General features: G+C 30.6%; 6 protein-coding genes, 3 long non-coding RNA genes and 1 pseudogene across 34 annotated transcripts in view; 4 read left to right on the top strand and 6 right to left on the bottom strand.

Annotated features, from left to right (window-relative positions):
• LOC148935747 (uncharacterized) overlaps nt 1-900 on the top strand; it is a 292,726-nt gene extending 291,826 nt beyond the window's left edge. Inside the window, exon 6 of the long non-coding RNA XR_016140226.1 lies at nt 678-900. This is a non-coding gene — a long non-coding RNA (uncharacterized LOC148935747). The remainder of the gene's footprint in view (nt 1-677) is intronic.
• A 14,980-nt stretch (nt 901-15,880) lies between these two features.
• Nucleotides 15,881-17,094, bottom strand: LOC112552469 (uncharacterized). Its single transcript, XR_016140272.1, has 2 exons — nt 16,440-17,094; nt 15,881-16,331 (listed from the first exon to the last, which is right to left on the bottom strand). It is a non-coding gene; the product is annotated as an uncharacterized LOC112552469 (long non-coding RNA).
• A 7,797-nt stretch (nt 17,095-24,891) lies between these two features.
• LOC105425010 (uncharacterized) lies at nt 24,892-28,054 on the bottom strand. Of its 4 annotated transcripts, none has more exons than XR_016140270.1 (5): nt 27,841-28,054; nt 27,559-27,750; nt 26,701-27,455; nt 25,356-26,310; nt 24,892-25,289 (listed from the first exon to the last, which is right to left on the bottom strand). It is a non-coding gene; the product is annotated as an uncharacterized LOC105425010 (long non-coding RNA). The 4 variants fall into 4 exon arrangements; XR_016140271.1 differs by having other exon boundaries at nt 25,356-26,019; XR_016140269.1 differs by having other exon boundaries at nt 25,356-27,455.
• Nucleotides 28,055-28,126: 72 nt separating this feature from the next.
• LOC105425031 (uncharacterized) lies at nt 28,127-38,411 on the top strand. 4 transcript variants are annotated; one of them, XM_089081356.1, is made up of 7 exons: nt 28,127-28,258; nt 28,602-28,932; nt 29,316-32,848; nt 33,019-34,112; nt 34,198-34,476; nt 34,616-35,401; nt 35,516-36,202. In XM_089081356.1, the coding sequence occupies exons 2-7, from the start codon at nt 28,695-28,697 to the stop codon at nt 35,613-35,615; spliced, it is 6,030 nt and encodes a 2,009-aa protein (XP_088937482.1). In that variant the 5' UTR covers nt 28,127-28,258; nt 28,602-28,694; the 3' UTR covers nt 35,616-36,202. The 4 variants fall into 4 exon arrangements, with proteins under 4 accessions (XP_088937482.1, XP_088937481.1, XP_088937479.1 ...); XM_089081355.1 differs by adding an exon at nt 37,926-38,411 and having other exon boundaries at nt 28,172-28,932; nt 35,516-35,658; XM_089081353.1 differs by adding an exon at nt 37,926-38,411 and having other exon boundaries at nt 28,172-28,932; nt 35,516-35,663.
• Nucleotides 36,235-39,076, bottom strand: LOC105425037 (uncharacterized). The gene is made up of 2 exons (XM_011635579.3): nt 38,898-39,076; nt 36,235-38,841 (listed from the first exon to the last, which is right to left on the bottom strand). The coding sequence occupies exons 1-2, from the start codon at nt 39,074-39,076 to the stop codon at nt 38,607-38,609; spliced, it is 414 nt and encodes a 137-aa protein (XP_011633881.3). The 3' UTR covers nt 36,235-38,606.
• Nucleotides 39,077-39,213: 137 nt separating this feature from the next.
• On the bottom strand, nt 39,214-45,963 carry sstn (stepping stone). 10 transcript variants are annotated; one of them, XM_089081357.1, is made up of 5 exons: nt 45,335-45,963; nt 43,164-43,403; nt 42,794-43,074; nt 42,413-42,704; nt 39,214-42,301 (listed from the first exon to the last, which is right to left on the bottom strand). In XM_089081357.1, exons 2-5 carry the CDS (start codon nt 43,165-43,167, stop codon nt 40,539-40,541), a joined length of 2,340 nt encoding a protein of 779 aa, XP_088937483.1. In that variant the 5' UTR covers nt 43,168-43,403; nt 45,335-45,963; the 3' UTR covers nt 39,214-40,538. The 10 variants fall into 10 exon arrangements, with proteins under 10 accessions (XP_088937483.1, XP_088937484.1, XP_088937485.1 ...); XM_089081358.1 differs by having other exon boundaries at nt 45,448-45,963; XM_089081359.1 differs by having other exon boundaries at nt 45,455-45,963.
• Nucleotides 45,964-50,478: 4,515 nt separating this feature from the next.
• MED21 (mediator complex subunit 21) lies at nt 50,479-53,693 on the top strand. Of its 7 annotated transcripts, none has more exons than XM_089080808.1 (4): nt 50,479-50,501; nt 52,392-52,479; nt 52,571-52,682; nt 52,775-53,693. In XM_089080808.1, exons 2-4 carry the CDS (start codon nt 52,438-52,440, stop codon nt 53,155-53,157), a joined length of 537 nt encoding a protein of 178 aa, XP_088936934.1. In that variant the 5' UTR covers nt 50,479-50,501; nt 52,392-52,437; the 3' UTR covers nt 53,158-53,693. The 7 variants fall into 7 exon arrangements, with proteins under 7 accessions (XP_088936934.1, XP_011633913.2, XP_088936932.1 ...); XM_011635611.3 differs by lacking the exon at nt 50,479-50,501 and adding an exon at nt 51,385-51,530; XM_089080806.1 differs by lacking the exon at nt 50,479-50,501 and adding an exon at nt 51,490-51,629.
• A 5,528-nt stretch (nt 53,694-59,221) lies between these two features.
• Nucleotides 59,222-71,431, bottom strand: LOC105425076 (uncharacterized). 5 transcript variants are annotated; one of them, XM_089080760.1, is made up of 7 exons: nt 69,502-71,430; nt 67,829-68,029; nt 67,404-67,661; nt 67,035-67,155; nt 66,758-66,880; nt 66,488-66,607; nt 61,153-61,270 (listed from the first exon to the last, which is right to left on the bottom strand). In XM_089080760.1, the coding sequence occupies exons 2-5, from the start codon at nt 67,887-67,889 to the stop codon at nt 66,865-66,867; spliced, it is 456 nt and encodes a 151-aa protein (XP_088936886.1). In that variant the 5' UTR covers nt 67,890-68,029; nt 69,502-71,430; the 3' UTR covers nt 61,153-61,270; nt 66,488-66,607; nt 66,758-66,864. The 5 variants fall into 5 exon arrangements, with proteins under 5 accessions (XP_088936884.1, XP_088936886.1, XP_088936887.1 ...); XM_089080761.1 differs by having other exon boundaries at nt 69,708-71,430; XM_089080762.1 differs by having other exon boundaries at nt 67,030-67,155; nt 67,829-71,431.
• LOC148935746 (uncharacterized) lies at nt 62,646-66,172 on the top strand. Its single transcript, XM_089080757.1, is given in 1 exon segment — nt 62,646-66,172. A coding segment is annotated over 1 exon segment (3,252 nt). The 3' UTR covers nt 65,898-66,172.
• Nucleotides 68,081-72,089, bottom strand: part of LOC148935745 (uncharacterized) — a 10,070-nt pseudogene continuing 6,061 nt past the window's right edge.

The raw sequence follows: 72,089 nt of genomic DNA, 5'->3' as shown, positions 1-72,089 counted from the left end.
GTCAAATAAGTTGAGAAATTTATCTAAATTCACTGACTATGAGGCGCCGAAAAACCTTTTGCCCTAAGAAAAACGTGATTTTTCATATCCCATATATAGCCACCCATAAAATCCCACAAAAAATTGGTTTTCTTCTCTTCGTTCCATCCCGCGTGTCACACAATCACATTCCATTCTCAACAAGTATATTCCTTTTACAGACCCGCTATATTTCTTTCGTCTCGCAGACGCCATTTTATTTTCGGACTCTAAACGGTCCCAGACACTTTCTCCCCCTTCCCCCACTTTTTCGTCTAGCATTTCGACAACCAATGGCACACATGAGGCACTATGGGTAGAACCAATCACGCGCCGGCCAGCTATGGAGCCAGCCAATCAGAACGCTCCCACTAATTACCTAATTATCACCTCCCCCCATCGACCAATCAGAACGCTCCATTTCCACGTGGCTGCCAGTTTTTTACTGTCGGGGGCCACGCCCCTGGCGCCAGTGGAAAGGTGGTGGGGATTTGTTTTGACACGCCATAGTGCCCCACTTACTAATGTTTCTTTCGCCATGGTTGTCGACTGGCTCAGTTTTTCGCGAAGTAATATAATTAAGTGTTGTGCATTATTGATACATATGTATATAATATTTACAATTATATTTTATTTATATTATATTTTGTACATTATAGATCTGTACTGGACTGACAAACAAAGCTAAAAACTTGGCGGTCCAGAACATACTGTGGGAATAGACCAAGCAAAAATTGATCATAGGAAATCGTGGTCGCCTTTTAAAAGGCAAGTGGATTCGGAGGATATAAGCAGGAGTCGGGGAGCATTTTCATAGTGCCAGTAGAAGATCGAACAGAGGAAACACTCCTGGCATGTATCAAACAATGGATCATACCAGGAACAATAATTGTTTCAAATTGCTGGAAGTCCTACAACTATTTAAACAGTGAGGGCTTCCAGCATTTAACAGTTAACCATACTTACAACTGACATCCGTTTGACCACGTCCCAATTGACCACTAGCTACTCACAGCGCTTGAACAGTGGAAAAATTTTAGGCGCCAGCCCGTGTGAATCGAGTATCACCCCCTACAACTTCGTCGATCCATACTGGTAAGAGATAATAAAACGAAATATCAAAAAAATCATTGAAAAGTTTACCAAATTCAATTCAATGTATTGTAAAAATTAGACGACCGTCAGCGGTCATGAAAGAGATTCGGAATATAAACAGCTAACAGAGAGAAGCCGTCGTGGTCATGCAGACTAAGTATCGGATTGGTAGACGAGGGATCCCGAGTTCAAATCCAATCAGTCTCCGTTAATTTTTTCCGAATCTAATAGATATCTTTCAATCTCAGAAGTGGGATTCAGCCCATGTTACCTCAGAGAGGATACAGCCTATGTTACCTGACAGGGAGAATTCAGTCGATTTTGTGTGTGTCGTTTGTGTGTTATTCGAAATGAACCAAGTCGGGGAGTTAAAATACTCCAATGTCGTGTCAATCGTTCAAAAGTGAACGGAAAAAGTCGTGGAGTTAAAATACTCCAATGTCGTGTCGATCGTTCAAAAAGTGAACGAATTCGGGAGCAGAAGCTCCAAGTTTCGGATAAAATTCCGATAGATGAAGACTCGGTACATTCGGGACGAATGTAAAGCCAGAATGGCCGAGCTGTAAGAATTAGACGACCGTCAGCGGTCATGAAAGAGATTCGGAATATAAACAGCTAACAGAGAGGAGCCGTCGTGGTCGTGCAGACTAAGTGTCGGATTGGTAGACGAGGGATCCCGAGTTCAAATCCAGTCGGTCTCCGTTAATTTTTTCCGAATCTAATAGATATCTTTCAGTATGTACAATAAATGTATTAAAATATTCGCGCGCAAATCTCCTTCGCAAATTATACCTTTTCCAACTGTGATCCTTTGATGTTCACATCACGCTCTACTTCGAATTTTGAGATCACGATCCATATGAACATCAAGTATGTCTCGCAATAAATCGTTTGTCCTCTTTGTTCGATCCCAAATAATAAACATGAAGGAGTCTCATCAGTCGTTCGGCAGACAGTGTTATTCAGAAAATATTCGATTTCTTCCAAAACTCGATCCCATTTAGAAGGAGTTAACTTAGTTTGGCTAACATCGGTATGATAGTTCTATTGAGCCATTCTACCTGCTCATTAGCCCTTGGCGTGCTTACGGCCACAAGGACATGTTTAATATTTTCGCCTTCCAAAAATTTCTTGAATACATCGAATGTAAAACAGGCCTCTATCGGAAATCAAACACCTCGACTTGCTGTACGTACGGAAATAATCACGCAAATGCCTTATTAATTCTTCCGCAGTTACCGATTTACAAGGGAAAATCCTAATGAACTTAGTGAACGCGTTGACAATAATGAATCCTTTTCCGGTTTTTTCTAATGGTCCAAGATGATCAATGTGTATTATTACAAAAGATAATTTATCTTTCGGAATATTGTACAAAAATTCCTCGGCCTTACCACTTGGTGATGAAAACTCGATATATTGTAAATAATTGATAATATACTCTTTTACCTTTCTTCGCATATTTGGGAACCAGTAGACCTTCTTGATATTTCCAACAACTTTATCAACACCTACATGCCTCAGATCATCGTGACATGTTTTAATTCGATTCCATCGACTGGGATACATAAAATAATAATTTTTTATTCTTATTCTTTCTATAAGCGAGACCATAATGCGCAGCTCATAATGTTTTATTTCACTTTTTTCAAGCTTATCGCGAATTTTTAAAATTTCTTTGTCTCGATCTTGACAAATAAATAAAGTCCGCTCGAACGTGCTTCCCTCGAGCACCAATACCAATACGCTATGGCAGGGGTCGGCAAGTGAGTACTACTCGCGGGCGCTCAATGCCCGTGGGCAACAGTCAAGCGCGCTGGAGTTAGCGTTAGGCGGCTAGGCGCAAGTGAAGAGATGGGATAGCAGGAACGTCTGTTCGTTGAACGTGCTATTCAAGGAGTAAAAAATATTGTGTTGCACAAATTCAGACTCAAAATTAGCATAAATTAGTAACTATCTATATTTTAAATAAACTATTCTTACAATAATATTAAATAAGCAACTCTTATAACATTTAATTAATATTTGATTCATATTCAGTTTTCCGATATTATATACGATATATCAGGTGTTATCGTTTTGGCATAACTTAAACAAATTTGCATTTAAATGTGAATCTGTTAACTGTTCGCGTAATCGCGATTTATTTAATTTCATAATAAAAAATAATTGTTCACATGAATATGTAGAACCGAACATACTCATTATTTTTGCAGCACGAGCATGTAGAGGAAAACGTTCTTGAGATATATATGAATAAAATTGTACGATGTCAGTAATTATATCAAAACGATTTTTAAGAGCAGTGTCACATTTTAAATCTATTAATTCTATTTGTATATCTGCGGGAACAATATTAATATCAACAGTAAAAGGTGTCATAAAAATAAGTAAGTCTTCTTTTAAAACATGCATTTCTCTAAATCGAATTTCTCTAAATCGACAATCGAATTCATTATGTAATAATTGAAATGAATTTATATATTCTTCATATTGTTTATCTTGAATGTGCATGGCAACAGATAATAAATTTGAAAAATGCAGCAACTGTCGAGATTGAAATTGATCCATAAATTAAGTTTCAGTTTAAAAGATCTAATTTGATCAAACATATGAATTAATTTATCTTTGCCTTGTAGAGAGTAATTTAATGTATTTAAGTGATTAGTGATATCCGAAAGACGAGATTGGCAATTCAGGAAGGCTGTAATAGTTCAGGCACAGACTTATCTTTCATTTCTAAAAATATAATTATTTCTTTGCATAAATGAAAACAATGCTGAAGAGTTTTACCTCGACTAAGTCATCGTGTTTCGCAAAAATAGGAGATATCGGTATAATCTGACTCTAAAGAAGATAAAAATTCGCGAAATTGACGATGATTCAATCCAATAGTTCTAATAAAATTTACAACTTTGATTACAATTTTCATTACTTCGTCATACTTTAAAGATTTTGCACATAATGCCTCTTGGATGATGCAATGGATCAAATGTATTTCTTGTTTTGATTGTGCTAGTTTAAACGTCCTACGAAGCCCATATTGTATCCAATCATTGCTGCAGCACCATCAGTAGCAATTAATGAAGTTAATTTATCCCAAGATAGATTTATGTTTTCTATTGCTTCTTCAACGTTAAACAATATATCTTCTCCAGTCGTAATACCTTTCAGAGATATTATATTTAAAAGTTCTTCAGTAATAGAAAGATTGCTATCTACACCACGAATAAAAATTGCCAATTGTGCAGTGTCAACGATATCAGTACTCTCGTCGAGAGCTAATGAAAAAGCAATAAAATTGTTTGCTTTTAGTACCAATTGTCGCTCGAGATCTTCAGCTAATTTTTCAATACAACGTACTACAGTTCGAGAAGAGAGACTAATTGATTTAAATTTATTAATATCATTAAGATATATTGTTTCTGCGGCAATTTCTAAACATTGTTTGATAAATGGACCAATGCTAAATGGACGTGATTCACGTGCAATAAGATGAGCAATTTTGTAACTGGCATACAATGTAGGTTTAATTAATTTTGATTCTTCTTCTTGTATTAGAATAATATCTTTATTAAATATAATGTACTTGATAAAAAATTTGTTGTGTAAAAACATGTATATATATATATATATATATATATATGTATATATATATATATATATATATATGTATATATATATATATATATATTTATATATATTTATATATATATTTATACATGTTTATATGCGTATATGTTTTTATACGAAAAATTTTTTATCGGGTATAATTAAATATAATGAATTAAATTAAAACTGACTACAGTAACAAATGCATATTTTTATATTATATTAGGTGTACAAAAAAATTCTGAGCTTTAAATTTCATACAACCGAAATAACAATTTAAATTTTATATATCTTCCCGCCCTTTTGCGGTTTTGCGTTGACATTTGGCCTTCTAAAATGCCATACGGTTTGGCGTTTGATGCATAACCTCAAAAATCAGTAGTATTCACGATGGCAATAACAAAAGAGCATATTCGATTTTCCATCCACGCGTTTCATCTGAAGAAAAATGCTGCTGAAGCCACTGCAATGATTTGTGCTGCCTATGGAGAGAACGCTGAAGTCATACTACATGTAAAAGATGATATTAAAAATTTCACCAAGGAGATTTCAGTCTTGAAGATGAACCGCGTGCTGGACGCTCTAAAAGATTGAAACGGACGAATTGCAAGCACTGCTGGATATAAACTCTGCGCAAACTGAAAAGGAGCTTGCAGAACAGCTTGGCGTTACGCAGCTAATCATTTCCGTACGTTTACTTACGATGGGAAAGGTTCAGAAGGAAGGCAGATGGGTTCCGCATGAATTGTTCGAAGACAACAAAAATCGTCGGCGACACTGCGCTCACTTTGCTTTCAAAGTTCCGGAAAAAAGATTTTCTGCACAAAATCATTACAGGCGATGAAAAGTGAATTCTTTATGATAATCCTAAACGTAAAAAATCATGGATTAACCCTGGTCAACCTTCGACATCGACGCCAAAGCCTAATCCACATCAAGAAAGTTTTGCTCTGTATCTAGTGAGATTGGAAAGGTGTGTTGTATTAGGAGTTACAACCGGGTGAAACAATCACGGCAGACTGCTACAATTGATCAATTTGAGCGATGCATTAGAAAAAAAGAGACCATTTACTGGCCAAGGACGTCGTAAAGTGATCTTGCTTCATGACAATGCTCGATCACATGTTGCGAAAGCGACTCAGGACCATATCTTTGCATTAGGCTGGGAACTTCTCCTGCAGGCAGCAGGACTTCACGCGGCGTATAGCCATGGCGCCTTCCGATTACTACCTATTCGGGTCGCTGCAGCATCATTTGGCTGATACACATTTCGTGAGATTTGAAGAGATACGAAAATGCATTGATGACTTTATCGCTTCGAAGCCGGTGAGCTTCTATCGTCAAGGGATTCGCAAGCTATCCGAAAGATGACAAAAGGTCGTTGATGCAAACGGGGAATATTTCGCTGGTTAATATTTTTTTGTTTGTTTTTGAATAAAGATTGAATTTTACAAAAAAAAGCTCAGAACTTTTTTGTACACCTAATAGATACAAAAGCATATTTGCTATTCTTAAAATAAACATTACATTTTTTAAATGTATTTAATGTATTTTTCCAAGTTGAGGAAACGAGGATACATCTATTACAGTCAAAATCAATTGATTTTTTAAAAGAAATTTGTATAAATTTTATAAAACCAGAAATTTTGAAACATTTGTCAAATATAACATTTTGTAAGACAGAAAATCATAAATCTTTAAATGATATTTTTTTAGGATCGGAATGCGAAGAATATCTTCATCAAGATAGAGGATGGATACGCAAACATGGTTGCAACAATTCAAGAGAACTGTTTGCGATTTTACATAACTGCAGTCGAAGAAATTTTCAAAAGATTACCAGTAAGTGATACATTTTTATCAAAATTACAAATTCTTTTACATATAGCTTTATTGAGTACTAGGGAAACATCATTTCATGATCTTTTTTTTATTGCTGCAAGAATAGGTGGTTTTGAAAACGATTTAAAGAAAAAATGGTTTGCCTTAAATTCAGATTTTTCAGTAACAGAGAAACAAGATTTGTTAAAATTAAATTTTGATAATATGTGGAAGGAGATTTTACAAAGACAATATTTAAATAATGAAACCAAATATCCCAATTTAAGAGCCTTCTTGAATTCTATTAGAGCACTCCCAAATTCAAATGCAGCTCCGGAAAGAATATTTTCCCTCTTAACAGATGTTAAAACAAAAAAACGAAACAGATTATCGTAGACTGTAAATACCATTTGTATATTGAAATCAATATTAAAAGCAAGAAACTGCTTTAAACATGAAGCTCAATGAAAAGCATTTATCTTTTATGTCGGCAGATAAATTATGTTACTTCTTCGGTAAAGCAAAAGAAAAGTTTTCACCTACATGCTGCAGACAATATTGCTAGTCCATCTTCGTCTAATATGCAACAATAAAAAAGATAATTGCTTGTGTTTCATCAAATGCATTAAAGCATTAAGTTAAATAAATACTAATAATAATAGTAAATAATAATAATAGCAATAAGTTTAAATAAATAATATACAATATCTATAAAGAACATCTGCACAAGACTTTATCTTGTTTTAATGTGCACATATTACACTTGTTACAAAGATAAATGTGTAAAAAATATAATAAAAAATAAATTTAAAAAATATAAAAAATACAAAAAAATACAAAAATACAAAAAAATATAATAAAATTTTTTATTTTTCTAATTTTTCTATCTTCTATCTTCTTATATCTATTCTTTATTATTTTCTAATTACAGATATAACTCTTTCTAATAACAGATATAATTTCCATTTTTTTTAAATATAACGAACATTGTACGTCAATGTTATTAATATAATGCTTACAACTGTAAGCGCGAAAGCGTAGCCTATATCGTAAAGCGCGATCGTTTCGATAGTCAGAAATCAGAATCGTTGAACGAACAGTTGTGAGAATAAAGAATGAAAGAGTCAGGACTAGATTTGCTAGCCTCGTCTATTACCCGACGGCGACCGAACTTCCGAACTCTCACGGACATACTTTCTTCTTGTGTGCGGCATCCCCACTTCCTGACTCTCTCGTGACTCTCGTCTTGAATCTAGCATCACTGTTAGAGAGATGCGTTCGGAAACGAACGGATTGGAGTGGCGGCGTTCACAATCGCCAGAGAGATGTGACCGGACACGGACGGATTGCCGCGGCGTTAACTGTCACGAGGAGTACGGTCAAAAATTGGTCAGTCTTCCCAGCAGAAAAACTGCCGTGTAGTAGAGCCTGAGACCAGAGCTGGCCTCCAAGGCTCGGAGGGCGTCGCAATCTTAGTCTTTAACAACTCTTAGTCTTTAACAGGCTGGAGGCGACTGAGGCGAAGAACAGTGCTGAGTGCCGCTCTTATATAGCTCCGATGGGGCGTCCCGCCCGCCATTAGATGGTGAGTCGGAGAATCACTTTCTCGAACATGAGTTGATACATACGCTGTTGATACATAGATCTTTTTTGTTAGGCTTCAGATTGTAATTTTACAAGCAGTATTGTTCTTTAAAATAATTCAAAGTGCGGAACTATATCATTTTATCCATACGAGACTGTAAAACTTATATATATATATATATATATATATATATATATATATAATAGGAATTTATATATATATATATATCTAAAAACACAAATTATATGTTGACTGTTTTTATTGAAAATACTAACGGGATTATCGATACATTACAGCCGGCATCTTTGAATTGACTTTACAGATTACAAAATCCTTTTGTGCAATTGAAACATAGCACAAAAAAGAAGTGCGAGGTAGTCGATTTCGATAAAAAATTAAATTCACTTTATTCTAGCAAGCAAGCTTATTGAACGTTTTATCGATCCCATAGATCGTTTGTCTTTATCTTTCCTCTCCAACGCCATCTATTGCAAGATGAGTCAACTATAATTACTGCTCTACTTATCATTTTATATCTCTGCGCCAAGCATATATATACGCGTAAAATCATATACAATCTGTTGAAGTCTCAAATTTTTTTTCTAAGTTCTCAATCATAAATCCAAAAATATAGTATTGTTTATTCATCTAGTCCGAAGTACGAAACGTACTCATTTTGTATATATGAGCTATAAAATTTTTGTATTAAGGAAACGAAAATCTAATGTAACAGCTGTACGAGCTAAAATTACGTGAATTTTTTAATTTTTTTCTTAGTTACTTGTTAAATCGATTATCCCGCATATTCTTTTTGTGCGTATTTTAATTGCCTGAAAGGATTTTGCAATCTATCAAGCCAATAAGAAGTTCTTTAGTGCAATGTGTCGGTAATTCCCGTCACTTTAGGATCCCCTTAACTCGCGATATACATAGTCATCAGGTTCTTTTCACAACAGCGGTACAGATTCTGAACATCCTTCCAGTGTCGATGTATCGTTCTCCGCAGCAATTGACTCATCCGTCGCTTCGCGTATGACAGCCAGAGTTAATACGCCTTCCGTCAGCGTTTTATCCAATTTTTCGTCCAAGATCATCCAAATATTAGGATCTTGTTCATTCAGTCATTTAATTAACTCCGCCTTTGCTCCCTTGGTAGATAAACGTCTCTCGCGAAGAGCATCTTTCAATTCAACGTAAAATCATTACCCTCCAATCTCATGATGATTCAGAACGATAAACAGCAATGTTCAAACGGAACAACAATGGCAAAACAATTACTTGGATATTTTCGCACACAGCAAGATAATATCTCACCTGTAACTCACATAGAATATACTCGTCGCGCCTCGCCCCGAATATCGCGTTCGTCTTCACTTTCGCGCACATAGCGGCGAAACTGCTCTCCCAATACAAATACCGCGAGACTCGAATTCCACTTCTGATAACTGTAGGGAAAAGAAAAAAAATATATATATTTTAGTTGGTTGTTTAAGTGTCTATCTTTCCTATTTTATATTATCCGAGGAGATAAATTCACAAGGTATAGACGTGATTGATATTTTATCATTTATTGCCACAAGTTTACTTTTAAGTAATGTTACGTCCCGAGATGGCTTAGAACTTAATGAATTTGAGGAAAGGAACTCTGGCGAGTTCTACTTTTATGGTGGATACTAAATATGGTTATATCTGGATCAGAATTCGCGAAATTATTTCAATTCAAGATTATTTGGTTCGCAATAAAGATAATTTTCTAAATCAATGTAAACGTAAACAGAAATATCAATAAAGAGTTATGTAAAAATAATATTAACAAAGTGGCAATAATAATAATAATAATAATAATAATAACAATAATAATAATAATAATAATAATAATAATAATGCAGATAGAATAATAACAATAATAATAATATCAATGGAAAATATATCATGAATCATAATGGTGAATGAAACAACATTGTGGTATAGATCTAATTATATGTGGAATAGAAAAACAAATTAGACAATATCAAATAAGAATGAGGCTAGAAAACATAGTATAAGAGCTTCAAAGGTATATCAAAATTATTATTATTATTATATATAAGTGGATAAAAGTATCAATACTGTATATAATTTGACGTAGGTTTAATACTAATAATATATTAATCAATCAATATAAAAAGGAGATGTCAAATAATAACAATAATAATAATAATAATAATAATAATAATATAATGTAAATTAAAAATATAGTATAGTATTTAAATGTTACTATAAAGAGCTACACAAAAAGGTGATATAAATTTAACGTGATATGAATTTAATTTATAAAGAAACCAACCAATTGAATAATAATAATAATAGTAATAATAATAATAATAGAAATGATTATCTTAAGTGGTTCAAAGTAAATGGTTAAAAGTTTAAAATTCTAGCAAATTTTCTTTCCTTTCCTTTTCCTTCCTTAATAGTTAATATAATTTTCGGTCTTAATAGTAATAGTAAAAGATTCGGTGATTTGATTCAGTGGAATGATTCGACGACTACACTCTCTCGAGGTTCGTTAACGACTGCCGCGTCTGCATCCAAGCATCTCTTGGTACCCCCAGGGTAAGGCCCGATGCAAAGGGGAGGAGCAAACAAAGCACTCCTCGACTGAGCATTTTATTTCGTGCTATGATTATTTATGCGAAAATAGAAAAAGATAAAAAGAAAAGAAAGAAAGAAAAATAAATCTAAGACCTAATATTTTTCGGAGATATCATTAATACTTAATAATAAATCTTATTATTGCAAAACGAGAATTCATTTAATTCGTTTTCGTCAGTTAAATTTTCGTTGCGCAACGAAAGACTTTCCGAGCTAGCTCTTCGTTGGAAAGTTTATGTTAGGAATAATTGAGTGCGATAAGCCTCACCTTTAGTATAAACTAAGATCGTCGAACGCTCCTTTGTCTCTTCTACAGTTGCAGCATCGAGAACCGAAGAAGAGGTAATTCAAGAAAAAGAAAATTACGTTATAAAATTATATTTCCAAATTATATATCCAAATATATATCTAAAAAAAATAATAATAAAATAAAATTATATCTTATCGCAAGACGAAAGAAAATGAGTTCTCGCTTTATTATTAATTATCTTAATAATAAAAGTTATATAAAAAAAAGGATATATATATATAAAATGGTAGAACTGTAAAATGATAAAAATTATGTCTTAATATTTAAAATCACGCATGCGTTAACTTAAGGTACCACTCGACTGCATCTATGTCATTTCGGATGAACGTCCGCAAGTTTTAATTTTCTGCGGAATAGTTACGGTACAGTAGATAATTACAGTAACTATCACTATTATTGGTCACTTTATTTGGTTTTTCGATTCTTTGATTATTCGATACGGATAGCTAGGCGAAGACTGACTGTGTCCGCTTGCGAATTTCGCATGCTTATATCCCACTCGCAGAAGTATGCGGATAATTATTGTGTACATCTCCGAGCCAATCACGACGTGACAAATCGATCATTACTTCCTTGAAATCTCACGATCATAACATGATATTTCTCAAAGAATCGACGTCAATACCGAAAATATGCCATATTTAAGTTTCCTTTTATCTATTCCAAAAAGCCTGCTTTACCTTTTTCGCAATCCTTCTTTCTCTATATTTCTTTTCTTCTTGCCTAATTCTATTCTCTTTCTCCTGTATTTCCTTTTGTTGTTGAAGTCTCTCTTGCTGACTGATAGGTTTGCCTTGCCTATGTCCTTCCTTCTTTTCCGACTCTTCTAATGCTTGTTCTAGAAACCTTATTATGAGCTTGGATGGGATGTGTTGTCACACCCACCGTACTCGCCTGACCTTGCGCCGTCAGACTTCATTTGTTTCGCTCTCTTCAAAACTCCTTGCATGATATAACGTTTAATTCAGATAAGACTGTAAATCTTGTCAGCATGATTGTCAGCACCTTGTTCAATTTTTCGCCGATAAAGACAGGTCCTTCTAATAAAACGGGAAATATATTATTGATTGATCTTTGTTCTTTATATAAATAAATGACCTTTGAAAAACATAGAAAAAATGACTTTTCTGACAATCCAATAAAAACTTTTTGTCTCTAGGCTGATTGTCTTTGAAAGTTACAATCAATTGGTTCCTCGATCAATTTGTTAGCCTCTTTATCTCACTTCCTTTTTACCATTCTTTCTAATCTTAGCACCTTCCAGACTAGTTCGATCGAAAAGTAGTAGATCGAAAAAATCATCTATTGTGTCCATGTATATAGGCACTGCACCCTTAAAATAGTTGTCTCTATCATCGATCCCCGCCGAATAGCCTGTTGCTTCGCTATCCTCAATCTTTCTAATCCCGTTATTTGCATCTATAAGATTTAAAAAAGTAAGATAGCCGACTTGAAACTCATTGTGATTTTTCTAGGATTTATCCTTTTCTCCTTTAACACTAAGTAATTTAAAATAATTACTACCTTTCTTTGACGTGCCACTTCGATCTGCTATTTTCAATGTGACTTTGTATCTAGTTCTGAACTGCTCGTCAAATGTGAATTTATTCTTAACTTGATATAAGTCGATCTCACTTATGTGCTTAAGCAATCCGTTATCGTTGATATAAATCTCTTTATCTGTTTTTCGACCTTTATCCGCCATTTTCTTCTGATTATTGTTTAATTCTTTGTTCTTACCTCGTATATCTTGCAACTTGTCTTGTATCATCGTCTTGAATCATCTCCCCTTCCTCTTCTACTTCCATAGTTTGATCTGATAGGTCATTCTCCTTCTCCATGCCTTCTTGACCAATAACGTTCTTATTTTCTGCCCCTCTTTTTTGTTCGTTCAAATCCTTATTCTTTATCTTCTTCTTCTTTTTAATCTATTTTACTCTATTTTTTCCCATTCTGATTTTTCCGCTTGTTTCTCTTATTGTCCATTGTCCATTAATTGATCCAGGACGTCTTTCGTCGCCGGCCTTTTAATGTAGCTGTTCTTCTTATCACTATCTTGGCTCATATTGGTGTACAACCTCTCCTTCAACTTTCTAATCGTGCTTTTAAGCGACGTATTCTTTCTGTAACTCTTGTTAACCTTATCTGTGCGGACCAATAGCTCCCGTCACCGGGGGGACTTACCTGTATCCTGACCTTTTCCTATTTATAATTTTATGTTATTCTCACTTCCTTAAACCTATCTCTACCTCTAGTTCTGAAAAGAACTGTTTAAAAGCACTGATAAAGCACTGGATAAAGCTAAAACGTCTTAATTAAAACCACTCTATTGAAGAACAACCTATCACTCCAACGCCCTCCACTAAAACTCTACTTTAAACATAATAAAGTTAAGGGTGAATTGCCACTGAGCGTGTCACGTCGCATCATCCGTCAATTACAAATTGACCAATCAAAACACTCCATTTTATTGCATCATTTGCCGCGCGACTCCTTGCACGACGCATCGGTTAGATTGCTCGACATTCTACAGACAAAAGGATTCCCAATAAAAAGGAGAAAATGGACTCCAAATCGCGCACGTTTATAATTCTACAAACACAAATCAAAGAAATAACACTTGAATTAAAATAATATATTTGTATATATAAATATATATATATATATATATATATATATATATATATATATATATGCATATATATATGTATTTAGTGTGAAGAACGACGCTATCTTTAAATTTACCTCGCGTCGCGTCATAATGCAATGGATAACGACGCGTGACACACTCACTGGGAATTCACCCTAAGAGTGCTACCATAAGGTCGTTTATGCTAGACCTTATAGATATGGACTAGCAATAGTTTCTGCATAAGAAACAGTGTCCGCGGGAGATTAGACAGGGAGACGTACTTTTTAATACTTCTTTCTCTTAAGATGTCCGGAAATATGTATTGCACAGTTCGAAGCATATGGCGGATTAATATAATAATATGATCGAAAACAATAAATGTTGATGAAGAGTAAAGAATGAAAGACTTTATAGTCAAACATATAAAATGCAATAAAATAAAAAAAATATATATATAAGAAAAGTGAAAAAAACATCAGATAAAATTTTTAGATTAATTTGTGGAAAGAGTTTTAAAATAAACGATATATAATTCTATATCGAAGTTTTTATTTTTTATGATAATTTTGTAAATAATAAAAAAAGAATAAAATAAAAATTACAATATTTAATGAATCATATATGGCATGCTTGCTGCATATTTAAATTTTAGTTTTATATATAGTTTTTAATGTTGTTTTATTTTATATATATGACACACAATACACTCGTTTTTTAAATAATGAAATTATAGAAGAATAATTTTCTTTTTAAAAATGCGAATTTTTGGAAAAATGTGATAATTATAATTATTTTGAACAATAAATGTTTTGAGACTAATAATAAATGGTTTTCTATAAATAGGCGGTTCGTGTTGTTTATACTTATTGCACTTAAGTTTCTTGTTCTTTTTTTTTATTACTTATAAATATATCTATTCTGCTTTAAATATTGAAAATTCTAAGCAACGCGAACCTAATGTTCTAATGTAAAATCTGTTAAAAAAGTGGATAATAGAATGTAAATTTTTTTTAATTTTAAATGAAACAATTAAATAACTTTTTTTCTAAGAATTATTATGTATTAAGAATATGATAATTGAATTGAATTTATTTTAAAGCTCTCAAAATTTATAAAATTTATTTATTTATTTGTAAATAAAAAAATTGCATAAATGCTTCTACAATTATTAAAATATGCTTAATATATGTTATTTTACAATAAGTCCTGCTTCATTATTACTTACGAATGAAAACACTATTTTCTGAATAACTCACTCTGCAAATAACATACTTTCAAATCATTATTTTTTTTTAGAAATATAATATGATATTCCTATCGATATTCCGCAAATATATATCGATATTCTGCAAATAACGTACAAATAACCTCAAACTTTCCTTTAACTTGCATAAATATGCTACCAATAAGAATGCATTAATGTATAGTACCGGTCGTGGGGATTCGAGAGAATATACACACATATATATATATATATATATATATATATATATATATATATATGTGTGTATATTGTAATATATGTGTGTATGTCATTCTATTGTTGACTTGTTGTTCTAAACGTTATTGCGATAAATATCATCACATGCCTCGGTAGTCGAAAGAATAAGATGCCTGCCCGGTAAACAGGAGATCCAGGTTCGATTCCTGGCGAGGTGGTATTTTTTCGCAAAATAATTACGAGTTTTCACGACTGGTTCGTGATCGGGCCCCGCTGTGACGCACACCCTCTCTTCTTATTTGGGTATATATCAAGCATGCGCAAAACGTATTTCCGGACACTTTTAGAAAAAGAGAGACGTTTCTCTCTCCAATCTCCCGCGAACATAATCATATCTGTATTACCAGTCCATACATATAAGATCTATGTTTATGCTTTAAGCACATAGACATATTATATGTCTATGTTTAAGTATAATAAAGTATAATAAAGTTAAGGTTAAGAGTGTTGTCCCCACAGAACATATACCAAGAAAAATGAAAGCTTTGTATATAAGATGGGCAACGAAAAATGAGACACTGCCATCTGGTGGTGGAATGCGAAGTAAAGTAAATTGTAGGGTTTTGTCTCATATATACATGTAATCTTTTCAATATTAAAATTTGAAGTAGATATTAAATAATAATTAGATGATTAAATAGGTATGTAAAATTAATAAAAACAAAAATAAACTATATACAAAATAGACATATTTATTACAAAATAAACTGCACAAATACAATATATTTGCACCAATATTTACATGTATCTAGTCAGCAAAATATTAGCAGAATGTCAGCAAAGTGGCAACAGATTTAATCAGAAAATGTTAGCAGACTGACTTCATCTGAGATCTCATTCTGTTTACATTCTATTGATAGAACCTGTTGACATTCTGTGTCAGCAGACTGGCAGCAGAAATTAGACAGATCCTGCCATCAAATTGTGTCGCGCAGGTCTTGTTCGCTTTCTACTACCAATCTGCTGGCAGAATGTCAACAACTTCTGCCAAGTTTCTGGCAGCAGTTTGCTAACATTGTCGGATATTACAGAATTTGTTAGCAATCTATTAGTTTTCTAGCATCAGAAATTTATAACTGACTTTGCGCATAATCTGTCTTTTCATGTTTGGCTGTCGGGGTACCTATGAATAGAGATACCATGCTTCGTATACTTATCACAATATATGTATCACAATATCACAGAATAATATCGCAGAAATTATCTTAGATACTGTATGTTAACATATTACTTGTTTATGTAGTTAAGTCTCTCATATACATTGGATGTTCCATGTAATTCTATATATGTAAGTAGTGTCCATAGTATATGTTCTAGAAAATACTTTCTGGAAAAATAAAATATAAAAAATTATAACACAAGATTCGTCGATTAGAATATATAAATTTATAAATTTGATTACCTTTTGCTCGTATTTTTGTTCGCTACAAACAGATTTTCCGTGTTCAATAATCGTTGATAGGTGCGTGAGGAATTGTTTACTTCAAGCGGCAATAACTACATACAAGCCGCCTTGAAGTAAACAATTCCTCATGCGCTTATCAACGATGCCGGGCGGAAGTATCTTATCGTGCGCTTACATTTGCTAGTGGACGGAGTTAATATGATGATTTTTAATAATTAATATTTTGATTATTATTGCGAATATCAGAAAATGATATGGGACTTTTATGTTCATCTCGATCCCATCTATTTTTTTACGAGCGGTGACAAAAGTCTCGTGAAACACCGTGTGTGTGTGTGCGCGCGCGCGCGCGTGTGTGCGTGTGTGTGTGTGTGTGTGTGTGTGTGTGTGTGTGTGTGTGCGTTCGTGCGTGCGTGCGTGCGTGCGTGCGTGCGTGCGTGCGTGTGTGTGTGTGTGTGTGTGTGTGTGTATAAAATGCTAATAACTCTCTCTCTCTCTCTCTCTCTCTCTCTCTCTCTCTCTCTCTATATATATATATATATATATATATATATATATATATATACTATACTAAAAACTATATATATGTATATTTTCATATTAATATAAAACAAAATATATATATATGTATAATCTTCAAAAATATTACTATTCTACAACTTTTTTGAAGTTATATTTACATACTGATAATAAATTCAAAGTCATATTCAATTGAAAACTAAAAGAATAAAAAATAAAAAAATGAAAATAATAAAAGATACTAGAAAAACGTATTTATTAAAAAACTAAAAAAATATTTAATATAAACTATAATAATAAAATATTTAATATAAACTATTAGGTATACAAAAAAGTTCTGAGCTTTTTTTGTAGAATTCAATCTTTATTCAAAAACAAACAAAAAAATATTAATCAGCGAAATATTCCCCGTTTGCATCAACGACCTTTTGCCATCTTTCGGGTAGCTTGCAAATTCCTTGACGATAGAAGCTCACCGGCTTCGAAGCGATAAAGTCATCAATGCATTTTCGTATCTCTTCAAATCTCACGAAATGTATATCAGCCAAATGATGCTGCAGCGACCGGAATAGATAGTAATCGGAAGGCACCATGTCTGGGCTATACGCCGCGTGAAGTCCCGCTGCCTGCGGGAGAAGTTCCCAGCCTAACGCAAAGATATGGTCCTGAGTCGCTTTTGCAACATGTGGTCGAGCATTGTCATGAAGCAAAATCACTTTACGACGTCCTTGGCCAGTAAATGGCCTCTTTTCTTCTAATGCATCGCTCAAATTGGTCAATTGTTGTTGGTAGCGGTCTGCCGTGATTGTTTCATCCGGTTGTAACAACTCGTAATACAACACACCTTTCCAATCCCACCAGATACAGAGCAAAACCTTCTTGGCGTGGATATTGTGCTTTGGTGTCGATGTCGAAGGTTGACCAGGATCAATCCATGATTTTCTACGTTTAGGGTTATCATAAAGAATCCACTTTTCATCGCCTGTAATAATTTTGTGCAGAAAATCTTTTTTCCGGAATTTGGAAAGCAAAGTGAGTGCAGTGTCACGCCGACGATATTTGTTGTCTTCGGACAATTCATGCGGAACTTATCTGCCTTCCTTCTGAACCTTTCCCATCGTATGTAAACATATGGAAATGGTTTGCTGCGTAACGCCAAGCTGTTCTGCAAGCTCCTTTTCAGTTTGCGCAGAGTTTATATCCAGCAGTGCTTGCAATTCGTCCGTTTCAATCTTTTGAGGGCGTCCAGCACGCGGTTCATCTTCAAGACTGAAATCTCCTTGGCAAAATTTTTAATACCATCTTTTACATGTAGTACGACTTACAGCGTTCTCTCCATATGCAGCACAAATCATTGCAGTGGCTTCAGCATTTTTCTTCAGATGAAACGCGAAGTGGATGGAAAATCGAATATGCTCTTTTGTTTTTGCCGTGAATACTATTGATTTTTGAGGTTTTGTGCATCAAACGCCAAAAACCGTATGGCATTTTAGAAGGCCAAATGTCAACGCCTTAAAACCGCAAAAGGGCGGGAAGATATATAAAATTTAAATTGTTATTTCGGTTGTATGAAATCTAAAACTCTGAACTTTTTTGTACACCTAATATAATAATAAAATAATAAATTAAAAAAATAAACTAAAAAAGCATATCATATTGCTGCCAAAGCCGAAAGTGAAATAAAAAAATTAACAATGTTGTAAAATCACAGTTTTTTAATAACCTGATTGAAATTTGAAACGTCTATCCTTGTAGAAAAATACTACTGAGCACTACTAGTGCGCAGTAGTATTTTAAGGCACTACTACACTAGTGCACTACTACACTACTATACTACTGCATTACTATGCACTACTACATTACTGCATTATTACGCACTACTGTACTACTCCGCTGTAGTGTAGTGTACTGCAAAAGTATCCAGTAATGTAACTGTAAATGAAACTCAAAACACGGGCTAAACATGTCTACTTTATTGTAACGAACGAAATTTGTAAAAATAAAAAAATATGTTTTTTCAATATACACATACTTATCTGCACTTACTTTTGTAATTTTTAATAATTATTTATACTGAAAAGGAAAAAAAATAACGTAATTATGTCTTGTTTTATTATAATATGTTATATATATATTATACTAAAGCTTATTTATTGTGTACTACATTATATTTGAAAACAACATTTGAGAAATAATTGTTTTTCAAAGATTTTGTATCGAGGAAAAATAATAATTTTGGGTAATAATAATTGTTATATCTGGCATTGAGTAAAACAAGTTTTTTTATAACTTTTACAAGTTTTTTATAACTTTTGAATTGGATAATTTTTGTCCTAATTAAATAAGACCTTAAAGTCAGTTAATACGTACATATCAGAAATACGAATGTGTGCATTATGAGCCATATTCAGAACGTGCTTATAAATATGTTAGCGCATATTTTTGTCGTTCTATCTTTTTTGTCTAATGACTGATGAAGATAGAATGATAAAAACACGTGCTAACATTTTTATAAAAATGAGTTCTGAATATGGGCTTACGTGTATACAAGTATAGAGCTTTCAATAATAATAAAAAATAATACGATTCGACAGATACAAAATATACAGTTGTTTTTGTTTCAATGTCATACATAATTTTTATTTTTTATATGTTTTCATGACGGTTTTTATTAATTTTTTATTCCATAGCTTATTTTTATAATGTATACATATATACATGTATGTATATGTATATATATATATATATATATATATATATATATATATATATATATACAATCAATGTTGAAAAGCCAACACAGATTAGATGTAAAAAAAACATCCGCACATCTATATGAAACATTACAATTATACCCAGGGTATATATATATATATATAATGTGCTGCTGGGTATATATATATATATATATATATATATATCCAGCAGCACATTACATTGAAAAAATGTTGATGAGACGTTGTAATGTTTCATATAGATGTGCGGATGTTTTTTTTACATCTAATCTGTGTTGGCTTTTCAACATTGATTGTAAAATGTTGCTATAACATTGAATATTCATATATGTATGTATATACATAAATATTCATTAAAATTTTTTTTTTTAAATCAGACAAGAAAGGTCGCCAATTTATTAAATTTTTATTGAAATTTTTTTACATCAAAAACAACACGATCTCAATAAACAGAGCGACACGAATCTTTTGCCTGATAATTATCTGCCTTAACCAATTATCCCCGATTTAACTTCTCTTCCTATTGTTTCATTTGCACCACACACATTTTTTCTCTTTCCCCTTCTCCTATTCCTTTTCTTGTCTCCTTCCTTCAATCCTGTATCGGTTTGTTTTACACATCTTTCTGACAACAGTAATGATTACTATTTGATACAGATTACTCTACTTTTCGCTCATGGATATTTATTCACTCATTTTTATGGACATAATGACTTTATAATTTTACAATTCAACATAATAATTTTTATTTTTTATTTATTTATTTCTTATTTAATTTAATTTTTTTTATTTATTTCTTTATATATAATATTTATTTCTTATTTATTTTTATTTTTATTTTTATTCTTTTATTTTCCCAACCTCCGACTTTTTAGTTTTTGACTATTTGTGATTTCCTTTTTATCTGACTAATTTTAATACGTTTTACGGTTTGTGTGATTTAGCACTTTAATTGATTTTTATATAATTTAGACACCATTAAGAATATTTTTGGGCATTTGTCTGACCTGATCTTTGTCATGTTTCTACCTGTTCATGTTGGGAACAAGTGACTGGAGACTTTTTTATTTGTCTTTTTGATTGATTCTATGTAAGTCCAATAGCAATATCTCATTTTAATGTAACACAAATTTGTTTTAAGATTTATATATTCCATGTTTTCCCTTAGATGTTACTTATAACTTAATACAGATTGAAATGTTGTTACTTCAATAAACAAAAAATTTTTCAAGCAAAAAGATTCGGCTTGACTTATATGCCTCTTATTTTTCTCATTTGTATTAAATTATGTTTTATTTTGCTATATTATATCATAATTTCATATATAAATTAGTAATAATAGGCAATTTAAAATTGCATTATAAAAATGAAATATACGTAAAATCGTGGAAGAGTAGTGCAAAAATCTAAAATCTATGTCATATCGGTATGATATCAATGTTCCATCAACATTTTGTTAAATTTAAATTATGATAATCATGATTATCAACTAATATTCTTGTTTCTTGGAGATTGAATAGGTTTATCACTAATAAAAGGAGATTCTTTAAATTCTTTCACTTAAATTAGTTAATATTTGATCTTGAACTTCTAAACAGTTTCCAGTATTTATATTAGAATACTGTATAGAAAACAATTTTCTAAACGTAAAATAGAATTGTATTAGGAGTTGGATTAAATGCATTGCCATTTAATGATCAGGAGACACGGTAGTGTCTCAGATGTCAAATCAACCAAGAATACACTTGATGCTCATATCTCTAAAAAAAACACGAATAAGTGAATATATATATATATATATATATATATATATATATATACAAAATTGTATGATATATATATATATATATATATATATATATATATAAAATTGTAATTATCATATTAAACAATAAATCTTACTTTTATTTAAAACATTCAAATAATTTCATCATTAGTTTTACATTTTCATTATTTTCCTTATTTAATCTGAGCAGCGCCAAATGTTTTTACATAAAATTTTTTTTATCTAAATAAAATTTTATCATTTATTTTGTACTGTTACTTTTTAATTTTTTGTGATAAAAACGGTTGAATAAAGTAGGTTGAGTAAAGCAATTTTGTGATATAATAATATTTTAAAGCTAAATAATTACTATCATTTGGATTAGAAAAAGAAATCTTAAATATATAGATATAAATGGATAGAAAGATATACATATAATTTGATTTTTATTATTTTTAAATTAAAGATACTATTACTTGGGTTTTCTATTTTTAAATGATAATATATCAAATCTTTTATACAATTGAAATACATAATTTGACTAAGGTGGACTTGTAGCTCAATGTTTAGGACTACAATTTGGCCAATTATTGATATCAAATCTTTTATACAAATTTTATACATTGTTACAATTATTTGAGTTGGCAATGTGGAAACAAAATTTTTTTTTAAAGAATTAAGGCTAATATCATTTGGGTCAAAATAGGAAGATTCTTCATTAAAAATTCAAATTTCTTTTTTAAGAATTAAGACTACTATGTGGATTAGAGTAAAAAGACTCTTTAATGAAGATACAAAGATACATATCACTTAGGTTCTATTTTTTTTAAATAAAAGATTACCAGTTAGATTTTATTTTTAAATATATATCACTTGAGTTTAGTAGATTAATGCAATTTTTATAGTAGGATTATAACTTGGCGCCAGTTATTGATATTAAATCTTTTATACAAATGAGTCGAGTTGGCAATGTGGAAACAAATTTTTTTTATTTCTTAATTAAAGCTAGTATCATTTGAATTAGAATAGGAAGACTCTTCAATGAATACAAAGATCACAAAGATACTAGCACTTAGATTTTATTTTTTAGTTTGATAACAACTAGAATTGTTAGATATAGCAATTTCGTAACACAATTTTATTTAAAGAATTAAAACTACTACCACATTGATTGGAGTAAAAAGAATCTTCAATGAAGATACAAAGATACGTAGCACTTAGATTCTATTTCTTTAAAATAAAAGATATTGTCAATTAGATTCTATTTTTTAACTTGGTTAACAACAGTTTCTTTTTTTTTTCAAGCGTCTACTATACTTGATACCCTTTTTTTATCTTTTTTTAAAAAGAAAATTTTATAGTGATCTAACTTTACCAAAAAAATTTTCAAAGGATCTTGATTGAAATCTCTCATAAATAAAAATAAATTAAATTTTACATCTGGCATCATTTTTTGCAAATATGGCCATAAGTAAACTATTAATATTTAATATCCATAATTTAAAGATTTTACTGTATTAATTATATTATTATTTGATTTACTGTAAATCTTTAATGTTAAAAAATATTTTTTTATATATAATAAAAATTTAATCTAAAATTCATCACCTTTAAACGCTTCTTTATATTTTTTAAGTGTTGTATTGTTGAAGAATTGAACATATCATAAATAAGTTGTTCATATTTTTTATAAATGTAGCAGTATTTGATGCATCTTCTGCTAACATATCTAATGAAATAAAAGTTCTTAAAATAGCAGACGGTATGGCTTAAAACTTGACCTGCAAATTTGACTCTCATTCTTTCAAAATTTGTTGAATGTATATGTGAATCACTTAATTTAGATGATAACCGATTATTTTTGTTTTTGTCTATATTCTATAAACTTTCGATGTAAGACCAAGAAATGCATTTTGAATCTATTTCAATAATATTTGTGGCAAAATTCTTGCGAACTGCTTTTAAAACATGTGATAGATAAAAAAATAAAATTTTTATTATTGTTTACTTCAAAATATGGTCGTTCATTTGTAACATTCAATTTTTCCGACATTTGTACAAAATTACTACCCATATCACTAATGAGAGCAACTACATTTAATCCAATTTTTTGCAATTTTACAATAGCTTCTAAAATAACTTCCATTATTTGTTTTAAATGTAGAATTAAAAAAAAAATAGGCAAGCGACTGTTTCCACGATTGATATAAACCTCACAATATAATAACAGCTACATGCTGATAAAAAAGATTTATCATGTCCATGATCTTCGAAATCAATAATTTCATCGAGATTGATATGATAAAAAAGATTTGCTTTTAAAGCAGCATTTCATCAATATACATAATACAGAATTTATCAACATTACTAAAGTTATTTTTATTTTTTAGAACCTTAAATATATAATCGTGTAACCCTGATGAAATTTTTAAATTTTGTATTGAACGTTGAAGTGTTCTTGAAGTAGGTAAACAAAAATGATTACTTAATAATTTATAACTTTTTAGTGAAGAAAAATTAAGTTTTAAACAAAATTGCTTAAATTCCATAGAATACTTTTTTCCTTGTGTAGATTGTCTATGAAGTTGTACTTGAATTTTAACGAATGTAGCTATTTATGACGGAAAAAATTTGTCGCAATGTAAATTCCAATCATCAAATATAAATAATTTTTTGTTTTAGTTTCATAAAATTTTAACTTTTTTTGTAATCTGTTTATCTTCTTCTGAAAATAAATGTTTTTACATCTTAACTTTTTCTTGGAGTATTATTAGATTAATTTTGATTCAGTTTGGACAAGTTTAGTCGTCATAATTTGATTAATAATTTCGATATCTTTATGTTCAAGGTCTTTCATATTATTTTCTTGAAATAATAAAAAAATTAAGTAATAAATTAAATAAAACAAATGTTTTTATTTACTCAGTATCTAGATTAATTATTTCTGTGTTTAAATATTCATATGATTTAGATGTACTTGGTTTATTTACGTTTTCTGTTTTTATATCTTTTTCTAGTAAATCTATAATATCTATTTTAACTTCATTTTATTTAAAGAATATATTTCAAACATTTTCACATTTAATAAAACAATAGAACAGGTTTGAATATTTCATAAAAATATTTTTAAAAATGTTAAAAGTATTTATATATAATTAAAACCAATAATGTGTTGATAAAAAATAGTCGAGTAATCATTTATATCTCAATTTAGTTTGATAATAAATAGAAAAACTTATTAAAAAATATTAAAACATAATTATAATTCAGAATATAAATATAATTATAATTCAAAAATTAAATAGAACAAACATTTACATTTATATTTACATTTACATAAATATATTAGGTTGTATTAGGAAAAGTTCGTATCATTTTGGAAGTGAAAATGAGACATCAAATTGAAACATTGAAACGATTATTTAATCCACGATATATTCTCCATTTTGATCGATGATTTGCTGCCATCGTGCCGGCAATTCCGATAATTCCCTTCTCGTAAAACTTCTGGGACTTCTGAGCAAAAAAGTTGTCCAGATGCTTTTTGATGTCCTCCACAGAAGTGATTTTCTCTGAAGATTATTCTGTAGAATGCGAAACAAATGTGTATCCGAGCAATATCGGGAGAATATAGTGGATGTGGCAAAACATCCCAACCTAAAAATTTTTGACAAATTTGTAAAGATGTATATGGTTTCACATTATCGTGATAAAACACAACACCTTTTCTGTTCAGCAATGCCGGCCGTTTTTCTGTAGCGCGCTTCAATTTTTCTAATTGGGCACAGTATTTATCAGAATTGACGGTCTGATCTTGCGGGAGCTCGTAATAAATTACTCCAAGATAATCCTACCAAATCGATAATAGCACCTTTTCGGGTGCAAACCAGCTTTGGCCACAGCACAGTTTGGGCCAGCTCGTCGCTTTTGTTATGACCGTTTTCGCAAGACATTTGTAAAAAATCCATTTCTCATTCCCAGTAATCATGCGCTTCAGGAAATTGTCGGATTGGTAACGCTTTAGTAACAAATCACATGTGGAAATTCGGTTGATGAGATTCCGCTCAGTCAATATATATGGCACTCAAACATGGGTCTTGTTCACCATCCCCAAGCGTTTCAAGTGGTCGGCGACAGTTGAATGGTGGAATATTTAAATGTTCTGCGATCTCTCGCGTCGTGAAATGTCGGTCATTCGACACCATGGCTAAGAATTGATCATCGACATATATCCGCGGATGGCTGTCTAGAGTGAATAGCATCAGTCACATTCAAATTTCCAGAATGGAAACGCGCGTATCACTTTCGACTTGTGCGTTCACTAATGACTTCATTTTCTCTATACATAGTACATATCTTTCGAAGTCTGCATCCGCAATGTTTTTGTCTTTTGGATAATATAATAAAATGCCGAAAATGTTCTTTTTTGTAGTCCATTTTTACACGATTGCAATACACACACACACACACACACACACACACACACACACACACACACACACACACACACACACACACACACACAACGCAATTCTGTGCAATCAAAATATTTTAAAATGTTAAGCACAGTATCCTCTTTCAAATGATATATAGAAGTCATATCAATTTACTTCATATCATTATTATTTATATTGCCAAAGCCATCTATCGGAGAAACAGCACGAACTTTTCCGACAACCTAATATATCATTTTTTGCATGTAAATTTATTAATCACAAATTGAAATTATATCACATATAGTAAAATGCTCTATATATAAAAATTTAGCACAGAATTAAATAAAGCTAAAGATAATTTTTACTTTCTGATTCTACATTTACTGAAAAATTTAGTGTTGGAATTGCATGCGATCAAAGCCTATTTTTAAAATTATTTAAGAACATTGATGACATGAAATGTTCATTGCAAATTCCGTAATTTTTATATAGTTGTTCTAAAGGTGTATTTATAGATCTATTACAAAATTTCAACCATAACTTAGATCTAAAGAGAAAAATGTAAAAATTATTATTTTTTAATTAAGATGTTTAGAAATAAAATGTAGATATTGTAATTTAGGTAATTATACAATTTAGCTGCTTCAGCTCCAATTTCCATAAAATTCGATGCGTTTTTGCATGAAATGAAAGAATCCGGGAGAAATAAGCGTCGCTCTGCCTCGCAAACCGAGATATTAATCGTTAAAGTTGACGATTATTCAGGTTAGGAAATTTCTCATACTGAAGTGTAGCGATATGATTATGCTTTGTGATCACACGCGCATGCTCTGTGGCCACATATGCATGCGATAAGTACTCGAATTTGAAAACTAATAATAGATAGTAATTCTATTTGCTGCATGCGCATAATGTAAACTTTAGTTGTTTTTTTAAAATAAACAAAAGCCATAAGTCATTTTATCTTATACTAATGCCAGCTTTATCTTATACTAAGCCACAATCGAGAACACAAGACAGTAACATAAGCAGTAACAAATCCATAACGTGATTTCCTTACTGCTCAAGTTTTTTTATGTGCCATGGCCCTTAGGCTGACTTTTCATGCTGACGTTCGACGCTCATTTTTAGCGTCAAACTAGATCACGTGATCAAAAATGACATTCAGATTTCACTATTCTGTTTAATTTTAATCACGTGATTTAGTTTGAAAAAAAATGAGCGTTAAGTGTCAGCACAAAGCTGCGATTTCATATAGATATGCATATCCAGATATTTCCCCCTCCACCAATATTTCTTCTTATCTGACTATGATCGCCGATAGTTCGATTTTTCCATTATGGGATATGTTGATGGGATATGTGAGCGCGAGGTTTCGAAATGGAGCCTAACGGAGAATTTAACGAAGTTAGTATATAAAAATATAAAAAATATTAATAGACGACGATTAAATAAGACTATTAAGACTATAAGATGATTAAGACGATTACTCGTATTGACTATCCAATATCGTTTTTTATTGTACGCCCTTTTTTTTGCCATTTTTTTTTAGAATCTCATACATTGCAGCAACACGTTGCCGTCTAATTTGTTCTGTTATTACTTACAAGGCCGCATTACCGCATATTTCCGCTAAATGCTCGTCACACAAATTTATATTGCTCTCCATTCCAAGTACCAAACTGAAAATTATATAAATCACTTTTTTAGTTTTTCAATCTCTTAAAAAAAATTAATATTTCTCGATTACAATACACAAATTTTGTACTCACGAGATCTACAAATGCAGCATTGGTTAACTGTCAATACTCTGTATCTCAAATCTAATATCTGGATATTTCACGCTACATGAAAATGTAGGAGACGTTAGCGGCGAACTATTGATATCTAGATTTTCTCGCGTTCTGTTTTCAATTATTCTGATGGGAGTGAAAGAAATATATGGATATGTATACTACGTTAAATCATAGCTTAAGTCAGCCTTAAGGAGCCTTTTCATACAGACGCTCGACGTAAAAGCTGATGCAAAATAGTGAAGTTTGAATGGACACTTTTGATCACGTGATCTATTTGACGCTAAAAATGAGCGTTAGTATGAAAAGGCTCCTTTAGTGTATCGATGCTTCTAGTACCTTGCAACCTTGCCAAATATCGTCGATTAGTTGGATGATCGACAAGAGGGAGTTAAAGGTATTTAACCAACATAGTCATTGCTCACTGCTGATAGTGCATCTTAATTAGTCGTATTTCGACGCTACTCAATTCGTTGAAACAAAATTTATTGCCATCGCGTACATCTGAGATATTGGACAATTTTTTTTACACGGGTTTTTGCCTCTTTCGCCTCTTTTTTTTCCTTTTTATGTACACAAAATTTGCGAGTATTTACGATAACTACGTGGTAAATACGCAAATTTCCCTAGGTATTTTCTCTTTCTATATTTGTGAATTAGTTCGCCTGTTGAAAAGATAAGCTAATCTCGAAAACTTTAGTTGTCTTCAAACATATATTATTCGTGTAATTAATTTCAAGTCTTAAGGTGTTCTTGCATCGCAAACGAATTTGGAGTTAAGAAGTAATAACTTGGACACGAAAGTTGCATTTTTCATTGCTGGGTAAGTTTGAATGATGGCGAGCGATTTATCGAGCGGCTGCACGGAGACGATCGACATCCTGGATGATGAAAAAGAGGAAGGCGAGATCTCGTTGGAGGATGTCAGCTCATCCGAGGAAGGCGGCATGGGTCACTTGACTAGCAGCTATGTCATCAGCAAAACACGCGCGTGTCCTGATTGCAAGTCCTGGGGCGAGTGTGCATCCTGGTGTAACGTGACATATTATTCTAAAAACCAAAATAGAAGAGGTAAATTTATGCTAAGCCACATACATACACACACACACACACACACACACACACACGCGCGCGCGCGCGCGCGCGCGCGCCAGATTACATATATTATATATATATATATATATAAAACAGAGGATTCTTATGTTGTCATAATTTTCTTTATTATTATTACAATATTCTATGTACTTTTGTTTTTAATATTTTTATTGTAATATATAATTGAATATTATAAGAAATTTTATGAAGTTGCCATAAGTTATTGATAAAAAAAGTCTTATTTGAAATATAATGAATATATTTATCAATAGACGAATATAAAGAATTACAATAATTATATTTTCCTATCACTAGTATATTGTTTTTTAATCAAGTAGCAGTTAATCTTATTTTATAAGATCCAGCTAAAGGAAAGGAAAATCGTCACCATGTTAGAGAAACGGGATGCTCTACGACGAAGCACACAATAACAATGTTACAAGAGAAGAATGATGATCTAGTACCAATCTCCAGTGACAGTGATATGGAAATTGTTGGTCTCACAGATGCATCTAATCGAACAAAAGCCAAAGTTAAAAAGAAAAAAAAGAAAAAAGATTATGAAGTTCTTAGTATCGACGATTTAATTTCTCCATCCTCAGTTGATCTGACTATGCCAGAGCTCAGCACGATGAAAGTATATCGAGAAATTCAGACAGGAAGTCCGCCTCATAAATCGAATGGCAGATCGAGAATGATTCCGAGATCACCGATCCGAAGATATAGATCACCCATAGTAGCACAATCATTGTTTCGATCATCCCGATCCTCACTGAATCATTCCAGGTCACCAGTATTGAAAAGAAGATCTCCACGGAAGTTCAGATCACCGAAGCGTAATCCACGACATCGTTCGCCTATAAGAACAGTGAAGAGACCACTATCGAAATTAGATTCAGCATCATCTATTAATTCCCACGTTGATAAACGCGATTTGACGCGATTGTTAAAAAAGGTGAAGCATCTGGATTCCATAGGTACACATGCATCAGAGCCAAGCATAAACAAAGGTAAAGAGTCATCATCGCTGAAAGAGAAATTGTTGAACATGTTGAAAAGATCTGGCAGTGGTAATCGCAATAGAATACATCCCAAGGAAAAATTAGAAGTACAATCTGAAATGGTCAATGATGCTGATGATGAGGATGACTTGGCATTGCTACGACAAAAAGCATTGGAGACAAAGCAAAAGAAATCTAATAGATCCTTAGATCATCCTGCAGATGTAGAATCAGAAAAAAGATCAACAATGAATAATGATGATCAGGACGAAGAAGCTTTGCAACTGCGCATGATCGCGCTACGTTCAGCAGTCATAAAGAAATGTCAAAAAAGGGCTCAACGTGGTATCAGAGTGCCCAGGAGGTCTACCCGCAGTGAAAGCCCATTCAGTCAGAGTTTTCTCGATAATATACCTGTGCCTGACAATGAACTGTTGAAATATGCATCGCCGCCATGCACACCGTCGCACGATAGTAATCACATCGAGGATATGGAGCTGGATACGGATATTGAAAGAGAAAAAGAGAAGCTGCCATATTCGCCGACTGATAAGATTACCGAGAACGTGCCTATCGACACGATGTTACTCGGTATTGAACCGTCCGATGTGTCGTTCATTAATGTAAATGAAACGATCGATAGTCCGATCTTTGACGATGCTCAGGGCGAAATCGCGTCAAATAGCGGCACACCACTCTACGACGAGGCCTATTTGCCTTATCAAGAATTGCAATATCATGCACATAATGAAATCTTTTATTCAAATGTTGAAAAAGAAATTGAGAATCCTCGCGATGATACCATATGTGATTTAATAGATGGCATTTGTTGCCAAAATAGAACCTATCTTTCGACGGATGTTGTGTTAAATGCATCACATGCTCTTCCGATGATCAAAGATCTTTCTGCGTCTTCCGTCTCTTCTCACGGCATTTTTGCTTCTCCGTTTCAAATGCAACAAATTGTGGAGCAACCTATTAAAAATGGAATGGTATTTACGAACATGGACTCTGCGTTTAGAAATGACAAGTCCGCCAACGAAACGCAGACCGGATATTCTGTTTCAAATGTTCCGACAACAATAGCCACAAGATATCCCATGAAATGCGCCGAATCGGTATCACCGAATGAATTGATAACGATCAACGATTTTTCAGGTAATGGTGTAAACTCGTTAGACTCTCCTGTCTATAATGATAAGAACTTGTTGACAGAGTATATTCCGAAGGAAATAATGTCGTGTCGAGTTACTATGCGGGAACCTCTGTATATGCAGGGTATCCCAGACGTTACTAAAGATGTAAATAAAATACCTACATTAATCAACAGGACGCTAGTGCCTGCGCCAATTCTGCTGAATAAACAGCTACAGCAACCTTTGCCACTGAAGAAACCTGAAACGCATTCAGAGTCAATTTTCAAAAGCGCCGAAATGCAACCAGTGATCATTACCGCTACAGATGTAGATGCTAGTCAAATCAATAAATCAGTTAAATCAGTAAAATTACAAGTAGCGAAAAAATCTGCGTCCGTATTGTCGACATCTGTCACATTCGATAATACAATAAATGAGACAGTAAATAATGATATATTGGGTCAAAGAAAAACAATACAAGACGAAATAATTGAACAGGGGCATCCTAACGCTACAGATGCATTGTCTACGAATAGTGAAACCGTTTTGGCACATAAGAAACGCAAATGCGTTAAAAAAAACTGGCGCAAAAGTCTCGATGCTGTGCGATTGCTTGAGAATTTAAAGAACCCATGTATAGATACTAGTATGATAAATAAGGATGGAAATATTGTAGACGCATCTACGTTAAACCAGCAAATCGAACCTAATCAGAGTAAGAGCAGCAATTATGTTGCGAAGGAAAATCCAATAGGAAATGAAAAATCGAAATTGCAAGGTGCCATTAATACTCGGAAGTCGTCTGTCAATTTTAGTGACATTACAGTAGAAGAGAAAAACGTGGAAAAAAACGATCACGCAATGCTACCGACGTCCGTCAAATGTTCGCATGAGAAACATATCGAATCCCATTGTTTGTCAACAAATTCTGTGTTTGACAATTTCGATTCTGATGTACTTAATAAAGTCGCCGATGCAACGAAAGGCGCTAGCGACAGAAGACAAAGTATCGACGAAGACGAAGACGAATTGCGAGCCATTTTATTGGCTTCTTTGAAACGAACCAAGTCAACAGATACCAACAGTTCAGTTGCTCCAACTATTCCTATTATGAATTCTGCTGTAACGAATGTCCAGACGTCTGCAACATCGGCAAGTATCATACCATCTGTGACTAATGAAACATCCACAATAAGCAATAATGCTCCTTTGCCAATTTCATCAAAAATGATAAAAAAAAAGATCAGCAACATATCGGCGCAAAATTACAGTAGGAAAAGAATCAGTAGCACAGATTCTACGAGAAGGCCACCGAAAAAAATGGCAAGGAAAACACTCACGAGTACGAAAGTAGTGAATAACGCAAAGCGATATCAAAATATGATAGTGCAAAGAAGACTGAATTTGCGGAAACTCAATAATAGTATAAAGTCTAACGAGAACATGTGGCCTAATGTTGGCGCGTCAAAGATGTCGCACACATCTGATACTCAACGATTTGTAATAAGTTTAGACTCTGATACGGACAGCGAGTCCGAGGGTGAGAAACATAAACCTATCTTACTTACGAAAAAGGATCAAGTGCATCAAGAAATTTCCACTGACTTTGAAAAGAATTTAAATAAGTTTCTGCGTGAAGTGAGAACAGAACAGGAATCTACAGCGGCAGCAAAGTCATTCAATTCGTCCATGCAGGCGACAAAACGAGACCTATCACAAACGGATAACAGTTCATCTAATATGCACACTCCATTGGTAAGGCGATTACGTATTATCCAATTGTCCTTTTATGCAAGTAAGAACAATTTAGAAAAAGATTAATAGTATCTAAATATAATTTGAGAATTCATCTTACTGAAGAAGATATTGATCATTTACAGAAACTTTCCTAATTTATTCTGCAAGGTTTTTTTATTTTGTTATAGGCTGTGAGACATCTTCCTGCATCACAGCAAGAGGAGTATCGTCGTTTGAAGCAGGAGATCTTGGAGCGTGAAAAATTGAAATTACAGAAAAAAGTAGCAAGTAACAATAGTAATAATAATAGCAGCAGCAATAAATTGTCAAATACTAACGTAGCGACGAATTCATCAGTAAAATCTTTGCTACTATATGAAAAGAAAACACATATTAAACAAAATCAGAATAAATTAAAAACAGAAAAAAATTCCCAAGAAACATTAACGGAGATCAGAAAAAAAAGCGACAATTTGATGAAAAACACATCGAAATCAAACATATGTTGTATGGCTGCTGATAAAAAATTATCAGAGAATATCGCTAAACATACCAATTCCGCACATTTACAAGCTAAAAATAGCAAAAAAACGATATTGAATAATCTCAGCATTCGGATTACTAATGTTATTTCTTCAAGTCATATCGGAGATAAAACAGTCGAAAATTCCTGTGAGAAACAGTCTGCAGCAAGGAAAGACAAGCAGCAACATAAATCTGTATTGAGTACATTAAACAAAGACGAAATAAATCGTAAATGCATGCAAGTACTATTAAAGTCAGATACAATTGAACGAGTCGTTACTATAGATGAAAATCCAGCTTTGCAATATGACACAACGGCAAGCACTAGCCAAAATGAAAAATCGGCTGATGTCAACACAGAAATTCTAAACGAAAAAGATCAAAATAATGAAAGTAATAGTAATTCTAGCATTTTTTCCAACATATCTACTGTGAAGCTTTCAAATTCATTTACAAATTCGAGTCAACAAGAACACGAAGACACGCTAGAAACCACAATGCCGTTCTCCCAATACGAAATTGAATGTCAACATAAAATTAATAACAATGCTTCAATGTCTGTACTTGCAAACAACAATAATAATAATAACGCTTCTCGTAAATCTGATTTCATAACTGTTGATAACAGTAATACAAATGACATTTGGAATGTACTTAAAAAAGATGTTAAAACAGAATTGGATTTTCTGATGAATCTTTCGGAAGTGGAGCAAGAGCGATACTTGAGAGAAACCGAGCATCAATTAGTTGCGAGACGGTAATTACACATTTGAAATAGAGACACAAATTGTAATAATAAGTCACATTCACTACGAAATTTTTTAATTATGTATATGGTATAGGTATATGGTCTTGGATCATTTAGCAGAAATGTCAGGAAATCTTCGTCAATGGGACATGGAAAAGGATTTGCAGACTACTCTAGCCAACGAAGTAAGAAAACTTAAGGAACAATTGAAAATAGCCGAAGAGAGATTACAGTTACAACGCAATCGTGTTAGCAGTATGAGTCCAAAGGTTTCATCCGCACGCCAAAAGATTAACACTGGACGGCGCGAGTGTTTCAAACTATCTAAAATTTGCTCGATTTTGGGTAATCGACTCATGGGAAAAAGTTATAAGTACGCAAGAGCCATAGATATGCATACTTAACATATAATAATTTAAATCAATTTTTTATATTGTATGCGAAAAAAATAAATTCTTATTTTCTTTTTAATATATTTAAGTTACGAAGATTTATGAAGATTGTTCTTTTAGATTGCCAGAGGCAGTAGCTCAACTCTTGACTGACAAACTTAAGGAAATTGCTAATCATACTCGTCAATTCACCAAGAAGAAGCGACTCCAACCTAATGATAATGCTGAAAATTCATATTCTAATTCCTCGCAAGAAGTTTTAGAATTATCTAAAGATACTTGTACTGAGGAGAATTTGTCTTTTCAAGAACAGCCAACTGCGATCGATCTAGCAGAAATGAAGAGCAATACTTTTTGTTTGGAACAATTTAATGATGATAAAAATCTATTGATGATGTCAAAATCCTTGTTGGATGCCTCGCAAATTCCATGGATTCCAAAGCGATCGTCAGAAAAAAAGGAAGAAACTTCAACAAATGCATCAGAATTTCATAACGATGAACAAATTATACCACTTAATCAAACTAACATGTTTTCTTCTGAACCAAAGCTGTATCAAAATATCTCTGTAGAACAAAATAGAAAGCATACAGAAATAAGGAGAACAGACGAATCTGATCTCACTATATTTTCAGCATTAATGATAGATCCTTCCTTGAATCAAAATGATGAACAAAATAATAAAACTTTGTCGCAATTGCCGCTATCATTATCGCCAACAACAACGATAGATACAACGACAACGACGATGACGATGACGACGACAACAACAACAATGACGACGACGACAACAACAACAACAATGACGACGACGACGACGACGACGACGACGACGACGACGACGACGATAAAAATGAAGGCGATTGCACCTTATGTATCAATATTGATGCATTTAAAGAAATCAAGGTGAGTTTTTTTTTTTGAATATATAAGTAGTTACAATATTTAATTTTCCATTATCTGTAGATTATACTAAAAATTTTGAGAATTTTTGTGGTTTCTGTTATTTTTCTCATCCAGGAACATCAACCCTTATGGAATCCTGTGTCCGTATGAAATGATGGGTATTTGCAGAGATGAGGATTGTCAGTATATTCACCAGTCGAGGAATCAAACTTGAAATAATATATTTCACACTACCGAATGTACTCAACATGACATACGTAAGGTGGTTCTAATTTTTCGTCAAATGTGACAATGTGAATTGCACACTTTAAGTTGATAGCGTGTTAGTTTGTGAATGTCATAAGTTTGTGTTTAATTTCTTGATTATTTTAATTTTTACATTTTAATCATATTTTATAATACAGGATAGGCCAGGACAACGAGATATAACGAGATAGGAAATTAAAAATAAATAAAAAATGTTAAAAAAGATTAAAAAATTAAAATATATTGAACATTTTTTCATATAATGCTTTATTTCCAAGAAAATTAATTTGAAAATTTATTGAATATATGTATGATTTGAAAATTATTCTTTGTAATTTTCAAATCAATAATTGAAGCATCACAAGTATCTAGTATTAGCAGTATTAAGTTATATCTATTATATTCATAGTCAGCATAAAAATTTCATTGATAATTTATTGATAATTTAATCCATTAATAAGTATCACACAACCAACATTGGGAATTAATGTGTTATTTGTAACGCTGTTATTATCATACTTTTTTTTTTTTTTTTTTTTTTTTTTTTTTTTTTTTTTTTTTTTTAAATAACTGTAACGGTAATGTAGTTATATTTTTTTGTAGTACCAGTAACAAATTTATCAGTTACTTTCATCATTACTTTTTATATTTTAACTTTATGACATAATTTCTATATATTCAATATTTTCAATCAATATCTGTATATTCACAGTTTTCAATCGATATTCATAGGCCGGTAAGATCGTCTTAAGATATTTTAACCAATAATAGCTGTATGAGCTTATTTAAGACAATCTTAAATATAAGAACTGATTATGAATACCGGCCATAGTCTATTGTTAATTTAAAACTCGTCTTAAGAATAGTTTTAAGAATAATTTATCAGAAATCAATCACAAGAACAGACTTTATAAAGACTTTATAAATACAACCTTTTAAAAATTTGTAAACAGAAAATTGAAGATAAAAAAAGTGTAAATTTGCTGTGTTTATGAATTTAATGAAAACTATATCTTTTATATTTACATTTTGAGTATTTAAAAATTTAAAATTTTTTAGTTTTGCGAATTTAAGATAAAAAATTTTATTATTTTTACACTGATCATTTAACAAAAAAATGAGAAAATTTATTTTTTAATCTGATCTCGTTTTAGTATTAAAAAAGTAATTAACGTTATCGTTCCTGTTTAAGTTTAAGTAAAAGAATTACTTTTAAATAATAACTTTCCCAATTATACATAACCAAGTAGTAAAAGCATATGTTTATATGTGTTAATGTTTCGAAAGAAAAATCAAAATTAATCATGTATAGTGAAATATAGTTAAGTCAAGAGATAAGTGTATATATACTCGAAAAATTTTCAAATTTGATTATCTCGAAAACGATGCATCATACGAAAAAAAATTGTGTTTTATATTTTCAATTCATTTTTGCTGAATAATCAGGTTATATCAACCATTCCTGATCCATCTTGTGCGGGTGAGCGCGCGTGTGCGTGTACGCTACGTCTACGTGTGTGTTTCTAAATTATATAGTACATGTATATTATATATATGTATAGGATTCTTTAAAAGTTTAAAAATGCTAAAATATTTTGAAAACGAAAAATAACTATAACGAAAAATATGTAAGAAGCAAAGTTGTAGAGCTGAAAAATGTGTCTAATGATGATAAAAATTCAACTTTTATTCATTTAAGTGAATTAGAGATCATATGAAGATCAAGTTAAATTTTTTAAATGGAAGTTTTTATTTTTTATTGTATATTCTTTTATAGCTTTTAGAATTTCAAGAATTTTTCAAAATTTTGTAATAAAATATTTTTTCGTTAAATACATTCGAATTATGAGATTTGTACCATTAGATTTTTAGGTCTACAACTTTGTCTCTTACATATTTTTCGCTATAATTGATTTAGTAGTTTTCGAGATATTTTAGCATTTCTATCCTATATATAATTTGGAGATAGAACCGCGTAATAAATGTATACAGAAAGTAGTAGCTTTCAGGGTATGAACACTCATATAAAAAGTTAAGTCATATTTTTGCGCCATTTGAACGAATAGACAGATTTTTGCAACTAAAATTAAATAAATATAAAATAAATAATAAATAAATTATTAATAAATAATAAAATAAATTATGATAAATTAATTATTTAATTCTAAAAATGTCTGTTCAGATGGCGCAGAAATACGGTTTGATTTTTTATATGAGAATGTTCATACCCTGACAGCCTTGCTTCTTCAAGCGAATGTCTTTGATTTTGCATTTGCAGGTATCATCGATTATCATATAGAAAATAGATATATTGATATGAACAGGATTACATCGTTATGCAGAGCCATCACCCGAAGATCGGTAAGTTGTCTTCATTCATGGCAGGCTCTAGTGCACAATCCTTAGATTATCGTTATGTTTTATAAAAATCTTACATTTTCGTAAGATATTTTTTTTGAAAGTGCTATCATGGGGTTTTGAACAGTATATGTATCAAAAGTTCAGAGAAAATCTACCAGTGTATATTTTTTACAATTATAACAAAAAAGGTGTCATAAATTACAAGATCAATCAGTGTGGTAAAGATAGAAGAATCTATCGACTATTAGGAAGAATTAAGATCAAGAAGAAGAAAAGTCCAGCAATTACAAATCATCATTGAATGATTGTATTGGTTATCCTTTCTTCGTATTACGATATAAGTTACCTCATATTGATAAATCTTGTACCTCTCTGTATAATAAAAGTTAAATATTTTTTCTGACATTGAAATGTAATTTAATTATATTCATCCTTATATACTAGCTTTTATATAAATTAATTTTTTTATTATATTTATATTCTTATGAATAATTCATGATCATAATAATCATTTAATTTATGTCAAATATTACAAAACTTTTTAATTTTATAAGATTGATTTTAAAAGATCCCCTCTTTTACATCTTTCTCTTTCTCTTCATTCACCATATTTGTTGCCGGGAAAAACGCCCTGAGTTTTATATTTATGCCAAGGTAATCTGCCTGTAAGTCTAAGTTCATCCCAATGTTTTATCCACATCTTTGGACATATGGACGTAAAAACATGTTTAAACCAAGTACATGCTTCGGAATCTTCACCTAAAATGTGCTGACAACGATAGAAATCTGTATACATCACGAAGCATCTCTGTGTCTGATTTTGCTGCTGAAATCTATAAAAAAATGAAAAAATCTGATAAAATCAATTATAAACTCCGATTATATATACCTTGGATCATTTCCAGAAAAATATTTAAGATCTTGCAACGTTTTCTCTTCTTCATGAATCTTGTCTTTTTTTTTGTAACAAGGACATTCCTTTCCATCTGCAATGATTGTTATCTTCGAGTCTCGTTTTTCGTTCGTTTCATGCTTTTGTATTGAAATTGGATCTATTTTTTCTTCCATTTTCTTTACAATCAAATGTATTTTATGATATTAATTACTTGAGATTCTCAAATATGCTGTCACGTCACTTAAAAATTTTTTTTCGTTGCTTTTCAATTGTTCAAAGGTTCGTTGACAATGAATAAAATATACTATGATTGTAATTAAATTAGCGTTTTTATTGATGTGAGATTATATAAAGCAATACAAAAAGATTTCCTAAAAATAATATATTCAAAAATGTAAATCAAAGCTAAATCTAGGTAACACATGTTTTATACTCAAATAGCAGTAATATATTGTTGTTTGTTTATATTTACAAGAAAATTAGTAGTATAAGCCCAAGCATGAATTAAGCAATAATTATAGATTTAAGATTCCCGAACATTATGGTAAATAAATAAAATTTCTAATAAGATTTATTCTTCAATTATATGTATCGAGCAGTATATAAATATACGCATTTATGAACAATTTATATGTAAAAGTATTATTCACATATATTAGTTCTAATATTAAGAACACATGGTTTTATTTCTTATGTAAAAGTGTTAGATATTTTCATTTAAGACTATATAAAATGTATACTTACACATTTTGTGTTCAGTCATAATAAATATTTTCGATAGAATCTATAAAAATCTAAAAATAATCTGCATATATACATATATAATAAAACTGTAAATATTCTTAATTCTTTCTTAATATCATCTAATAATATAATTGAGGAAAAAACTATATTTAACAATCAATATTAATAATCTATCAATTTAATGATATCTATAAAGAAACTTTAGTTTATATTATCTAAATAAAAAAAAATGCAATCATATCAGAAGTCAATAGAGAATAATTTTGAATTAAGATATAATCCTAATATATAATATTTTATGATCTACTTGATATTTCCTTTAAAAAGGCACTATTCAGGTCCCAATATTAATCAGTTAATTGCCATTGGGATCAATTAATCAGAATATAATTTTCTTCATATTACAGAATTTATCTATATATGTGATACAGATAGCGAATTTGCTAAAATAAAAATGTTCATATATTACAGTTTTATAGAAATTATGTTCAACAGAAAAATGAGCTTTGCAACTGTTATAAGATTCTTTAATATGATTTTATCCTTTGTTTCTCACTGGATCTAAATATATAAATTAATCATATTAAAGAATATCTTATAACAATTGCAAGTAGCTTTTTCTGGATTAAGTATATTAGGATTATTAGAAAGATTGATTCTCGAAGGAGAAACAGAAGATATTTAGATTACATTTTGACTATGTCATCTATATGTGCAATCAGTGAATTAATTGACTAAGAAGAAAAGAAACATTTATCAATAGGACCAGCCTATTTGAAATATTTTGAATGATTCTATAGATAATTGTATGATAATGTGATAACTCTGTATTTGATCCTAACGTAAATAAATTTTACATTACACGCACGCACGCACGCACGCGCGCGCACATTATCTCAATGATGAGAGGTAAGGCTGACAAGTCATGCGCTGAACCGGTTGATACAGTCTTCTTTGTACTGGATTGGCGATAACATTACCGACACTGCCATTCTGTTCAAAATTAAAAGAATTGGAATCTCTGGATAAATCATTGATGTCTACTTCTACAGAACGATTATCTTGGAGCGAAGAATCTCTGTTTTCGAGCTGAGACTGCATGACGCTTTCATTTCTCTTGCGGAATTTCGTTGAGTATTTATAAAAGTCTGACATTTCGAAGGGCTTTGTTACTTCCCTATATGGCTGATACTTTCCTGGCTGCACAACTGTGCAATTTTGCGATGAGCCTAACGGCTGTATCGCGTTGTCACAAACATCTAGGGATGGCTTTGATTCGGCCGGTATTTCCAGCACTTTTGGTCTCATTGTAGACTGATCATATCGAAAATGAGATTGTTGTATCGCGTATTGCCGCTTCTCAGATTTGTCCCTTTTGTGACTGTTCATTGGATTCATTGGCATAGGCAATGACTCGCTAATCATTTGATTATCTCTTGCGTTTTTTGTAGTTTTGATACATGTTAGTGGAGGACTTGACTGATAATGTGCATTTTTTCGCGCGATAGCCAGATTATGATCTAAATCTGCATTCGTTTCCATATCTAAAGATGTTTCATACCACTCTTTTTGACGATTCTTACGATTGTTATTAGTAGTGTATTCCGGCACAGGCGCATCCTTACAATTATGTGAATCGTACGAATGACTTGATTGCCAAGTCTCTACACTTCCTAACGACTGTGTGCGCAACAGCATTTTACTATTGATCAATGGTATTTGCTCGGACAATGGTAACAGATGAATGGAATGATGTTGATTTGATAATGTAGTAACATTGCTGCTTGATGTACTTTTATTGTATGCAACGGTGACCATGCGATAACGTGATTGAGTGTCTAAATTTGCCTCACTGATTCTATCGTTGTGTTGAGCGTTTCGGCGTCTGCGATCCAAACTGCCAAATCTATCGGGTTCGTCTATGCTCACCCAATAAATATCATCATTGTGACGCGCCCAATAACCAGACGACAATTGTGCTTCAATTGATGTACTACCACCACTGTGTTGCGAGTTTTTGATGCAGAACGATAATGGTGAGTCGCGATCTCGCCTTTGTAAAAGCAGTTGGGATTGTGCACCATTCTTACAAGTCTGATAATCGGGCAAGCAATGAGATGCGCGAAAATCTCTGTCATAGATTGCTTGACAGCTTTTCCGTATATCCGTGTTATCTAAGCGTTTGTACTCGAAAGAACTTGTATACTGTAGTCTGTGATTCTGCTGTATCTGATCTTGCAATTGCTGTTGCTTTTGCAAATGTTGGAATTGACGATAACGTATTTGACGCTCGTCTTCGGTATAGGTATTCGGCACATAAGGATGATACGTCTTCTCGATATCTTGATAATGGCCGCGAGATTCACCACTTCCATGAGAATACGTGCGTACGCGGTACTGATCGGGTAAAATGTAAATATTATGATTATCATTGTGATCATGCTCCACAATCTTAACGCTCGATTGTTCAACAGGGTTTGCATTGAGATAAGTACTATTGTGATGATTGCAGACATTTGATACAACCAATTGCTTCTCATATTCTTGTCCGGTATAACTATTCAATTTATCTTCTGATCCCAAGGGACTTAAATTAACACCAGGTTCATGAAGTATACTCCTTCCAACAGATTTCGGAGTGATTATGTCATTTCCTATCATGCACACATATACACACAATTAAATTATATATTATAAATTAAAATTTTGTTTGTTTCAAAATTATTTAAAAATTTGTTACTGTAATTTGATTTCATATATAATACCTGTACTATCTAAAGGTGGCCGTGGCTTTTTTATTCTATGTTTTACATTAATATGTGAATGCGATTGCGTATTACAACTTCCTGACGATTGCAGTCGATGTACTTTACCACGAGTCTGTCTAATAAAATTTAGCTCCATCTCTAATTCTTGTAACCTTCGCTGGCTTTGTTGATAAGCAAGTCTATGTTTGCGTCGCGTGGCCTTACTTTCTGTAGGATCATTAATGATAATCAATGCGGTTTCTACAATTCCGAGCTGTACTTGCTTTTCTAACTCTAATTCCGACTCCTCCTAAACATTTAAATAGAATTTCAATAACATACTTATCAATTGCTGTACAATTATGTTACATCAGTTTAAAATAAATGTAAACATCTTACAACATCAGTTGTTTTCAGCTTGTTGATCAATTTTTGTGGATATATAAAGCAAGTGTCTACTTTTCTATGAAAAGATGGCGGACTTTCACCAGGTTCCAGAGGTATGTCCGGTGATAAAATACCTGTTATTTCTGCCTCCTCTATACATAGATTTTTTAATTCATTATTTTTTTGAGCAAGCTTTTCTTGCAAGGCTTCTCTGCGCTGACGTAACCATTGCAGTCTCACAGATAATGTGTCATCTGCCAAGGCTCCTGGCACATTTTCGTTTCCTGCCATCACTAAGCAATTATAAAATAATCTCAATATTATAATTAGTTAAAAGTAAAATTGCTAAAAAATACATCGTATATCAATTAATGATACTTACCCATATTATTAGACAAAATATAAGAGTATAGGCTATAATGTCCTTTACATTTATTCTAATCTAGTGCACTTGGAAAGCATTCTAATAGGCATAATTATGATGCTATTTTATAATTATAATGAGAAGAAAATTTTTTCTTTCATATAAATCAATGTTTTTTTCTTTACAAATAAATTTTGCAGAATTAGTAATAATTAAAAAAGAAAATTCCAGTGAAATTTTCCAATTTTCCAAAATTTTCTATAACAAAAAATGTATTGTTTAACATTAAAACCATTAAAGTAGACAATTTGGCTTCGACATTTAAAATTGATATAATTTCAACAAAGTTTTGTATTGCTTCAGAATTTTTCGAGACTTTTTATTATTTTAAAAGTTTGATTTACAGAAGAAATTTTAATCCATTTCATTCGTATTTATAGATTTTATTTTTATTTTAAACCACTAAAGCTGCCAATATGGCATTCTATGCATATTTTCAAATAATCGTGCAATGTTTCTCAAATTCTCAATGTTAAAAGTTAAATATTAAATATTAAATATTAAGTTAAATGTTAAATATTATTCTATGGTTCTGATATATTTATTGCAATTATTTTCTCTCTATAGTAATGAATTTATTCATCATAACCATGAAGAATAATACATGCAAACGGCGAAACAATCAAATATATGATTATTGAATTGAGTGCAGGTAAACTTTATGTAATTGTGTAATTGATATGGCATTGCAAATTAGAAGAAATATTGAAAATCTTGGCTGACCAATCCAAAGATGTATCTTTCTATGAAAGTCATAAGTCTAGTAAAAAAGCGATAATGAAAGGAATATATGTTGCAATCAAATAATACTTCTGAAAAGATGAGAATGAATCAAGTTAAAGTTCTTCAAAAAGAAAAAAAATTCGAAAAAAGAGAAGAGAATAGAAAAAAAATTTGAATTCTATAATTCCACTAAATATGGAATTGATATGATAGATCAGTTGATAAAAAAGTATAGTGTGAAATCATTTTCTCATCGTTGGCCCATTTCATATATTTTATAACATTTTAGATTTGGCAGCAATAAATGCCTGAATAATAAAATGTAGAAAGAAGTAACAGGGAACAAAATTTTTAGAAAAAAAAATTATTTATCCCAGTTATCCAAAGAACTTGCATGTTCATATATAGGAAAAAGACAAGTAACAAATGTAGCAATTGAACTCCAAGTGCAAAAAATGATGATGAAAAATGTCACATGTGTCAAGTAAAATTACATTGTAAAGTTACAAAGAAAAATCATCAAAATTGGAATGTGCTCAATAACGTGCAATAAACATTTATGTGAAAAATGTAAGGCAAAAATAAACTACATATACAACTACATGTAAACTGTGTAAATCTCTTAATTTTTTTTATTATTGTGAAACACTTGAAAATATGTGAAAATTTTATTTTATATTTTATACTTTTACAAAGAAAATTATATTATTCTTTTTGTTTCGTAGACAGCTTATAAAAGTAGAAAGCTTATATTAAAAATGTAAGAAGTAAACTATGTGTACAAACTATATATTAAACGTTGTTTTTTATTTTTTATATAAAATTTAAATTTTTGTTGAACTGTTTGTAGCATATTATGTCTTTCTTTTTTATATGAATAATCAATGTACAACTTTTCATTGATTTTACTTATAATAATAAAACATTTCTTTTAAACAAAACTTTAAAGAATATTAAATAATTATAAAGTTTATATATTTCTCTGATTGTATTCAATTTTTTGTCTTTTTTATATTATATTATACAGTACAGAATATAAAAAATATATGAATATACAATCTTAAATAATGCAAAGTAATGTTTCACTAACTGAAAAAAAGATAGGAGCCAAATTGGCGGTTCTAGGAGAGTACTCAATCTCAGTAATTCTAGTATTAAAATATATAACAGTACAAATCATTTTCTGCTTGTTTAAAATTTCTTAATATACGGATATAGGAATACATTCCTTATTATTATTATTTTTATGTGAATCTTCTAATTTTCTTAAAAAATATTTATATATTCCAAGTATCTCTAGTTCTAATTCACTTCAATCCTTTTCAAACAAAATCCACTAGCTCTCATCTTATTTATAACTTAGGTTAAATACTTAGGTTAAACATCGCAAAAAATATATTGATTACTTTATCAATTTTAAAGCCAGCCATTTTCGATTGTTTATAAGATCAAACACATGTAAAACAGAGAATTTAGATTCTTATTCATTCTTAAATTCAAACAAAGTATTATAACCAACACTCAACAGTATTCAACGTGAACCGACGCCGAGATGACGAGAGTTCTACTCATTAGTTCCTTTCGAAATTTGAATTTTAGTTACTGAATAATAATAAACACATGACGCTTTCAATACCTAGTTTACACGAGTGACAACGTTCAATATAACGCAACAAAGAAAAACATAATTACAAAGGAACCCCGACATTTGACTCCGAAATTGAATCATACACATACTTTTGTCTCACCCAATATACATTATTCTTATCTCTTTTATTTCCTAAAGATGCATTTTCATGTTGATATTTGAAGCTAACCTATCCATAGTGTGATTTGTATATACTTGATCAGACAAAAGGTTCGATTGAATCATCAGTGGTCTAGTTTCCACCGTGTCTTAATTCGCTCCTCATACGACGTAGAATCAGGGGGTAATCATGTAACTTTACGTGAAATTTTTCACTTTTTATTTTTCACTTTTTACTTTTCATTTTTCACACCTTGGGGTCAATCATGTAACTTTACGTGAAATTTTTCACTTTTCATTTTTCACTTTTTACTTTTCATTTTTCACACCTTGACATTTCACATGAAACTTTTCACGTACAGCGATTATGTATGTAACTTGGATGCGTGGAAAGTGAAATCATGAAACATAGTTTCATAGGTTTTATAGCTAATGAAAATTATTTTATTGATACAGTATTATATACATCTTTTAATAACCAATTATATATGTATTACGTACATTTAATCCTAACGCAGCCCTAATCTTTTCTAATTCCGAAGCATATTTATTAATTCCCTAGATTTCCGCCTTTTCGCCACCAAGGTACATGACGAAAAATTTCACATTTTCACGTTTGAGAGAGTTACATGATCCCGCAAAATCGTACATGATCGTAAGTTCACGTAAAACTTTTCACTTTTCACATTTCCGCCCTAGGGGAAAAGTTACATGATTGACCCCCTTGACATTTCATGTGAAACTTTTCACGTATAGTGATTATGTATGTAGCTTGAATGCGTGGAAAGTGAAAATCATGAAACATAATTTCATAGGTTTTATAGCTAATGAAAATTATTTTATTGGTACAATATTATATACACTTTTAATAACTAATTGTATATGTATTACGTACACTTAATCCTAACGCAGTCCTAATCTTCTCTAATTCCGAAGCATATTTATTAATTCCCTAGATTTGCGTCTTTCCGCCACCAAGGTACATGGCGAAAAAGTTCACGTGAAAAATTTCACATTTTCATGTTTGAGAGAATTACATGATCCCGCAAAATCGTACATGATCGTAACTTCATGTGAAACTTTTCACTTTTCACATTTCCGCTCTAGGGAAAAAGTTACATGATTGACTCCCTGACGAGGGGGCTTCGTCTCCTCGACACCCATTCAGGGAGGTTCGTTCCCCGTACTCCCCTATCATGCGTACAGATTCACAACGCATACTCAGTTTTTCTGCCAGATTCTTTTATTTTGATTGAAATCGCGTCGATTGAGCCTAATTTTATCAAAATCGGAAGTGAAGACCGATATTCTAAATAATTACTGATAGAAAATATCACAGATAATTACTCATTATGTTATTATACATTTATTTCATATTTCGTATGTATTTTCATAGGGATGGGTAGAAATGGGAGTGTCCCGTTTGATCATGTTGCAATTGACCACCAACCACTCATAGCGTTTGAACAGAGGAAAACCTCTAGACACCGGCCGCTGTGAGTGGCTGTAATCAATCGCAATGTGATCAAACGGGACGATCCCATTTCTATAATTTCATACAGAAAGAAGCCTGAGAACGACCACGGTCGCGATTTACCTGTTACCTTATTTTGAAGTGCCAATGTCCACGATCGCGGACATTGAACTACATAGCCATGTCCATGAAATTGGTCGGTAGGTAACACAACTATGTTCACGATTTTGTGATTCTGTTCTGTACTATGTCCACGAAGTGTCGATACAAATCTTCAACTAATGTAAAATATCTGTAACAAATATGTAAAATATAAAAAAATATATAAAATAAATTTATAATATACATACGTTACGTTAATTATTTTTGTCTTTTTCGCGTTTATTCAAATTTTTGAATAGTGTGTTTCATTAACAATTATGTAATAAAAGATCATTATCCGAATATATTTTTAAAACAACCAGTTTTGAAATTAACTCACGGAACAACGATATTCGTTAAACACCGAGTAACAATGGCAATACATCAATATAATGATTTCCTCTTTAACAATATAACTATTACATACAACATTATATATATATTAAAGGTATACTGTTGAGTAGAAAATTATTAATATTAATGTAATATCACTGTTATTTAATGTTTAGCAAATAATAATTCTTACATTTATTTCTGAATAGATTAATTGCTATGTACAGGGTGTTGCATCAACATATTAGGCTGTATGTCGAGTTGCGTGACAGATTTTGCAGGGGCAGGCGCGTTTCAATAGGTAATGACACATATACATGTATCATTATAACTTACCAAACGAGTGAATCGCGCGCCTTTATATCAATAAAATTTGCATCGTTCCAATTATGACTTGGATAATAATTGCTGTGATTATTATAAGAGGAGTCGAAACGGCAATTAAAGATGAAAAATTGAATTTTAAGTGGTGTACGATTTAAGTTAACATGATTAAATTTAAAGTTAAAGTTAACGTGATGAAAAAAACAAACATGACAAAACATTAAAAACATTAAAAACTTTGAAAATATTAAAAATGTTAAAAATATTAAAAACATTGAAAACTTTGAAAATATTAAAAACGTTAAAAACATTTCATAAAAAATGTTCAAAATATCCTCCAGACTCTTCTAAACATAATGCGACTCTCCGCATGAAACTATGTCGCACTGTACTTAGCATAGCAGGTGTTATATTGCGACTTGCTGCTTTAATTTTTTCATCTTTAATTGTCGTTTCGGCTTCCCTTATAATAATCACAGCAATTATTATTCAAGTCCATCATAATTGGAACGATGCAAATTTTATTGATATAGAGACGATCCACTCGCTCGGTAAATTATGATAATACATGTATATGCTGTCATTGAATCGCATTTGCCTCTGCAAAATCTGTAACGCAACCCGATTTACTGCCTAATATGTTAATGCAACACCCTGTACGCACGCGTTCACGCACCACGCATGCATCCATGTGTGAACAGTTGAGAAATTTCATTCTCGCAATTTATCTATTCAAAAATAAACATAAGATTGTTAACATTAAGTAAGGTCATATCAATACATTATATTACACTACAATCATATTATACGTAATATAAGATCAAAAAATTTAGTTAAACATAAATTCTATTTATGGCAAATATTTATTAATATTTTTACAAATTACACAAAAAAGTTAAAACCGATGTTAATTCCGTGAATTTTAATAACTTATTTCCCTATAGAAATTTAATGCCGTTAAATGATTAATTACTTATTTTGTCTATTAAAAGTATTCTTCAATGTATTTAACTATTCGAAATAAGTAATTTTCAATATTAAAATGAATAATATTAAATTGAACTTCTGTAAGTGGATTATTAACCATTTCATTAAAAGACTTATGATTACATTGTAATTATAATTATATCATCTTGTTAAATCATATTAGAATAAGATGAATACTTAAAATTGTTTAGTAAATCTAAAGAAATAGGTAAAATTTTCGCATAAGAAATATAAATATAAATATGTAAATGTCTAAATAAATTAAAAATTTGACGAGAAATTGTACTCTTTAATATAACAGGTTTATATTTAAAAAAAATCATTAAAAGAAGTTATATGATAATTATACATTTTTATTGTATATGATAATTTTACATTTTTTTTTTAAATTATGTTATTATGACATTGCCATTACATTACGAAATTCATCAAACAAATTATCGACCACTGTAAATTTTTGTAAAATCAATATTGAAAAGAAAAAAGAGAATTGTTCTAAATAAGAAAATTGATTTATTTAAACATTTATTTTTTCAAATTTTTATATTTAGACATTTATATATATTTCTTATGCGAAAATTTTACCTATTTCTTTAGACTTACTAAACAATTTTAAGTATTCAACTTATTCTAATATGATTTAACAAGATGATATAATTATAATTACAATGTAATCATAATTCTTTTAATGAAATGATTAATAATCCACTTATGGAAGTTCAATTTAATATTATTCATTTTAATATTGAAAATTACTTATTTCGAGTTAAATACGTTGAAGAATACTTTTAATAGACAAAATAATTAATCATTTAACGGCATTAAATTTCTATAGGGAAATAAGTTATTAAAATTCACGAAATTAACATCGATTTTAACTTTTTTGTAATTTATAAAAGTATTAATAAATATTTGCCATAAATAGAATTTATGTTTAACTAAATTCTTTGATCTTATATTACGTATAATATGATTGTAGTGTAATATAATGTATTGATATGCCCTTACTTAGTATTAACAATCTTATGTTTATTTTTGAATAGATAAATTGCAAGAATGAAATTTCTCAACTGTTCGCACATGGATGCATGCGTGAACGCGTGCGATCTACTGCCTAATATGTTAATGCACCCTGTACCATAGCAATTAATCTATTCAGAAATAAATGTAAGGATTATTATTTGCTAAACATTAAGTAACAGTAATATCACATTAATATTAATAATTTTCTACTCAACAGTATACCTCTAATATATATATAATGTTATACGTAATAGTTATATTGTTAAAGAGGAAATCATTATATTGATGTATTGCCATTGTTACTCGGTGTTTAACGAATATCGTTGTTTCCGTGGGTTAATTTCAAAACTGATTGTTTTAACATATATAGTCGTGTACCTACCGACCAATTTCATGGACATAGCTATGTAGTTCAATGTCTATGATCGTGGACATTGGCGCTTAAAATAAGGTAACAGGTAAATCGTGACCGTGGTCGTTCTCAGGTTTCTGTCTGGCACAGGTATAAGCAATCTATAGCGAATTCCATTCACTACATTACCAAGTTAGTGCACATTAAGGGTGGGCAGGAGTGACTAGTTAACTCCGACTTGATCTAAAATGATTATCTATTCCTTATTTACAGTGCAGATATGTATCTGTACTCAATTATATTTTCTTATAGAAACGTTTTGTCATGAAACTTTGTTAAGATAATTTCTTTTACAATTACGAAGCTACCTACAGAGTCAATTTTGCAATTTAGCTCTTAAATAATTAAAATAAATGTAACTATCTATTCCTTATTTACAGTGCAGATATATATTTGAGTCCATATATTATCTCGAAGCAATATTCTGCCATGAGTATTTTTTATAAAATTATGATTCTTGCTACAGAGTCGGTTTTGCAATTTGGCTCTTAAAAAAAAATTTACAATAGATGAAAATATTTGCATCTTATTGTCCTCTAGTGCAATCTATTTACGCATAAATGAATTATTTATTTTCACACATCTTACAAAAATCGTTCTGTAGCTTTCGTCAAGCAAATATTCTGATTATAAATATCATAATCATATAACTTTTCTCGCAGCATTTTGACCGTAATATGAATGAAAAGGAATTTATTTTGATAGAGGTCTCCATAGTCTCTCTTGCCGATCCTTAAGGCCATTGCACGTAAAAAAATTTTAATCGCAATCGTAAGATCATAAGCAAATTGAACAATCAGAATCAATTATTCTCCTTACAGTCTAAAAATAATCGATTGTAGTTGCTCAATTCGCTTACCTTACAATTACCACTAAAATTTTTTCACGTGCAATGGCCTTTAAAGACTGCTACATATAAAATAATCTAAATGTAGCATAATATCTTCCTTAATAATGAAATTATTAATAGTATTTATTTCTTATTAATTCATATTCAATTAAATAATGACAAATTCATTGTTGACTATATAATTATTTTGAAGTGTTTATGTATTTTTACATTTCAATAATTTCATGTATATCAGCATTTAGTATGCACTAGCCCAGTGTAGTGCAGTGAATGGAATTCGCTACTAGTATGATATAAAAGTTTGGGGGACTGTAAGACTTCCTTAAATTTTGTTTTTATACATGTTATACATTATTTGATTTTTGCCATATAGGCTTCTGATTTAAAAATCTGCTACCAGCTTTAAAAATCATTGCACGTGAAAAAATCTTAATGATAATCGTAAGATTGTGAGCGAATTGACCAACTACAATCGATTATTTTTAGACTGTAAGGAAAATAATTGATTCTGGTTGGTCAATTTGTTTACAATCTTACGATTACGATTAAAATTGTTTCATGTGCAATGGCCTTAAGAACTCTAATAAAAGAAAAAGTTATTATAAGATAGTGAAAGTAGTGTATATAGGTTATGACTTTTTATAATTTCCTAAGATTATTGGCTGTGTTCAACAGAAAAAAACAGTTTTGTAAAATGCTTTTGTAAAGTTCTTCTATGTTCTTCTAAGTTTCTTCTAAATATGAGTGATTTATACATTTAGATCCATGAGGAACTAAGAGCAAAAACCAATTATATCAAAAATTTTGACAGTTGCAAATTTGCTTTCTTTGCTGAACGCAGCCATTGCTTTAGAATAAATAAAAGATTTATTCTTTTGGCTGAACTGGTTGTACTAATTTACAGTTTATCTTTCTTTCATTATACTGGAAGAAGAAAGATAAACTCTGAACTAGTGCAACTAATTTAGCTAAAAAGAATAGATCTAAATAACTATTTTTCTCAACAAATATTAAAAAAAATAAGTATTGAAAAATGTTTTTAAAATTTTGAATATGTATGAAAGTATTAGAAAAGTAAAAAGTGAATAATATATATATTTTTTAATATATTACATTAAATTTTCATAAAAAGGTTTTATTTGTTGGTTAAATATTATATAAATATCTTATAGGAAGTTCTTCAAATTAATTGTGAGTAATTCACATTAATTTGGAATTATGGCAGATCGTTTGACACAATTACAAGACACCATAAATCAGGTAATGCAATTTTTTTTTGTTTATTACTTTATTTATTATCCAAACATTTTAGCCAAACATGTTTTAACAAACTTAAATATCAATTATATAGCAAGCAGAGCATTTCTGTAACAGTGTTGGTATTCTACAACAGTATTCTACACCTAGTAAATTTCCTGGTTTTGATCGCATTGGTACTCCACAGCCGCATCAATCTCAAGAAGGTTTTTTTTTTATATGTTTTAATATACATTGATGTAAATTGCTACATTAAACATGATATATGTTGATGATAAGTCATAGTTACTCATTTTAGATTATGCTGCTTTATTTGCCAATCTCATTGCAAGATGTGCTAAAGATATAGATACATTAATAGAGAGCTTGCCAAGTGAAGAGTCATCACAAGAGCTGCAAGTTGCCAGTCTCAGTCGACTCGAACAGGAGAATCAACAGGCTGGTGAACAACTGGAAGAAGTGGTGAAACAAGGTGAAACGCTCCTCCAACGAATTCAAGTGGCTCTACAAGATATTGCACAGAGTCAATTAGATATGCAAAATCCTATATTGACAACTGTGATCAATATGAATCTTGGTAATTCTAATATAAAACAAGAGAATTTGAGTTCTATAAATGCTGTGCCTTCTAATAATACACATCAACTATCGGATCCTTCATCTAATTCATTGAATCAATGACGTATTTACGATTTATTATAATTATATAATAAGGATGTAATTTTTGTAACTTATAGAAAGTTAAATTGATATTAATTTTATGTTTAAAAGATGATTAAGATTACTATTTAATTATTAAACTTGTAAGTTCTCTTTTTGTTATAAAAAATTTTGTTAGATAAAATAATAGTTTATGCACAGTATTTTAGTATAATTGTATTTATAATAGAAATAAGTTTGATAATATATTTGGAATTTAAAAATATTGAAATTACTTAGATTTATTAAAATGAAAGAAAATCAAACAATTTTTTATTTAAGAATAAAGTAATTTTATTACAGTAAACTTATGAGATTATATATTAACCAAAAATTTTATATTTAAAAAAATAATTCGAGCTTTTTATAATATATGTTAATTATTCATGTAATTTCGGAAAAAGACTTTATAGTAGCTATTTTAGCCTTAAGAAGGAACCTCCACCTTTGGCACCCAAAAATCAATTCTAACTTTGTGAATCTTTGGGAAAAAATGAATAATTTGATTGAAAAACTAATTTGAGAGTTTTATTATACATCTTTTCTAGTGTAAAAAATGTTTTCATCTCATTTGAACGACAAAATGGTGGCTACCTGATCCAATTGTGGGAACACTTTTCATGAAACGGACTCGGTGTACATGATTTCGGCAAAACGGTTCAACCTATAGGTCTGTCCTTTTTAGCTGAACTGGCTGCACTAGTTCAAAGTTTATCTTTCTTCTTCCAATATAAGAAAGAAAGATAAACTGTGAACTAATAGCCACAGCCAGTTTAGCAAAAAGAATAGACCTTATGCAAATTAAAAAAAATCGTTTATACTGTTATGATTATCGTCTGACGTAGGATTTTTTAAAATATTGATTTCTCCCCTAATAATACATGATATCATTCAAACATTCTATACTCGTACTGAAAGTACTGTATACGTACTATTGCCTAATATACCATATACCAAATTCATATGACATCTTGATGGTATATCATTTCTTGTATATTCTTAAGCTCGTCTTCAGAATATCAAATATATCCTAGTAGCACATGGTATCATACGAATATTCTGTATTTATATTGAACGTACTCTATGATCATACCGAATATACTACGATTATTCGCATAAAATCTGTGTAGAATATCATTTGTCATATCCCAAGTAGCAAGATGTCATTATGATTTAAGGTCATTTTTCGTCATTCGACATCAGTACTAAAAAACGACGTAAAATAAATGTAACATTCGTCATAAAATATTATCATAAATATATTGTCATTTAATCGTCATTTTTAAGTCATTTTTAATGAATAAATAATGAAATATTATTATTAATTACTATCTTTTTTAATTCAACTATAATATATAAATAAGAAAAATATTTCTCATATTTATTACAATTATTGACAAATTCATAAACAAATAAATAAAATATATTCAACAATTTATAAACAATTTTCATAATAAAAATGATTTTCATTAAACATAATATAAGTTCACGGTTCTATGTATGTAATTACATTATCTACAAGAATTACATATGCAATCGAGATTTTAAAATTGAGACTATTTATATGACAATATAGTAACATTCATTAATCAGATCTATCATATTTTATGTCAAAATTCTGTGTTCATCTATATCATCATTTCAGTTGCAGGTTTCATCTCATTACAGAAGTTAAGCGGCATCGAACAGAATCCTAAGTAGAATGGGTGACCATTTTAAAAACAATGATACAAGATAAAAAATGTTTTACTTTCACTCATTTTTTTCATTTTTTTCACTTATTTTTTTGTAAAAGTGTCACATATATTACAGATTTTAACGATCTATATGGCTCTCTGGGATACCCTTATGCATGTCCTACATGACATGTAGGGCATGATGATATACTGTTTTTAAACCATTTTTAATCTATGGCCATACTGCGAGATATTCTCCAGTACATATTACGGATTAGATTAGTGAATGGTAGTAACATTCTAAGTATATTCCACAGTATATCATAGTACGTATTTCGAATGTTCGGAAAATATCTCAAATATACTTGTATGATATCCCGTGGAACATTCTCAGAAGATAAACGAGTGCTATTAGGGTCTTGAAATGATAATAAAAAAAAGTTGCAATTTTTTTGAAAAAAAAAGTTGCAATTTTTTTGAAAAAAAAAATTGTCTGTAATTGTTGATTTAAAAAGAAACTATAGAATATTTTGCATGTCTTATGTCCCTAATAACACATGATATCATTCGAATATTCTACACTCGTACTGAAAGTACTGTGGTCATATGTGTTATTATCTAATATACTAGAGAACATATTCATATGACATCTTGATGGTATATCATTTCTCATATATTTTTAAACCAATCTTCAGAATATACCGAATATACTTTAACAGTATATGATATCATATGAATATTTTGTATTTATACTGAATATTATGACGATGTTTCGAAGTCATTTTCCGTCATTCGACATCAGTGTACTAAATAATGACGTAAAATAAACGTAATCTTTGTTACGAAATATTATTCATAAATAGATCATTTAATTTAAATTAATTTAATTTAATTAATTATTCATAAATAGATCATTTAATCGTCATTTTTAAGTCATTTTTAATGAATACATAATAAAATAACATTATTAATTATTATCTTTCTTAATTAACTATAATATATAAATAAAAAAAAATATTTGCCATATTTAATACAATTATTAACAAATTCATAAAAAAGTAAACAAAATATATACAACAACCCTAATACACATCATTTAAATACTCTACACTCGTACTGAAAATACTGTGGTCATACTATTGCCTAATATACCAGAGAACATTCATATGATTCATCTTGATGATATAATATAACATTTCTCGTATTCTTAAGCTCATCTTCAGAATATACCGAATATACCCTAACAGTGATATCATATGAATATTCTGTATTTATACTGAATGTACTGTAAGAAATAGATGACCGTAAGCGGTCATGAAGAATTCGGATTATAAACAGCTAACTTACAGAGGAGCCGTCGTGGTCGTGCAGACTAAGTGTTTTGGTAGTAAGCGAGGGATCCCGCGTTCAAATCCAGTCGGTCTCCGTTTATTTTTCCGAATTTAATAATAAATATCTTTCAATTTTGATGGCATATCATTTCTTGTATATTCTTAAGCTCATCTTCAGAATATACTGAATATACCTTTGCAACACATGATATCATACGAATATTCTGTATTTATATTGAACGATTATTCGTATAAAATCTATATATCCCAAGTAGCAAAATAACGTCATTATGACGATGATTTAAGATCATTTTCCAGTCTACTAAAAAACGACATAAAATAAACGTAACATTTGTCATGAAATATTGTCGTAAATATATTGTCATTTAATCGTCATTTTTAAGTCGTTTTTAATGAATAAATAATGAAACCCGTATGGAAAGGAACTATTGAGAACTATTGAGAAATATAACTATTCAGAAAATTATTGAAATTTTGTACTATTATGGGATATGGGATTACTATTGAAAACATGAATAGTTTATTATTGGATGAATAGTTACTAAGCATTTACTATTCATTACTATTAGAATTATAAATACTTTACTATTGGAACGAATAGTAACTATAGGGCACTTACTATTCATTATTATTAGAATCGTAAATAGTTTACTATTGGAGCGATTAGTAATTATAAGGATTTACTATTTTTTACTATTAGAATCATGAGTAGTTTGCTATTCTATTGGAACAAATAATTACAAGTTACTAATTCGCGATTTTCGTGAAAAATCATGGAAATCTGATATTAGTATTGAATGATATGCCAGTTACTCTGGATAATTCGCGGATTAATAATCCCTGATTAGTAATCTTTTTATTGTATTTTTTAAAATAATGTTATGATCTATGTACAGGATGTCTTATTTTAAATGACGGATTGAGATTTTTCGAAAATTATTGAAGAAAAACAAAAAACGTTTGAAGTAAAAGATATACGTTTTGAAGAGAGATAAATAATGATAAAATTAATTTTCGAAAAAAATCAATATATTCTGCATATAAAAGTATTAAGATAAAATTGTCAAAAAATTAATAACTTTACACTTTACTCTTGCACATTTTAACATAAAATATAAAATATCTCATAAACTATTCAGTCTTTGCTATTATATCTTAATACTTTTATGCATAAAATAAGATAAATAAATTAGTGCATAGAAAACATATTGTTTTTAAAAAAGAAATTATGCAATTCGTAATATACAATTACATGTTTTTTTAAAAAGCAATAGCAATTTCCTTACACCTCCGTATGGAAAAGAATTATTGAAAACTATTGAGAATTATTCAGATTTCTATAGTTACCATTCAATTTCTGTAGTAACTTGAGTAACTATTGGCGATTACATACATGAATAACTATTCAATTACTATTCATACATGTAATCACCAATAGTTACTTTTCAGAACTATTTGCCAATAATCGCAGTTACTATTCAATTACTATTCATGCATGTAATCGCCAATAGTTACTACTCAAGTTACTACAGAAATTGAATGGTAACTATAGAAATCTGAATAATTCTCAATAGTTCTCAGTAGTTCTTTTCCATACGGGAATAACATTATTAATTACTATCTTGCTTAATTAATATATAAATAAGAAAAATATTTCCTATATTTAATACAATTATTAACAAATTCATAAACAAAAAAACAAAATATATTCAACAATTTATAAACAATTTTCATAATAAAAATGATTCTCATTAAATAATAGCACATATTATCATTCGAATATTCACTCGTACACTGAAAGTATTGTGGTTATACTATTGCCTAATATATCAGAGAACATAACATTTTGATGATATCATTTCTCGTATATTTCTTATATCCATCTTCAGAATATACCGAATATATTCTATCAGCACATGATCTCATACGAATATTCTGTATTTATATTGAATGTACTGTGATCATACTAAGATTATTCATATAAAATCTGTGTAGAATATCATTTGTCGTATCTCAAGTAGCAAGATGACATCATTGTGATGATGATTTAAGATTATTTTTTCGTCATTCAACGTCAGTGTATTAAATAATGACATAAAATAAACGTAACATTTGTCACGAAATATTACCATTATAAATATATCGTCATTTAATTATCATTTTTAATGAATAAATAATAAAATAACATTATTAATTATTATTTTCTTAATTAACTGTAATATATAAATAAGAAAAATATTTCCCATATTTAATACAATTATTGACAAATTCATAGCACAACCCACAGCACATGTGGATTCTGAGAATATTCTAAGAATATCATCGAAGTATATTGCGTATATTCTAGGAACATTCGAAATACATACTACGATATATTAAGTATATACTCAGAATGCTACATAGTAGCATTCTGAGTATATACTTAGTATATCTTCTGTGTAACATTCTGAGTATATACTTAGTATATACCGAGTTTTCTTCTTTTCCAGTACATACTAAGAATATCTTTAGTATATAATAAATATATCTATAGAATGTCTTGAGTATGTCATTAGTATATATATATAATATAATAATGATATATCCAAAACATTCTATAGATATACTTATATTTTATTATATATCATAAGTAGATTATATATATATATTACTGTAAACACCCAAAATTCGGACTTTCACATACTTACTAGTAAAAATTCGCATTTTTTACTAGTAAATACGCGAAAAATCGAATTTTGTGTATTAATATGTATATATATATATATATCAATATGGTATATATATATATATATATATATATATATATTATTAACATCTTATTTTTACATATAAAAATATTTTTTTATTCCAATTTTTTTAACATATATAATTGATATATAAATTTTTCTTTACATATAATTGCACATATAACATTGCACTTTTATAGTATTATAAACAATATTACAATGGTATTACAATAGTATTACAATAATATTAATTATATATATTATATATATAATATATATAATTTATCTATATATCTCTTATATTTATCTATATATCTTTTATATTATTATATATTAATATGTTTATATTTATATTGTTTATATAATCTAATATCTTCAATTTTTTTGAATATATATCTTAATATATTTTTATTTAATATATTTTTAGCTATATAATCTTTATATTTTAAGCAGTCTTTAGATCTCTTGTACTAGCGCATCCATGAAAACTCAAAAAAATTGCAGCTAATCCAATCCATTTTGGATCTTCTTATTGCTAATTCAGATTCAATGTTTGCTTTTGCACACGTTCTTTGGCCTGCCTGCCCGGTAAGCAGGAGATCCAGATTCGATTCCTGGCTGAGGTGGTATTTTTTCACAAAAGAATTACGAGTTTTCACGACTGGTTCGTGGTCGGGCCCCGCCGTGACGCACACCCTCCCTTCTTATTCGGGGGCTCGAGCCATGCTTGATGCAATCTCTCCTGTCGTGCTCCAGGAGGATTATTTGTATATTTGCCAATGGCGTTGGAGGGTGTCGCCGTTGCAGTCAGACCTGCATCCATCGAGAGAATAGGACCATCATCTCTCTGGAGTACCAGTCGTGGGGATTCGAGAGAATATATATATATGTGTATATTGTAATATATGTATATATGTGTATCATTGAATTATTGACGTGTTATTCTAAACACGTTATTTGCGATAAATATCATCACATGCCTCGGTAGTCGAAGGGATAAGATGCCTGCCCGGTAAGCAGGAGATTCAGGTTCGATTCCTGGCTGAGGTATTTTTTCGCAGGTGATATTTTTTCGCAAAAGAGTTAGAGTTTTCATGACTGGTTCGTGTTCGGGCCCCACCGCACATCCTCCCTTCTTATTTGGGCAGACATGAGCCAGCCATACTTTTATTGGCGCTGAAATCTGCTCGTCTGTGCATTTGTATGCAATTTCCTTGCTGCAGCTGACAAATATTTTGTAAATTATTTATTAATTATTAATAGATAAAACAATTTCTTTAATTTTTTTATTTAAATTAAAAAATGTAAATGTATATGTTTGACTTCTAAAATATATGTACAGATAATCATTTAAAAATATAAATATTTGAAACATTTCTAAGTAATTTTATAAATAAATATCACATAAATATATTTGTAAATAATATATTTCAATTTGTGAAGAAATTATAGCAATCCAATAATAAAAAATACATATTTTTTAAAATTTATTTTACTTACCCATAATACATTTTACTTACCCATAACTTTGCATATGTGCAATTTGAAAAAATTTTCTTTTTTCTCCGTACCAACTAAACTTCACTGCCAATTCGTTTGTAAACATTATTTTCATGATACGTACACAGTAAGTCTTCAGATCTTGGCATGTAACATGGGCTAATTGTTTAACCTAAAAATATTAAAAGGATGGAATGTTATAAAAACTTTATATAATAAAATATTCATGTAAAAATACTAGATATATATGATTTTAAAATATTCGAAAATTATTTAATATTAATATAAAATGTCTATTAAAAATTATCAAAATATCTTTAAACGAAAATATATAATTTGATTTTTAAAGAATTATTCTTTTTATATGGTATTTCTTTAAATGAAAAAATATTATTAGAAAGTAAGATGCAAATTTGGATATAAAAAAAGGAGATAGCAAATTTGATTGCAATCAATAATATACCAAACGTAATATTCCAAAAGTATAATATATAAAGCTTCATAACAATAACTTACAAATTTTTTTATTCCAAATGCGTTTTCTATTAGATCACAAATTTTTTCTTTCTCTAAAGATATTTTGTAACATTGAAATACATTTAACTTACCATCTGATTTCGATAAGGTAAATCATTATTTAATTTGTTTTCCATTACTTGTAGCTCATTCTCATTTTTTAATGGCAGATCTTGAAAGATATCTATTATTTCTTTTTCTTCCTCCTGAGAAGTTCTGATTGAAATTTTTTGTAGAATAAATTTTTTACATTTTTCAATAAAGTTTATTTTTAGCTCTAAACTTATGAGTTTCTAGATAATAAATCGTTGAAAATTTTCAGATTCTGTAAAAAAATATTCAAAATATTTTAATTATAAAATTAAATTTTAGTTATATTCATAATTTTATATATATATATATATATATATATATGGGGAGGCACGTGGTGCAATAAGGAGAGTTAACACACATCAGTGAATAGAGCCACAAAAATCAGGAGAAAAAGAAGTCTACGGGAACAGAGGAGAAAAACTAAGGCAGGAGGTCCAAGAGAAGGGTGCAACAACCTAAGGCAAATAAGGGAGAGAGGAAAGGGCGGAAGATTTGAAAGTTATCAAACAGAGACCAAAATCGCAAAGAGGAGAGGTTATGTCAGCGAACATAGGACGTGGCAGATAAGGTGATTATAGATCGATTAATCGATAAGAGAAGAAAGGAAAGGATAATTAAAAAACGGTAAAGAGGACAACAGATTGACCGACCGTAAGTCGGTAAGGTACCGTCACCGAGGCAAGCGGAGCTGATGAAGAAGGCAGCAGAGGGGGAAGAGAGAGACAGAGAAGGCAAAAGAAGAGGAAGACCGACACGAGCGGAACAACTGGGAAGACAGAGAGCGGGAAGCGTAGGCACAATTTCAGACTCATTCAAAAGAAAGAGGGAAGAAGAGGAACGGGAGGAAGAGAAATTAAGGGCGGAAAAAGAAATTATTGAAAATTTTCTGAAGACGAGAAAAGTTGAGAGATCTCCAAAACAAGGAAAAGGGAAAAGAGAGGATAAACAACAAGAGGAAAGTAAAGAAGAAGACAACATGAATAAGGAAGCAGAAAGAATGGATAAGATGATGGAAATCCTGTTGACAGTAAAAACGGACACGGAAGAGATAAAAAAAGAATTAAGACGAGAAATGAAAGAATTAAGAGAGGAATGGAGGAAAAAGCAAGAAGAATGGGAAAGGATGAAACTAAATTTCGAAATGAGAATAAGGGAATTGGAATCAAAAAAGGAGCAAAACGAAGAGATAAAGGAAAAAATAAGAGAGGTGTTACGGAAGGAGGACGCGAGGGAAAGAAGAGAGAAGAGAAATAACATAGTAATAAAGGGAGCGGATATACCAATGAGGGAAACACCGAGAGAAACTGCAGAGGAATAGTAAAACAAAATTTGCAAGTAGAGGCACTGATAGAGGATGCATATTGGGCGAGAGGAAGAAAAGGAGGGAATTTCATGGTAGTTAAATTCAGAGAGGAGCAGCAGAAAAGGGAGGTTATGATGAAGAAAAACAAATTAAGAGGCAAGAGAATATTTATCGATAACGATTTAACGAAGAGAGAGAGAGATATTCAGAGAGAAATTGCGCAAGTGGCTAGAGCAGAAAGAGATCAGGGTGCACAGGTCAAAATCGGGTACAAGAAACTGAAAGTAAATGAGAAGATATTCAAATGGAAAGAGGAAGGAGGGTTCGAGGAGGTAAAATTTTGGAGCAGGAGAACCTCTGCGGACCTCTAATTGCGAGGAGGCCCGGAGAGAAGGGAGAGAAGCAGAAAAAAGTGAAAATCCGCCCTCTCTCGAAGTCTGAGAAAGCAGACGCGAGAAGAGAGGCGGGTCAATCAGGAGAAAAGGAAGGACGAAAAGAGGAAGAAATGGAGGAAGAAAACTTTTTTAAGATGTGTTTTTGGAATGTTGCAGGTTTATACAATAAGGACAGACAATTCTGGAAATACATAGAGAGATTTGACTTTGTAGGATTAACAGAAACATGGGTTGACGAAACACAATGGGACAAAATAGAAGGGATACTACCAGATACATTTATATGGAGATGTCAATTTGCGACAAAAGAGAAGAACAAAGGAAGGGCGAGCGGAGGAATAATAATGGGAGTCAGAAAGGGTTTAAGGGAGGAAGAGTTGAAAGAAGATGAAAGGGATATACAAATAAGGAAAATTTGGCTAAACAACAAAACGTTAAAAATTTTGACGTTATATAGTAGAGAGATGAAGAAAACTAGAGACAACTTGGAAAAACTGATTGGAAGTGCAAAGGAGGAGAGATTGATAGTGGGAGGGGACTTCAACGCAAGGACGGGAACAGAAGGATCGTTCTGTGGCGAAGAAAAAGAGGAGAGAATTTGGAGAAAATCCAAAGATAAATTGAAAAATAACGAAGGGATAAAGCTATTAGAGATGATAGAAGAGAATGGATGGGAAATTTTGAATGGAAACATGGAAGGAGACGAAGAAGGCGATTACACTTTCATCGGTGGAAAGGGAAGCTCAGTAATAGATTATGTTATAGTAGATTCGGAGATAAAAGACGAAGTGAAGAGCTTCAAAATTGGGACAAGGACAGAATCGGACCATTTACCGATGGAAGTAGAAGTCTACGGAGAAGGAAAGGTGAAAGAGCAGGAAAGAAGAAAAGAGGAGCAACGGAAAGAGAAAAACATTTGGACGGAAGAAGGAATTGAACGCTTTCGAGAGGAACTAAATAGAATAACTTTCGAGAAGGAAGAAATAAATGAAATGATGGAAGAAACGGTGGAAAAAATTGGAAGGGCCATACACAAGAAAACAATAAAGTTCAACAAAACAAAAATAGGATTCAAGAAATGGTGGGATAAAGAGTGCACGGAGAAGAAGAGGGAGACGAGAAAAGTGTTAAAAAGGTGGAGACAAGGACGGGAGGACAAAGAGAATTACTTAGAGAAAAGAAGAGAATACAAAAGAATCTGCGAAGAGAAAAGAGTTAAATTACAGGAGAAGATAGAAGAAGAAATAGAACAATTAAAATACACAAACGATATATGGAAGTATATTAATAAGGAAAGGATAAGAAGAACGGGAGTGACAAAAGTTAGCTTGGAGGAATGGAGAAGATATTTTAAGGAGTTGCTAGGGGGAGAAGAAAGTAAAACTCAAAAAGAAAGAGAACAGGAGATACAGGTAGGAGAGCAAGAAATACAGGAAGAAGAGGAAGATATAACAGAACAAGAAGTAGAAGCACAGATAAGAAAATTAAGAAAAAATAAAGCGGCAGGAGAAGATGGTTTGGAAAACGAGGTGTGGATATGTGGGGGCAAGAAGTTACTAGAAAGGATTACAAAATTAATAAACAAGGTATGGAGAGGAGAAGGAATGCCAGATAGATGGAGAGAAGGAGTTATTAGTCCGATTTTTAAGAGGGGAGACAGGAAAAATATTAAAAATTACAGAGGGATAACTTTGTTAAACACAGCATACAAGATTTACGCGATGGTCCTTGAAAACAGATTATGTAAAGAAATAGAACAGAAAAAGTTAATTCCAGAGACACAAGCTGGTTTCAGAAGAGGAAGAAGTACGATAGACAACATTATGGTTTTGAATTATGTAGTAAACAGAGAAGTCAAAGAGAAAGGAGGAAAGTTGTACACATTTTTTGCAGACTTGACGGCTGCCTTTGACAAGGTAAATAGGGAAAAATTAAGCCAAATCTTAGAGAAGAAAGGTGTAAGCAGCAGATTGAGAACCAGGATAGACGAGATTTACGAAGAGACAAGGAATAAAGTAAAAGTCAATGGAGAAATCTCAAAAAAATTTTGGACAAGGAGAGGGGTGAGACAAGGATGCCCATTAAGTCCAACTCTGTTTTCACTTTACACAGCAGATCTAGAAGAAAAGCTAAGAAGAGGGCAAACGGGAGGGGTAGTCGTCGGAAATGAGAAGTTCTGGTCACTAGCTTACGCGGATGACATAGTGCTGTTGGCTGAAAGGGCGCAGGACCTGAGAGAAATGATGAGAAGAATGAAAAAATATCTGGAAGGAAAAGAACTGGTGCTAAACGCAGAGAAATCAAAGATTTTAACGTTCAAAAGGGGGAGAAGAGCAAAGAAAAAAGAGGAGTGGAAATGGGGAGAGGAAGAAATAGAAGAAGTTAAAAGCTTTAAATATTTAGGATACTTTTTCCAGAGAAACGGAGGAACAGAAACGCACTTGAAAGAAACGGTTAAAAAGGCAACGATGGCTATGAGGCAAACTTGGGGAATAGGAGAAAGAAAATTCAAAAATAACTTTGAAAGAAGGATCAAAATCTTCGAAAGTCTGGTAAAGAGTATCATCCTATATGCAGCGGAGGTATGGGGATGAGCAGAAGCGGATAAAATAGAAAGAATACAAGCAAAATACATCAAATGGATATTAGGTTTGGATGTCAATACACCCACGTACATAGTGATGGAAGAGACAAAAATAGACAAAGTAAGGATAGAGGCAAGAAGAAGAGCGGTAAGATACGAAGAAAAAACCAGGACGAATAAGATAAACAAGTTAGTACAGGAATGCTGGAAGGAAATAGATCGAAACAGCCAGAGAAAGAGATCAAAATGGGAAAATGAAAGAAAAAGTTATTACGAGAAGAAAGGGATAGACATAGAGGAAATTGGGACAAGATGCGCGGAAGGCCAATTACTAGCAGAGTCCCTGACACAGATGGACAGAGAAGAGCAATGGCAAGAGCAATACGAGAAACTAACTGAAGGAAGATATAACAGAAAATACAGGGAAATACGAGAAGAAACAAGGGCAGATTATCTAAGAAAGGGATATGGAGGAAGAGATCAGTCGTTGGTGGCTAGATTTAGATGCGGAAATGAGGAAAGAGCAAACAGATTCTGGAGAAAAACAGAAGAAAATAATTGTTTGCCGAAAAGGTGAAGAAACGATAGAACATCTAATAAATGAATGCGAGGAGATGAAAGAAGAGAATGCTTTAACAAGGAGAAGCATTTTGAAGGGGCAGGTTCAAGGAAGAATGTGGATGAGGAAAATTAGAGACGAAAGGAAGAAGAGGGAAGGTCTCAATAGTTAAATATTATATATATATGTAAATATATTCAGAGGAAAATTTGTAAGATCGATGTAGGCACCACCACGTGCCAACCCATTCAAGGCCGAAAGGCACGAATAAATCTATTACTACTACTACTACTATATATATATATATATATATATATGTGTGTGTGTGTGTGTGTGTGTGTGTGTGTGTGTGTGTGTGTGTGTGTGTGTGTGTGTGTGTATAGATAAAATGTAAAATATATATATAAATAAAATATAAAATTTTTGCAAAATGCCACATATTGAAAATACAAAAATAAAGTAAAAAAGTGTCAGAAAAAATTATTTAAGAATAAAATATGCTATAGTTCACAAATATATTATAAAAATAATCGTAATTAAAATAAAAATATACACAATTTAAGAAATTAAAATGACAATTTGAAAATATAGAATTATTTGCATTATACCTTGCTTATTAATTAATGGATTTGATATCTTTTTTAGATCGGTTGGCACGTTTGCATTAATTTCGTCAGCAAACGATTGTTCTGCAGATGAATTAAGAATTTTTTTATTGCAATGCAGATCTAAAAATAATAAAATATTTTTGTCATTATATTAACATAATTTTAAAATATTAGGCAAAATTATTGAAAAATATATTTAAATATATTTATAATTCTAAAATATAAAAAAAATAATAGTAACTAAAATAGATATAATTACGTGCTTTGTACCTTGTTTATTAATCAATCGATTTGATGTCTTGTTTCCTAATCGGATTGGCATGTTCGCATTAAATTCATCATCAAATGATTGTTCTGCGGATGCATCTAACAAATTTTCATTGCAATGCAAATCTAAAAATAATAAAATGTTTTTGTCATTATATTATAACAACATAATTTTAATATTAAAGTATTAAAGCAAAATTATTGAAGAATAAATGTTATAATTCTAAAATATATAAAAAGTAATAGTAAAATAAATATAATTATGTGCAATGTACCTTACTTATTAATTAATGGATTTGATGTCTCATCTCTTTGTCGGATTGGCATATTTGTATTATTAATTTCGTCATCAAATGATTGTTCTGCGGATGCATCAAGCACATTTTCATTGCAATGCAAACCTGAAAATAATAAAACGTTTTTATTATCATATCATTTCAATATAATTGAATGAACGAAAATGAATTGATGAAAATCATATTTGTAAGAATCTATTATTTTTTGCATGCACGATTTGTCTTTTATTTGCATTTTTTTTATCAACAGTTAAAATCTGTAATCCAAAAATGGGTATTTTATTATTATAATTATAAAATGTTCTTGTTTTAATCTATTATTGTTATTTTTATTATTATTTTACTGCGCTTACCTTTTTGTGCATCCTTTGTAATTTTTAATGCTTTTTTAGTGATTTCTGCAGTCATGGAATGCTTGTTTGAAAATTTCGGAAGTTGTGAGATTAGTGCCATTTCATCATCAGATGATTCCTCATTACTCGATTTGTCGATAACTTTAGCGGCTCTGATTTTTCTCGATTTTTTTAAATTCTCCTTTATTTCAGTGCCAGAGTTAATGTCGGATAACTCTTCGGCATCTTTCAACTTTTTTCTTGCTACTACATAGTTATCTGAAAAAAATGATAAATTATTTTTTAAATATAATTTAATAAATGATTTTTTATGAATGTATAATTTAATAAATCATAGTTTCTTATATTATTCAAAAATATCAACACATATTTACATGCAAAAGACTCTAATAATATATTCCAAAAAAGAATATAACATTGCTTACGAAATGTTCTATATATTTTTCGAATGGCATATTCCAACCAAGTACATTCCGGTTCCTCCATAAGTTTCACCGTTTTATCGTATCGTTTGTTATTCGTAAAGTTTGGCCAAAAAGTTTTTGTTAAGTCTCCACTTAACCAATTATTTGGTATTACTTGTGGTCCATCTTCGAATTCGACGATTGCATAAAATTTATGTCATTCTATGTGAATGAATATCAAAATTTATGTCATTCTATGTGAATGAATATCAATTACATTTCATTGTGTAATGGGAAGACTGCATATTTATCATTTCCGCATGGCAATTTGACATATTTTTTAATAATATTTTTCAATGACCATGATTTCAAATCTGAGCATGATTTTACGGAATAAATCCTAAGTAACGAAGATAAGTAGGGAACGTTAAATAGATCTTCTTTTTCCAAAAATTCGTATCCGATAATGACAGGAATATTTTGCTTTATGCAATGTGCCACATTTTCAATACATACAATAGCATCACAACTTAAACCACAACAACTATTTGCAAGTGTTCCAGCTTGAAATGTTACTCCGTAATATTTGATAATTTTATATTATGGATTATTGCAATCGGATAGAAGTGGACTATCGTTATGTAAGGACATTAAAGTTGGATGTCAAAATGGAATATCAAAATGGAATCCGACAAATCAATCGATGATGTACTTAAATTAATTTCTTTTTCAATATATCTCCGTACAATTTGTTCTAAAGGTTGTGTAAAGGTTTCTCTGCTTTTCTGAGATATTTTTTAAATACTTGCATGTTCTCAAATTTAAGTTCTTAAACTTAAACGCACTGAAGTTATTAAGTGATCCAAATTTTTTGACATCGTCTACAAGATGTATAAGGCTGTGGATGTTATGTGATACGTTTTACACTCCATAAAGTTTGATAAATGTTTTAATAAAAAAAATAATCAGATCTTGTGCATAAGATAGATGCTTGTGCAAATACTTTGAAGACAAGATTCCAATAATTATATGTAATGTCATAAAATAGATGTACACACTTTTTTTAAATAGATTTAAAAGTCAATGGGCCGGTATTAACAACAGTATTAATCTATTATATATTCCGTGACTTTCTATAATTTTACATAATCCATTTTTCGTGGTTTTCTTGCGAATTCTATAGATATTGATGGCTTTAATTAAGTTGTCAGACGTATAGATATTTCTTCAATGGCTCTATGTTGTAGTCGATAAGAGAAATCTCCATCCAACCATAAATATATTAATATATATGTAGATCTTTTTTATGAACAATTTGTGTGGTAACATTGTAACATAACAAAAATATCACATAAGCATATATTTCTAAACAATGGAGCAAATTATAAAAGGAATAAAGAATAAAAAATAGTTCAACGCACATTAAAAAATATAAGCAATAAATTTCATATAAGATTTAATATAATATACTATATATTAAATTGTATAATATATAATATCGTATTTTTATATGTAATATATATAATACAATATTTTTTTATTGCAATCTAATATATATATATATATATATATATATATATATATATATATATACGTACATATATATGTACGTCGTATAAAAAAACGAAGTTAGCCAAGTTCTTACTAAAAACAAAAAGAGCACACCAAAAAATGCAACTATTAATATGGCCGACCAGGCTTTTGTTTCACGGATGCCATGTGTATTTTTGCCAAAAATGTTACTTGCAGAAAGTCCACTGCGCAGATGTTAATGTGGATATTAAAATCCAAAAACACAAAATAGTTAATGCCCTGAGCATTAAAAGCTCGATCAAACAATTTTTTTTTTTGGAAACACGAAGAGAGGCTCATTCATATACACTAGAACCTTCTTACTCACTTTGCCGCCAAACGAATATTGATTCATCTCGATCTGCTAGACCAGGGGTCAGCAAGTGGGCACTGTTCGCGGACGCCCAATGCCCGCGGGCAACAGTCGAGCGCGCTGGGGCTAGCGTTAGGCGGCTAGATGCAATAAAATAAGGAGAGAGGATAACAGGAACGTCTGTTCATTGAACGTGCTGTTCAAGGAATAAAAAAATATTATGTTGCACAAATTCAAACCCAGAATTAACATAAATTAATAACTATCTATATTTTAAATAAATTCTTACAATAATATTAAATAAACAACTCTTATAACATTTAATTAGTATTTGATTCACAGTTTTCCGATATTATATACGATATATCAGGTGTTATCGTTTTGGCACAACTTAAACGAATTATTGCAAAATTCAAATGTGAATCTATTAACTGTTCGCGTAATTGCGATTTATTTAATTTCATAATAGAAAATAATTGTTCACATGAATATGTGAACCAAATATACTCATTATTTTTGCAGCACGAGCATGTTGAGGAAAACGTTCTTGAGATATATATGAATAAAATTGTCGATGTCAGTCATTGTATAAAAACGGTTTTTAAGAGCAATGTCATATTTTAAATCTATTAATTCTAATTGTATATCTGCGGGAACAATATTAATATCAACAGTAAAAGGTGTCATAAAAATAAGTAAGTCTTCTTCTAAAACATGCATTTCCCTAAACCGACAATCGAATTCATTATGTAATAATTGAAGTGAATTTATATATTCTTCATTTCTATTGCTTATCTTGAATGTGCATGGCAACAGATAATAAATTTGAAAAATGCAACAACTGTCGAGATTGAAATTGATTGATCCATAAATTAAGTTTCATTTTCTAATTTGATCAAACATATGAATAATTAATTTATCTTTGTCTTGTAAAGAATAATTTATAATATATTTAAATGATTAGTGATATCCGCAAGAAAGGTGGGATTGGCAATCCAGGAAGGCTGTGATAGTTCAGGCACAAACTTATCATTTCTAAAAATATAACTATTTCTTGACGTAAAGAAAGAAATGTTGAAGAGCTTTTTACCTCGACTAAGCTATCGTGTTTCGTAAAAATAGGAGATATCGGCATAATCTGACTCTAAAGAAGATAAAAATTCGCGAAATTGACGATGATTCAATCCAATAGTTCTAATAAAATTTATAACTTTGATTACAAGTTTCATTACTTTATTACATACTTTAAAGATTTTGCACATAATACCTCTTGATAAATGATACAATAGATCGAATGTATTTCTTGTTTTGATTGTGCTAGTTTAGACTTTAAACGTTCTACGAAGCCCATATTGTGTCCAATCATTGCAACATCATCAGTAACAACTGAAGTTAATTTATCCCAAGATTTATGTTTTCTATTGGTTTTTCAACGCTAAACAATATATCTTCTCCAGTGGTAGTACCTTTCAGAAGTATTATATTTAAAAGTTCCTCAGTAATAGAGAGGTTCCTATCCACACCATGAATAAAAATTGTCAATTGTGCAGTATCAACGATATCAGTACTCTCATCGAGAGCTAATAAAAAAGCAATAAAATTGTTTGCTTTTAGTATCCAATTGTCGCTCGAGAGCTTCAGCTAATTTTTCAATGCAACGTACTACAGTTCGAGAAGAGAGACTAATTGATTTAAATTTATTAAAATCATTAGGATATATTATTTCTGTGGCAATTTCTAAACATTGTTTGACAAATGGACCAATGCTAAATGGACGTGATTCACATACAATAAGAGCAATAATGAGCAATTTTGTAACTGGCAATTTTGTAACATACAATAGGCTTACTTAATTCCGATTCTTTTTCTTATATTAGAATAATATCTTTATTAAATGTAACATACTTGATAAAAAATTTTTTGTGTAAAAACATATATATATATATATATACACATATATGTAATATATATATATACATACGTAAATGTACATAATGTACATAACATACATAAATATATTTTTTACAAAAAATTAAGTTTGAAGGAATCAAAAAAAATTGTCCATATATAATCCTATATATTCTTTCAATCATAAATATACATGATTATGTATGGGCGATGTTTTCTCATTTCTACAAATTTCATTCGTTGTAAAAAAAACAATGCAAAATTATTCATTCTTTTAATTATTTTTTATGTAAACTATTGAGAAAAAAAGGCCTTACCGGCGAAGCTAAACCTTAGTGTTTATATATGATTCGAAATTATAATATTTAAATTTCGATTAAATCGATATATTCCTTCTGCTAAATTGCAGACACTCGCGAAATACCCCGCAATTAATAGAATCCTCGATATTTCCTTGATATTTTCGATATCTTTCTCACATGAAATGTG

This window comes from Pogonomyrmex barbatus, unplaced genomic scaffold (assembly GCF_055798465.1).
Source record: "Pogonomyrmex barbatus isolate J1 unplaced genomic scaffold, ASM5579846v1 scaffold4, whole genome shotgun sequence".
NCBI lineage: Eukaryota > Metazoa > Arthropoda > Insecta > Hymenoptera > Formicidae > Pogonomyrmex > Pogonomyrmex barbatus.
The sequence above is the reverse complement of the archived record's forward strand: the minus strand, read 5'-3'. Positions and strand labels throughout refer to the sequence as shown.

Coding starts and splice junctions, on each gene's coding strand:
- LOC105425031 (XM_089081355.1), top strand. CDS start 28,695: ATGATGGCGAGCGATTTATCGAGCGGCTGCACGGAGACGATCGACATC. Junction 32,849..33,018: donor CTAATATGCACACTCCATTG/GTAAGGCGATTA, acceptor ATTTTGTTATAG/GCTGTGAGACATCTTCCTGC. Junction 34,477..34,615: donor CTCATGGGAAAAAGTTATAA/GTACGCAAGAGC, acceptor TTGTTCTTTTAG/ATTGCCAGAGGCAGTAGCTC.
- LOC105425037 (XM_011635579.3), bottom strand. CDS start 39,076: ATGGAAGAAAAAATAGATCCAATTTCAATACAAAAGCATGAAACGAAC. Junction 38,842..38,897: donor TTTTCTGGAAATGATCCAAG/GTATATATAATC, acceptor ATTTTTTTATAG/ATTTCAGCAGCAAAATCAGA.
- sstn (XM_011635593.3), bottom strand. CDS start 45,500: ATGAGTAGAACTCTCGTCATCTCGGCGTCGGTTCACGTTGAATACT. Junction 43,075..45,454: donor GTCGGTTCACGTTGAATACT/GTTGAGTGTTGG, acceptor ATAATTGCTTAG/TGATGGCAGGAAACGAAAAT. Junction 42,302..42,412: donor GCCACCTTTAGATAGTACAG/GTATTATATATG, acceptor TGTGCATGATAG/GAAATGACATAATCACTCCG.
- MED21 (XM_089080808.1), top strand. CDS start 52,438: ATGGCAGATCGTTTGACACAATTACAAGACACCATAAATCAG. Junction 52,480..52,570: donor TACAAGACACCATAAATCAG/GTAATGCAATTT, acceptor TCAATTATATAG/CAAGCAGAGCATTTCTGTAA. Junction 52,683..52,774: donor GCCGCATCAATCTCAAGAAG/GTTTTTTTTTTA, acceptor TACTCATTTTAG/ATTATGCTGCTTTATTTGCC.
- LOC105425076 (XM_089080758.1), bottom strand. CDS start 61,082: ATGGAAAACAAATTAAATAATGATTTACCTTATCGAAATCAGATG. Junction 60,602..61,037: donor TACCTTATCGAAATCAGATG/GTAAGTTAAATG, acceptor TAATATTTTTAG/GTTAAACAATTAGCCCATGT. Junction 60,153..60,449: donor GCACATATGCAAAGTTATGG/GTAAGTAAAATG, acceptor AATATTTGTCAG/CTGCAGCAAGGAAATTGCAT.